The 56419-nt window shown below is 38.1% G+C and overlaps 3 protein-coding genes across 4 annotated transcripts in view; 1 reads left to right on the forward strand and 2 right to left on the reverse strand.

Moving 5' to 3' along the window:
- The window catches only part of LOC135482327 (uncharacterized), an 11078-nt gene extending 8353 nt beyond the window's left edge, over positions 1 to 2725 (reverse strand). Inside the window, exon 1 of the mRNA XM_064762256.1 lies at positions 2503 to 2725. The gene's annotated coding sequence lies outside the window, so the exon portion shown is untranslated. The remainder of the gene's footprint in view (positions 1 to 2502) is intronic.
- Positions 2726 to 8537: 5812 nt separating this feature from the next.
- LOC135467262 (85/88 kDa calcium-independent phospholipase A2-like) lies at positions 8538 to 32262 on the reverse strand. 2 transcript variants are annotated; one of them, XM_064745037.1, is made up of 17 exons: positions 32165 to 32262; positions 30300 to 30451; positions 29917 to 30021; positions 29049 to 29264; positions 28400 to 28577; positions 27408 to 27598; positions 24899 to 24995; positions 23946 to 24128; positions 22810 to 22925; positions 22325 to 22473; positions 20604 to 20686; positions 19740 to 19893; positions 19196 to 19346; positions 18745 to 18875; positions 17057 to 17211; positions 16534 to 16701; positions 8538 to 14154 (listed from the first exon to the last, which is right to left on the reverse strand). In XM_064745037.1, the coding sequence occupies exons 2-17, from the start codon at positions 30398 to 30400 to the stop codon at positions 13918 to 13920; spliced, it is 2415 nt and encodes an 804-aa protein (XP_064601107.1). In that variant the 5' UTR covers positions 30401 to 30451; positions 32165 to 32262; the 3' UTR covers positions 8538 to 13917. The 2 variants fall into 2 exon arrangements, with proteins under 2 accessions (XP_064601107.1, XP_064601100.1); XM_064745030.1 differs by lacking the exon at positions 32165 to 32262 and adding an exon at positions 31078 to 31153.
- A 1684-nt stretch (positions 32263 to 33946) lies between these two features.
- Positions 33947 to 37469, forward strand: LOC135473322 (transcription factor MafK-like). Its single transcript, XM_064753175.1, has 2 exons — positions 33947 to 34592; positions 36471 to 37469. The coding sequence occupies exons 1-2, from the start codon at positions 34581 to 34583 to the stop codon at positions 36903 to 36905; spliced, it is 447 nt and encodes a 148-aa protein (XP_064609245.1). The 5' UTR covers positions 33947 to 34580; the 3' UTR covers positions 36906 to 37469.
- Positions 37470 to 56419: the final 18950 nt, after the last annotated feature.

Raw genomic sequence — 56419 nt, forward strand, 5'->3', positions numbered from 1 at the left:
CAGGCTAAGCCGTTTGCGAACTCTCTCACTATCCTTCAGTTAACTTGTACTTAATGACGATTTCTGGTCGACTGTGTTGATTCATACAGACTTATGCACAGAAGAAATGCCCATGGTTTTATTTTTTACAGTACATGGTTTCTATAACTGCCCGATACAGGCCAACATTCTTGGGAAGTCACGAAAGGCTTGACATACATGAACAAAATGAACTACACACTTCGCATTTCATGCAGTTTTTATTACAAACAGGTCTAACTTTGAAAACGCGTTCAACTCTTTTGCCAACATATTGCATGTCGGTTTCTGAGATTTGTATCGTTAGAAACAAAGTATAAGGCAATGGACATCAAAACGATGAAAACGATGATTTTGTGGTCCAAGATCAAAGGTAGCCATATTACATGGCTAGGCTTCCATAAAGAATCTAAGAATTTCTAATGGGAAAAGTACGCAATCTGTTATTCCAGTATATACACAGAAAGTGGCTATGCTATAGGCTTAAAGGCTACAAGATGAACTTGGCAAACTGTATACAGATTGGAACAGTCGTACCCGGCGTTAAGGCAGAATTCTAAAAATGGCGGCCTGCCGCGAAACATCAGTGAGCCACTTATCCCGTGTAACTTAATAAAATCAGATCTGTGCGTGGTTAACTGACGTCCAAAAAGCGACTATTAGCTCGCACTGTATTCACTATATACCATATATATATTTGTTTTCATAGGTATTCTATATTTTTGGTATTTGGCACAACCCATAGGCCAAGTTGTAGGGTCGTGATCAATTCCGCACTTGGGCTCAGGCGTACATGTGTACAGCAAACACCTCTGAACACCACGCCTGTATGCATCATGTGTCATGCATGCAAAACTTAGACGTGCACGTGCTTATCATCTCATCTGCCATGTCGTGTCTCATACATACAAACACATGGAAATAAAAGTAGATATATGGCAATTACCGAACTCTATTTTCCGCTCCACAATTTTACATTTGCACGATCTACCAAAAAAAAAATAAATAAATAAATAAAATTAAAAAAAAAAAGGTCAGGGCCCAGTTTCATAAAGGTGTCGCGTACATGTATAATAATCGCACATACAGGACAACGACTCGGTGATAGTGACGTACAAAATATCGTACTACACATGTACGATAAGAAAAATGGGGTACGCCGCTTTGTGAAACTGGGCCCAGGTTCAATAAGTTCAGGATTAATTTACTGTGTAATTTTTGATAATCCTCCGAGGCTGACTTAGATAATTGGTTGGTTATAAATGAATTCAGTTTCCATCATCCTCATTTTTGGCTGTTGTTTAAATTTATTTCATTGGATTGAAGCTTTATACTCAAGAATATTTCACTTATTCATGACCGTCGGTGCTTTTTAGGTGGAGGAAATCGATGTGGTTTGGTTATACCCCCGATCTATGGCTGGTAACTGACGGACTTTTCAACGTTTTGATGACATACAGATTTCCCCGCGCTACCTCAAAATGAATGCCAAATCAGTGGTGGATAACACTGTTACATGTCAAAATATAAAACCATCACTTTCATATGGAAGAAATGAAAGTAATCAGTAATAAATATGCTATGTCATAAATATAACAATACAAAATGAAGAAGAACCTGATAACGTATAAACATATATTTACATTTATCTAAGTCTTCGCCGAGCAAATATCTTCCCCCCATACATGAAATAAGACTTGGGCCATACATTTGTACGACTTTTTGTTTTGATAATGTACACTACTCAACGATGTGCGACAGATAAAATCGTTATCACCCACCCGCAAAATAGTCTCTTTTTGTACATTTTTTGGTTTCCCAACATGAGACAACAAACCTGAAATTTGCTAAAATCAGGCAAAACCTTTTAACTTTATATCAATGATACTGCGCAAAAAAATATTCATGTATGAAATATGACTAACCATTCGATGAAGGAATCAGGTTAATTTGTTATAAATATGACACTCACGAGATCTAGGTAGATGAATGGAACAAGGTGCGACTTTTTTTTTAAATTTTAGGTGCGGGACAAAACGGACTAAAGTACTCATATATAATGGAAGTAAACTACATGAATAACCCGAGAAACAGAGGTCAGAGTGCACTGACACCACCAAATCAAGGTAGGTATCAGACTAAATACTATTGTTGCGATCAAATAAAGAAACCTGTTTTAAGGTTTCTTTATTTGATCGCAAGTGTATCAGAAGTGTAGTTCTATTTCACGAGGTTTAAAATCCCAACAGATCATATAACCCTCCATGATCTATACACTCGAGGGTAAAAAAATCTTCCAGGTCGTTTGTATCTCTGCATTTAGACCTATACATGAAGGCCTATAGACATTTGGGCCATATGCCAACTCGCCGAGGATTATAAGACAACCCATAGGATGAACATTGCCCTGAAACAGATGATTATGGGATATTTTAAATAGCAAGACAATTTGCTGGAACATCCAAGATGTATACATATCCTTACCTATCTCATACGTGGATTTCACCCTAACGTTGGTCCATGACATTTCATGCCTCACGTTTCCCCGGGTCTTTCCAAGGGAATTCCCCTTTCAGCCATCACATGTAATATCCATGTGATGTATATGTAGGCATGCTGATATTAACATTTTGATCAACGATAAAACTTCCTTCAGCATAATCACATATTTAAACAGCCAGCGTCAGGATCCTGTCTATCGGGTATATGGATTAACTTCATGTACGACATTTTTTTTACAGGGAAAGAAGTGTGTAAGGACTTAATAATGTAGTGTTATATCTGCCTGAGACGGCCACTTACTGCATGTTCTACAAAGCAAACAGGACTGGATGATCAATCTGCAGAGAGGATGTGAACTCAGTGACAGGGTATTAGTCACATGCCAGATCAACACTGTTGTGGCATATTTACAACGGGCTACAATGACTAATCTGCAGTGTGTGCTCATCCCCATTGCGGAAGTGTTTGAGATACCGTCAAAAACCAAACAAGCACCATAAAGGGCTTTCCTATATCTTAATATGATACAACAGTTCTGATGACAATTACACGGAAAAAGGAAAATAATAACTGATAACAGACATCGATGACAAAAAGGTCGACATGCTCGGACATAGTTAGGCTATTCAGTAATCACCATTTACCTGGTGATGAAGGAATCTTAGACGTAAGTCAAAATGTCAAAACACTTGAGAATTGTCATTTTTAAAATAACAATGTCAAAATATTGCTTCACAACGTAAATTCTGGGTAAGTTACTGTATAACAAATTTCAACTAAAATAACAGAAAGCAACATACCAAGTTTAATGATGGAAATTTTGGCTTAAGTCTAAGATCGCTTCATAACCCCAGGGTCAGGCCAAAAAAAGCTGGGTAACTCCCAATGATGATCAGCTCATCTTTATTGCCAAAACAACGAAGCATCAAAGCAAGATATCGCGAATACAGCGTTAGTTACAAGTTCAAACAAACAGTTGTTAGAAAAACAACCATACATGTATATGGTACCGAGCAGAGACAACTGAACAAACGTGTGCTGGTATCGGGCTGACTTGCAGATAACAGCTATCAGCCCACTCACATATAGATGTGCTGTCAGTCGGTCAACTGGTAGACAATAGACATCTGGCCACAGTCAAAATGAGCTGGCGCCCGGCCAACTGGTACAGAGTTGGACACAGGCAGTCATAATACGCTGGCGCCACACAGTCAGAATGTGCGAGCACCTGGCTGACTCCATGTCAACAGGCATCTCGCACACACAGTCAAACCGGCCGGCTGGTAGACACAGACAGTCAATATGTTCTGGCGCCATAGGGTCAAAATGTGCTGACGTCACAAGTCAAAATATCAGACAACATACATCTGGCCTAACCTTATCAAATGTACTGGTACCCGGTCGAATGATAGACAACACACGTCGTTCCACACAACCAAACATGCAGGTACCCGGCCGACTAGTAGACAACAAACATCTGGTCCCACACAGTCAAACGTGCTGGTACCCAGCAGATAAGTAGTAGATAAGTGGTCCCAAGTTCAACACACTGCAGGTAAGAACCTTTCTACTGCCTACACATTGTCTCGAGCACCAGTTACTGTGGAAGACAAGACAGACATGCTACTCGAGGACGAGACAAACCTGTTAGTAACACAGTACTGGAGGCCATGCCAGCCACACAAAGACGACTGGATAAAATTCGTGGTAAGCTAACACAAAAAGTCATGCATTATTGTTCTAGCGCATGGTCGACTTCAGCGAAGACAGACGCAGAACTTCAACCTTATTGATGTATATGACAGGAGCTTACAGTGCAGCAAGGACTTGCTATTCAGAAAAAGGCTTTTTATCTTAGAAACTTTGAGAAGGGACATTCTTGATCTTGAGGGAATTATAAAGTGTCCTACTGTACCAAATTTCATTATGGTTGCCATGCCTCTCGTCTGAGTTGAAATTTAAAGTTTTCTGTGTAAAAGAGAGAAGACAGCGATCGGAACCACTACTTCCTTCGAAGATGACGGATTATCCTTGGCAAAAAGTCGGGATAGATCTGTTCGAATAGAAAAGCAACACCTACCTTGTGATTGTGGATTAGTATTCGAGGTTCATTGAGATTGCTCATCTCAGAACCACCACGACAGCAAGAGTAACAGAGCATGCGAAATCCATTATATTGTTATATCCCATAACGGTCCAGAGTTTGCCTCACACGAGATAGGAAAGTCTGCCGACTCTTATGGACTTCCGCACATAATTAGTAGTCCACGTTACCCTGAAGGTAATGGAGAAGCGGAAAGAATAGTACAGACAATGAAAGGACGTCTTCGGAAAGCAGACGACCCTTACATCGTCATACTTAGTTACCGCACTACTCCGTTGCAGAATGGATAAACTCCTTCTAAGTTATTAATGGGACGGAAACGCAGAAACAAAGTACGAGTATTGCCGCCCACCCTCATAAACAATAACTTTGATCAGTTACATAAAATGAAATAGCTTCACGTACATTTTCCAGGACAGAATGTATGGATAAGAAAACCAGAACAAAGTGAAGCGACAGTGTTGCGCTCAGCAGGGAATCGCGATTACATAGTGAAGACTTCAAAGGGCATTAAACGACGCTAACGTTCACAACTTGTGCTTAGAGAGCCAACCTAAACAGTAAAGGCAAGTCACCCTGAGGAAATGTGTTACTCCACAGGCCTGACTACAATGGAATTTCAAGACAATGACAGAGAACAATCTGTGAACCATCGAACAGTAGCCCAACCAAGTAACTGCATAACGACATGCCAAGGTCGTCGAGTGAGAAAGCCTGTTCGCCTTGATTTGTGAACTGAAACAGTAAATGCATAACAAGTTTTTGTGAAATGGAAGACTGTTCTTTCAAAATTAAAAAAAGGTTACTTTCATGTTTAAGAATTGTTCTTTGCAGTTGAATTCGTCTTGAGAGTTGGTTATTGTACAGATTGATCTTCACAATATCACTTTGAAAAGGGGATGTAGTGTTTAGTACATATGTACATGTAATATGTTAGTGCACACACATGTATGACGGGTAACGCATTGTATGATGGGATCGTGAGGTGGCATGACAATAAATGGACATCTTACATCAATCAGCTCTTCTGTGTTATCTTTATGTGCTGTGTGAACGCATGGTAATGCGGCACAACAGGTGAAGAATCAGTTCTATAATATATCTTGTGTGCCATAAACAACAGGTGTACAATTAATTAAGCCTATTATAAATGTCCAAAACGTAAGACCTCACGGACATTATATAATCGCTATCAGACCAGTTTAGACTTCAGTACCATATCTGGAATATTTTTAAAACAGCAAATGAGTTAAAAGTTCGTTCCTTAAATGTAGGACATCCCTGACAATTGATGACACTCTGGTTTTTCAGCAAATTTTCTTCTCTTATATCCATTAAAAGGTGTGTGCGAAATATGAAATATATGCAGGCGTAGCAAATGACATTCATATAGGCCTCTACCAACCGCCAACCATAATGGATGTTTCGGATCAGCAATCGGGAGACTAATTTCCAAAACAACGTTCAATACAAACGAAAAACTGTAAGAGTACATCAAGGAAGTTAGGACGGATCTGTGTAAAGTGACGGGGTCCACAGTTTTCAGTGATGACGAAAGACACAAGGAATGTTTCCTTAGACAAATAAATTTATCACTGTCTAAAGTGCGTGGTAGTTCATAAGTTGTCGGTAATCAGAATATGTATATCAGTTGCCTTTTCATATACAAGTATATGTTCATATACCGCGTGGCGATCATATTCGACATGATAAATATACGGACCCTAAACCAGTATTAAGCAGAAAACGTAAAGGCTTACGTTTTAAACGTTTTAATAATTTTGTACTCAAGAAGATTATGGCTTATCCATCTAACCCAAAATATACGAATTAAAAACATGTTGTCTGTTTTGACTACATGGAACCAGACGTCTGTTGTCTACTAGTTTATTTCTTACACTGGTTCCCTTCCACAAGTAACTCCCACAAAGGCTTTATTTTTTCTGCTAAACTGGGGGCAAATTTTCAAACATGGTTGGCCATACCTAACAATCGACGGACTTCAGTCACAGTTGCTAGTCTAAGAAAGTTCTGAATCGCTGCCACTTTATTAGGGTCCACAGCGACACCTTCAGAGAAATTCTGTGACCTAGAAAAGCTATCTTTGGTTGTGAAAACATCTTCTAGTTTCGTAGTACTGTCTGAAGCCTGTCGTCACGTTCTTCACTGCCTTTTCCTGATATGAACACATCATCAATCACAAAAGACTCCAGGAATACCATCTAGGAGCTGGGACATGATCCTGTGAAATACTTCCGTGCCACTGGAAATGCCAAGCAGAGGCCTTGGAAACAATATCTCCCAAATGGAATTATGAATGTCGTCAGGGGCTGTGACGATTCATCAAGAGAAACTTGGTAAAATCCACTATCCCAGTCCAATTTGGAGAAAACAGTTGCTCCTGACAGCTGTGCCAGTAACTGATCTGTCGACGGAAAGCTTTCCTGAAGAACACTCTCGTTCAACTTGGTGATATCCACGCTTGGCTTTGGTACGACCACCATCGGTGCACATCAAGATGTTGGCTCCTTAATGGGTCTAATGACACCTAACTGTTCCATCTGCTGTAACTCCACCTTGACCTTTGCCATTAATGTTAATGCAAGGCGTCTCGGTGACCTTATGTCCCTTTCAGCTTTCCAAGCCCAAAAAATAACTTTGGGTAACGTCCCTGGAACTTGTCTGAAACGGGTATAGTTGCACAAATTCGTCTGGGTGGAGGTTGTGGAGGGCCATCTCCCTGATCTGATAGCAACATGTTGATAACGGACCAAGGGGAACAGCTTTTGCTCTACAGTAGTGATGTAGCTTGTACGCTTATCTCCCCTGAACGTGAAACTGTCCGGTCACAACGGCGAAGGGACAGTACTCTTGTTCAGAGTAATGTGTATGGTATTACTGACAGAATTATTGCCCTTGATGTTGTTGTGGTTTCGCCTATAATCGCAAACATTTTAGCGACTATTTGCTCACAAGTCCGTGTTTCCTTACCTTTCAGTCCAACTAATGGAATTCTGTATCACATCCAGCACTTGTGATACCATGTCGCGTTGCCATGTGTTCGCTTAGCACATAAAGATAACACAGAAGAGCTGACTGATGTAAGATGTCCGTGAACTCTCATGCCACCTCACGATCCCATCATACGATGCGTTACACGTCATACGTGTACGTGCATATTACATGTACATATGTACTAAACACTACGTGTTGGTTCCTAAAACCAGATCACAATAGTTAATGAGCTCCATAATCACGGAAATTTGGAGAAACGGTTTTAAATCCAGTGAGCCCCTTGGGAGATTCTTAAATCAACCTACCGGTACCGATACTTTGAAAATGTTCGTACATTTCATTCACTCCAAGAATGGTAGCTGAATTATTAAAGCATTGGAAGATGAAACATCTCTGCTTCTGAAGAATAGTTCCTGAAACCAGTACTGCGTGAATAGCGTTTTCTTGTCTATTTTAGGGCCTGCTAATAAAATGTCCTGAGAGTGTAGTATATTTTCTGATGAACTAGATATATTTAAATGCTCTCGGGCATAGGCATGGCAGTTATTCTGTAAGAGAAGGATGAACAAGCCATGACTTTTTTCGCCATTTCAAAACAACTGGTTTGCTTTAGGTTCAACGCCACCAAGGTGGGGATACGAGCGTTATTGACCACATATTCAATTCAAGAGGCCTAGAATAGGCTGGTGTACCTAATATTTAAGTTCCGGCCCACATTGTCGTGTGTTAGACAATGCAAAGACAAAACATTTTACACGGCCTGCGCCAGAGAACAAAACCATACATCATGGGAAGTTTTCAGGAGGATTGGCGTCTATACTACCTCCGATTTGTGATGTATTCAAATAGGTAAATAGGTAAATAAATAAAATAAATGATTTAACAGTAAATGTGTTTATTGGACAGGCTTGAGCATCACCTTAAATAAGCCTACTAATATACATTTTCAGAATCACAGAGTTCGATCACATATTCGGTACAATGATGATCCTCTCCTGCTGCTGGACTGAGGGATAGGGAGTGAGAACTCTCTAAATTGGCCAGGTAACTACAGCAGTCCACTAATCAACTGTTGTTGGGACATTTCACACACAAAGAAAAAGGCCTACATTTCAAATAATAAAACATACTGTTTTCAATAAAAGATACTTTGTATGTGCTTTGGGCCGCCCTTCAAACCATAGTTACCCAGCAAAACCCAGAATACTAATGTGTGATGAACATGAATAATTTGTAAAATTCTCCTATAACTTTGAAATGAAAATTCTGACTTTCAGTTGATAACCTTTTAACCAATATGTTGTCTGACAACACTGCACTAAGTAGACCTCAAATTCGGTTCTGCTTAGGATGAAACAAGAATAATTTAACATTTTGGCTGCTACACTGGACTTGTCCAATTTTGTTAATTCTCAGTCTTTACCGCTCCCTCTGTCAGCATACCTGTAGGAGAGGTGCATTCCTCAAGCTTTTCACTCATTACATACTAATTTAAAATCCTGAAAAGCCACCACATTGAGTATCGGTGAGATTATACATGTATATTTCGTAGGCCTAACTACTACAGAAGAAGGGTACATGTACAAGTGTACTTTGATCTGGTTCACAATTAAAAAATCAATTAACCTATAAAAACTTAAGTTATGACAATAAAGAGGCCATCACCATACAAGCACAAAAAGTACCAGTAAAGAAACAAAAAGGGAATAGAACAACCTTTTTCTGTTTAATTTCTAAATTCTATGATCTATAGAACTATGACCTATAAAGATTGTATTATTTCTACTTGAGAAAGATGTACAATAAAATAAGAAAGCATTCTACATGTAGGAAACTTCGGTATCGCATTAAAATAATCAAAATGACCATGGACATGACGGAGCTAAAGGTCCACCCTCTAACCTATTAAAGCTTTTGTACCTGGTAGAGATAAACATGCAAATATATTAACATTTTAACCTTACTTCCACAAGTAATTAAAACTAAGATAGTTCTAACAAATACCAGCAATGGTTTTGGAACACATGACAACATAAAAAATGAACAATTATAATGGACTGGACTGGATGTATAGAGAACACATATAACACAAAATGTATCAGGAAAAAAAAAACAACAAAACAAAACAAATTTTGTGCTTTTGAGAATTGAAATGAGAAATGCATATGGTAACTAGAACATTTTCTTACACGTCAGTATACAGACTGACCATCGCAGTTACTATGTACTGCATATATAGACTGTACACTACAAGCAAACAAAGGGTTGCACAGGCATGTCTGCATGCTTTTACATGAAGTTGACATGGCCTGTGAGTTTTTAGTAGTGTCATATTTGAAGGTAAGGAATACCAGTTTCAGAAAATACAGACAACTATTCAATGAACCATGCTGGAAAGCACAGAACAAAGGTTAACATGTACAGATACATGCTATCCAAGAACAGAGAAAAATTAAACAAATACACGACATTCTGGGCAGTACTTCAGTGGAAATAACACACACATTAATTAAAAGCTAGTAAAATAGAGTACATCAGCAAAGCTATTTCTTGTCCCACTTTTGGCCAATACACTACATCACACCTCTATATACATTCAAGTTTTCTTCATAAGAAAAAAAACCCTATTTCTGAGCCTATACTGAAAAATCAACATGGCTCTCAGTATGCTTCAAAGCTAGTTCATAACCTTACAGATGGAAGAACATTTTACTGACCAACACTGTAGTCAGCTCTTAAGATTTTTACTCACTTTCTTGTAGCATTAATAATGATAAAGAATATTGAACTTCATGGATATTTTACATTGAGTAATGTTGTTGTATTGAGACTCTAGCTTACTGGTACCATTGTTCAGAAGCTACTGTATTGTAAATCAGCTCCAAGCAGTTATCACTGAGCAATGTCTGTTTGCTGGAAACCAATCCAAATATTTCTCTTTTTCTCACCTTACAAAATAATATTTCTCCCTACAAAGTCTTGCAGGTATTTTGGAATGAGTCCAGAACTTGTGTACATATATAACATTACTCTTACATTAACACCATGGCATTAGATCTAGAGGCAGAGGTGTCACTCACCAGTACCCCACAGCAATCTTGCAAAACTATCAGCACCCATTCAGTGAAAATTGCATTTCTATTTTTTCTGGCAGAAGCTCATAAAATCTATTCACTGCTTTGCATACTATTTGGCATACAATCACTCATCTATTCTTTACCATGTTTAATTTCAGGATGCGTTTGGCTTGTTTTCTTCTCTACTGCTGATAACATAGATCTCACTTTGTAGCTGAAAAGAGGCATGAAAGAAAGTCTACATATTTAATATAATAGAAGTCTACATATTTGACACCACCACCTATCCACTTAGCTGAAAGCAGCAGGATTTCTCAGTGAGCACTGCTATTTTGTCAAAAATCACATTCGGGTCAAGACACAAAATGAGTGATGTAGCCTATAACATATGAAGAGACCAGCTATTCTACATCAAAACAGTTCATACAGATGTAACATGCATTTAGACTGGCCGTAGAACAACTGGGATCCCATCAAATGGGACAATTCAAAATATAATGATTTAACAAGCTGATCATTAGGCGATAATCAATCACTCAGTCCGTGGAAATAATGAGGTAGTGACAGAAGTAAAGAACAGAAATGGCCAACCGTAACGCTCACTGTAATGACGTTCAGCATGAGCTTTTCCTGGTTCATTAAACACTAAAGTGTTATCCTGGCTACAATTGGCCCCTGGCCCATGAGGTCGAAGAATTGATTCAATATTTGTTGTTTGGCTGCATCTTTAAGTCATGAAGTACCTGGCAAGTTGCTGAGCCTTACTTCAGGGACTCCGGTTTCCTCTATCCATACATGAAGTACCTGGCAAAGAGCTGAGCCTTACTTCGGGCACTCCGGTTTCCTCCATCCATACATGAAGTACTTGGCAAGGAGCTGAGCCTTACTTCAGGGACTCCGGTTTCCTCTATCCATACATGAAGTACCTGGAAAGGAGCTGAGCCTTACTTCAGGGACTCCGGTTTCCTCTATCCATACATGAAGTACCTGGCAAAGAGCTGAGCCTTACTTCAGGGACTCCGGTTTCTTCCATCCATACATGAAGTACCTGGCAAGGAGCTGAGCCTTACTTCAGGGACTCCGGTTTCCTCCATCCATAGATGAAGTACCTGGCAAAGAGCTGAGCCTTACTTCAGGGACTCCGGTTTCCTCCATCCATACATGAAGTACCTGGCAAGGAGCTGAGCCTTACTTCAGGGACTCCAGTTTCCTCTATCCATACATAAAGTACCTGGCAAGGAGCTGAGCCTTACTTCAGGGACTCTGGTTTCCTCCATCCATACAGGAAGTACCTGGCAAGGAGGTGAGCCTTACTTCAGGGACTCCGGTTTCCTCCATCCATAACTCTCATGACTATCATTAGCACAAAAATCAACTCCCATCAAACAAATACATTTCAACACTCAGCACAAATTTACATGAAGAAAAAAAAAAAAAAAGAGACAGCCAAAAGCATTGTACGCTTTCCATCATAAATGTTTTCTGTCATACATGTTTAGATATAGAGAATTTTTCCATGGTAACATGATAGGTCACTCTTATTAAACTCCTCATTAGACAATTCTTCACAATATCCAATTCTGCATCCATATTAGCTTCTCCTAACTATTAAGGCTACCAAATGTCTTCTTATGAACTTAAAAACTTTCGCATTACAACATTTCCAAAAAAAAAAAACTTTCCATTTTCTCCATATTTCCTTTTAAAACTACTTATAAAATTAATGAAAAGAGATTACACAAAGTCTAAGCACACACTGACATTCCCACTTAATACATGTATATTCCCCTTTTTGTTTTTCGGAAAATTCAATAGTGAAAGACAAAATTACATATTTTAGGCAGATTATTGAATGTTGAATTGCTCTGTTTAGAGCGACAAACTTATAAATTAATATTGGTAAGAACTGATCTTGTCAAAAATATTGTCCTGTGGCAATAATTGTAAATAAATGCGATTCACTATACGTTTAGTGAATAAGTCGGTGTAAAGGAAAAGACAACAATAATTCATAATATATCGGTATTGAAACTTTTCATGCAAGAAGTATGGATTGTGTTTACAATTATATTTATTTATTTGTTTATTTGATTGGCGTTTTACGCAAGAATATTGGTGAGAGGCTCTGGGGTCATTATGCCGCGCAAGCGTGAACCAACTGAGCCACGGAGGCCAACTGTATACAATTATAAGCAAATGCATCACAAGCGTGATATACAAAGCAATTCCACGTCTTGGAAAAATTTTGACAGCAGCTCTCATGTGAATGAATTATCACCAATGGGACAAAACTTCATGATACTCCAGCAAAAATCAAATGCTTTCTGCCCACATACTCAGAACAGGGAACACTCAACATGAGCTACAGGGTGGGATATTGAAAACTGAGCAATACAGCAGGCCTAAATTACAACATGGAACGACACATGACCGCCTACAAAGGCTTCACACATGAAAATCTACATGGTGTTGTAATTAACAAAAAAATATTAATTACTTTATTCTGTTCATTCATGTGAGAATATGACAAGTAACACACACAAAAAAAAGAACATTTACGCAAATATTATTTTTTAACTGTACCTAAAGTGAGTGAAATTCTTTGGTTATCTTTTCTTAATTAAACAATCTTATGGTTGTATCAACGAAAGCTCATTTTGTTTTGCAGTGGTCTGAATGGCACACTTAACAGACAGTGACCACTTTATAGAGTGGACAAGACTTCAACTTCATTAAATGCATCTTGATGACATCTTGATCAACTGGCCTTTGTTATATGAACATTACAAAAGTGTGTCTGCCAACAATGATGGTATGGAAAAAAAGTCCATTTAAAATGAGAAATCGAAACCATATGCCGTACAAAGACAGTAAAGTATGTGAAGGCTTTTGTTCCTTTCCACTTGCAAGGTAAAAAAAGTTCTACTCAAAAAACAACTGAGTTTCCTGATTTTTGTCCATCTGAGTTTGTCCAAAAAACACTGGAAAATAAGAAGACTCCCTGATGAGTTAATAAAGACTGGGATTGGAAGTTTAAGCCCCAATTGTCTGCTATTCTAAATACTGTCAGAAAAGACATGTATTCTGACAGATTCCCTGATGAACTGTATTGGACCCTCGAGTTGGGGGAAGGGGAGATAGCCTGGGTATGAGATAAAATATGTCTTATCCAAGTAGTGCACTTTCCCAAGGTAAGTTTACTTAAGACTTGTCATGAGGGTTGTTTCCCCTGAGAAGTGTGCCCAGTTCAGAAAACTTGTGTTTTTTAGTGGCTATGTAGCACTGTGTTTCCCACATCATGTTAAGTATAGTTTTGTCATCATGAGCATCCAACGGTACATCCTCAGATAGCTGGGGGCTAAACCGGAAGAATGGAACATTAATCATACTGCACCAGGCCCGGGCTCTGTCATTTGGGCGTCCCTCGGTCACAGTGGCCTGTAAAGGAATAAAATGACAAAGCTCATTCAAAAATTACGGTGATCAAACCAACTGCCTATGACAGCTTGTCTTATTTACAGGGTTATGAAGTATCAACACAAACATACCACCAAATACAGATTACCATATCAAAATTACACTCATATATATGTATACAGAATGCTATAAAAATACCCAGCAAATCCACTGAATGCACCTCAGCCAATACCTTGTGTTTACAAGCAATGAGGTAATGAAGGAATAGGCCAAATAACCTGGAAAAACAGGGCTGCTCTACAAAGCCAATGAGAATACATGATTACTGAAAAGTGCTTAAGGCTTCAAGAAATTTCAAATTTCCAAGCCTGTAATAAAATATAAGTTAAGTCACCGACCACCCCGTCAACAAACAAAATGACCACGGCCACCAAAAATGAATACTTTTTGGAACTTTTTGGAATGTCTGTTAAGTGTACATCTGGTATAAGTTTTGGTAAATCTGGTAGCCAGTGTTCAATGCCACAACACCCCTAGGCCAAATCTGGTAACAAGTGTTCAATGCAACAACACATCAAGGCCAAATCTGGTAACCAGTGTTCAATGCTACAACACCCCTAGGCCAAATCTGGTAACCAGTGTTCAATGCTACAACACCCCTAGGCCAAATCTGGTAACAGTGTTCAATGCTACAACACCCCTTGGCCAAATCTGGTCAAGAGGTCAAACTAACTGGTTCTTAATAAGTTGATAGTTGTAAAATTAACAGCTGTAAATTTGCTATTTGTGAATTCACCTTTGAATGATAAAGAAGAATTTTCCTCAAAGAGGGTTTATTACAGAATCACTGGGTTTGTACATTTTGTAACAGATCGTATATATCAGAGATATATTTCATTACAAAGGCAACATTTTTAAGCATTTACACCTTGCTGAACACTTTTCACATGACCATGAAATCATAATAAAATATGTCATGTTGATATGTTAATGTGATGACACTGGCGTTCACCTGTTCCTCTTGATATGTTAATGGGATGACACTGTGTTTACCTGTTCCTCTTGATATATTAATGTGATGACACTGGTGTTCACCTATTCTTCTTGATATGTTAATGTGATGACACTGGTGTTTACCTGTTCCTCTTGATATGTTAATGGGATGACACTGGTGTTTACCTGTTCCTCTTGATATGTTAATGGGATGACACTGGCTTTTACCTGTTCCTCTTGATATGTTAATGGACGACACTGGCATTTATGTGTTCCTCTTGGTATGTTAATGGGATGACACTGGCTTTTACCTGTTCCTCTTGATATGTTAATGGGATGACACTGGCTTTTACCTGTTCCTCTTGATATGTTAATGGATGACACTGGCATTTATGTGTTCCTCTTGGTATGTTAATGGGATGACACTGGCTTTTACCTGTTCCTCTTGATATGTTAATGTGAAGACACTGGCATTTACCTATTCCTCTTGATATGTTACTGTGATGACACTGGTGTTTACCTGTTCCTCTTAATATGTTAATGGGATGACACTGGTGTTCACCTGTTCCTCTTGATATGTTAATGGGATGACACTGGTGTTTACCTGTTCCTCTTGATACGTTAATGGGATGACACTGGTGTTTACTTGTTCCTCTTGATATGTTAATGTGACGACACTGATGTTTACCTGTTCCTCTTGATATGTTAATGTGAAGACACTGGCTTTTACCTGTTCCTCTTGATATGTTAATGGGAGGACACTGGCATTTATCTGCTCCTCTTGATATGTTAATGGGATGACACTGGTGTTTACCTGTTCCTCTTGATATGTTAATGGGATGACACTGGCGTTCACCTGTTCCTGGAGGATGTTTTAATGGGATGACACTGGTGTTTACTTGTTCCTCTTGATATGTTAATGGGATGACACTGGCATTTACCTGTTCCTCTTGATATGTTAATGGGATGACACTGGCATTTACCTGTTTCTTGTGATATGTTAATGGGATGACACTGGCGTTTACCTGTTCCTCGTGATATGTTAATGGGATGACACTGGCGTTTACCTGTTCCTCTTGATATGTTAATGGGATGACACTGGCATTTACCTGTTCCTGAAGGATATGTTAATGGGATGACACTGGCGTTTACCTGTTCCTCGTGATATGTTAATGGGATGACACTGGCTTTCACCTGTTCCTCTTGATATGTTAATGGGATGACACTGGCGTTTACCTGTTCCTCTTGATATGTTAATGGGATGACACTGGCATTTACCTGTTCCTGAAGGATATGTTAATGGGACGACAGTGGTGTTTACCTGTTCCTGGAGGATGTGTTAATGGGATGACACTGGTGTTTACCTGTTCCTGGAGGATATGTTAATGGGATGACACTGGTGTTTACCTGTTCCTGGAGGATATTAATGAGGGCTGACATTCCCTGGGCAGACTTCCAGGCATCAAACAGTCCTCCAGGCTTAAATATATCTATGGTTCTGACGGGCACAGTGGGAATACGGCCTGTCCCCAGGGACACAATCACACCCAGGGGAGTGATCTCTTCATGTCGGCCCTGAAGGCAAAGAAAGGTAACCCACTCTTAATCAATGTTCAGCTTTTTATGGATCGGGTCAAGTTTTAAGTCAGCACTGTTTATTTATTTGATTGGTGTTTTACGCCGTACTCAAGCATATTTCATTTATACGACGATGACGGTCAGCATTATGATGTTAGAAAACCCATGACCATCAGCACGTTGCTGGCAAATCTTCCCACTTACTGCCAGAGGGGAAGCCAGCATGAGTATCAAGGTACTTCAAGGTCCTCTCTTTAGCATACATCAATTCTGATCTGATTAATACTTACCAAAGATACATTTGAAACACGTTCTCCACCCATTCATAAATGCTGTACTATAAAATTAATACCTGAGTCTTTAAACCAATGTTGTACTCGTGGATCTCTGTCATGACATCTAATGTAGGGTTGTTGGAGACGAGTCCCCCATCCAGGAATGGTCCGGAAGCACGGAAATAGGTGGGTGCCGCTCCACTGCACCTAGCTGCCTGCCATACTAACTGTTCTACAATGATCAAAATGAGTAACATTCATCACAATACAGAAACAATACAACCATCAAAATACAGTAACACTCAGGTCCTCTCTGTCACATCAACTCCTCTACATCCATCAAAATACATTAACATTCAGATTGTCACTGTCACATCATCTCCTCCACAACGATCAAAATACAGTAACATTCAGATTGTCTCTGTCACAACTCCTCTACATCCATCAAAATACAGTAACATTCAGGTCCTCTCTGTCACATCAACTTCTCTAGATCCATCAAAATACAGTAACATTCAGGTCCTCTCTGTCACATCAACTCCTCTACATCCACCAAAATACAGTAACATTCAGATCCTCTCTGTCACATCCTCTATATCCATCAAAATACAGTAACATTCAGATCCTCTCTGTCACATCCTCTATATCCATCAAAATACAGTAACATTCAGATTCTCTCTGTCACATCCTCTACATCCATCAAAATACAGTAACATTCAGATCCTCTCTGTCACATCCTCTATATCCATCAAAATACAGTAACATTCAGATCCTCTCTGTCACATCCTCTACATCCATCAAAATACAGTAACATTCAGATCCTCTCTGTCACATCAACTCCTCTACATCCATCAAAATACACTAACATTCAGATCCTCTCTGTCACATCAACTCCTCTACATCCATCAAAATACACTAACATTCAGATCATCCATGCCACACTTACTGCTCTACAAGGAAATTATCACTTCTTTATAACAGTGTATTTATTTATTTTCTTGACTGAGTCCTCAAGAGTTTTCCACTTATACAACAACAGCCAGTTTCGCAGCTGGAGGAAACAGGAATTCTGTGAGTAAACTACTCTTTGCCACATGTTATGTACAGTTGTTTGTTAAATTGTTTGAGGGCAAGTCATCTCCAGCATAAACACAGGTGCCCTCAACCATGTATTGTCACCAACGTCCCGAAATCAGTGGAAGCAAAGGGAATACTGAACATTTTTTGTTCTACCATCACCTCTTGTCTCCTCGCAACTGAAAGACAAGCATCTTAAACGCTTGGCCAACAAAACCTGCTCTCCTACAATCCTGTAATCAAATTGCAGACTGATTTCTCCGTACTTACCAGCAGTCCTTTTATTACAAAACAACACAAGTAAATTTTATATGAAGGCTTCTGTGTTTGAGATTCGGTTTCAATTTACATATCCATGAATAATTTGAAAGGTGATAAAACAAAATAGGTGATAAAATAAAATAGCTATACTTTACTTTTAAAAGTCAACATTATGACCTCTTAATATATATCTGTAAGGATATGTGTTACTGCTTGTATCAGCTATAGATCTGGGTACACCACAACCTGTTAGAGTTCAATTTGATCTCCATGTGCTCTCCAGTACGCTGTCACACAAGCCAAACTATGCAGAGTCTACTTCACTTTCTCACTTAATCAAAAAACTGGAAGCTGGCTTTGATGTAACTTTAGTTTATAGTGCAATTTTGATTGGTCATGGTGCTACAACTACTATGACAGAACTTACCACTAGGTGGTGGGTGGACGCTTTGAAGGGGTCCCTCCGACGTAGGGCGATACACTATAGGTGGAACATAGTTTCGGAAATAATGCAGCTCTGGAGGAAAACGATCAGCTAGAGCTCCCGTCACTAGAATTCTGGGAAATAAAAAAACTGTTATAAGAGCAGGAATAATTTTGACACAGTTATATATCAGAAACAGTTCAGTCTTTTTTATACGATGCACTGACATTTAATGCCTTGCTAAACAATATGTTACATCTTTGCAAATAGTCAGGTTAATTTGTGGATGAAATCAGGCATTGCAATCTGTAGGTTTATGGTGAGCAAATATTAAGCGTATGAATAATACATATGGCTAAAATCTGAATTTGTAATCTGGTTTGTTAAGATGTTGAAATAAAACATACATACAGAAATTGTCTCCCTTTATAAAAATAGAAGGAAAATTACTCACTTGGGATATTTGATGTCAGACATTACCAGCGTCTCACTCAGTTCTTTTTTCAACAAATCCTCTAAAGGCTTGGATGGATATGGACGAGTCCCAACAAATACTTTATCCCTAAGACCAAAATACATCCCCAAAATTTGCTGTAGAGGTTTTCCTGTTAAAAATCAAATGAAAAATACATGTAGCCTAGTTTTTGACAGCACCAATATATTACAGCTCTAGTATTATTACCAACCAACAACTTCCCACTGTCCAAATGGCTGCACACACAACTTTACTGTAAAGGTTCAGCTTCATCATATTCATCAAAACAACATTGTAAACAGAAGTTTATAAAAGTTTCTTCCTTCACAGGTATAAGTACATATGCCGTTACACACATATAACACTTTCTCAAAAAAAAAAAAATCTGAAAAAACTCAATAATTAACCAGTGATTTTGAGTTTTATATGTATTAGCATTTTTATTTTAACTTATTTCAGTAATGGAATGGTTGTAAAAATAAAATTGCCTAAATTTAAATTTGTATTTTTCATGAATTTTTACCAATAGCGATGCCAATGGCGAGAATGCCCCCTGTACTGGTTCCTCCTATCCAATCAAAACATTCCTTTATTGGCACCGCAGCAGCTTTTTCAATGGCAATGAGCATTTGTATAAGTACAATTCCCCGGATGCCTCCCCCATCCAAACATAACACCTGAGAAGTATGAAATACAAGTTTTAAATGACTAACTGCTTTGTTTTCCTGCTCAATAACAGTATTAGTACCTGTACTGGAAAGTTGCTCACTGAATACACAGAAGTTGTGATCCATATATTTGTTATGTTATCCAAATAAGCATCTAAATGCCATTGAAAGAAGTCAAGAAAACACCTCTGTAGCATCTTCATGTAAAAGTTCCACTATAAAATGGCTCAATGATATTCAACATGAAAATACGTGTGCTATACTTGAATGGTCACCAAAGGCATCGACAGTACCTTATGTTGGTACGTTTGTTCTGCTTTAATGTCACTTTTGACAATGTTTGACTACATCTGAATGGCAACTCATTGTAGCATCATTTTGCAATGCTTCCTGGGAATGGCTGGCCAAGGCACCAACCATGACAGTATAATCACAGAGATAGTCTAGTTGATGTGAGAGAGCTAAGTACCAAGGTCTTCAAACTGATTCAGGACTGAACCATGGTCTCCAGCTTTTGAGGCACTGAGAAATCTTATATCAAAATGTCAATTTTATAACGTTTCCATTCTCAAAACGCCTAACAAAATGGGTGGGGCATTGTAACCATGATTACATCTAGGCCACCAGTTCTGGAAGTTAGCAGCTGACACATGTAAGGTGTCTTTATTTGGTGTTTTCCTTTATCACACCGAAAGACGAGCTAATCTGAATCCTCTTACCCTTTGCGGGTTGACGGCATTGTCTGTCTCAGGCACAGAATCCACCCCCCTGGAGAGAGCATCATCCAAAACGTCGTCCACAGCTGAAAAAAATAGAACGATATTTGAATCATGTACTTTACATATGGGTAGTGTGAAAGCTTTAATTATAAGATTGCTTGTTTTTAATGCCATTAGAGATGGTTATGATCATACGTATATAAAGGCCAGCAAGGCAAAAAATACTGCTAAGACACCTTTCACCTTAAGATTTTTAAAGGAGGGAACAGTTCAAGTTCATCTGGAATCCTCTACATGCATAGATGAAACAATTTCCGCTGTTAGAATGCAAAAATTATTAACAAAACCTCTGAAGTGACATAATATTGCTCCGTGTGGGTGTATATGAACAGAGTTTGGCCTTCATGATACTCAAACTGAAGAATGATCACTATTCCAATGAAACTGAAAATATCTGAGGTTCAGGACTAGTGTACAACAGTATTGATTTTAACCTTTTAAAAGTGACAACAGCAACAGCAATGGTGACACAGTAGGGAAACACAATACAGAAACAAATAGATTAATTTTATTTTAAAGTGAGTCAATTTCTTAACCAAGTGATGGTGGTTTCCTGGGAGGTAAACCCTGCAGTAAGAAAAGAATGAAACTCTCTCTGTGATACATGCAGTAATCTATATGTGTACTTAAGTGCATGTATCATGCACTAATTTACAAGCTATAGAAAAAGTCAGAATTTGACAACTACTAATTTTTCACAGGCTGATGCAACTGTGAATGATTGTGGATGACCATGAATGATTGTTGATAATGATGGATGTGGATGACCATGAATGATTGTGGATAATGATGGATGACTGTGGATGACCATGAATGATTGTGGATGACTGTGGATGACCATGAAAAGTATTTAGTATAAGGGTTATCACCTGAGCTTGAGGTGTTCGAAAGCCATTTCTGACTTAAGTCAAATTTTGAAACCTGTGTTTTGAAAACTACATAAGTTTTACACAGTAAAGTTGGAAAAAGCAGAAAAAAATCTACAAACTGTGCGATACAGAACTAGGTGTCCTTGCCTTTCGTGCACCCTAGAGAACAACTAGAGAGTTAGCTTACTCAGCCTTCCCTGTGCCCTAGATGACAGCTGAAGTGAGAGAGCCAGCTTACCTAGCCTTCCCTGCACCCTCTAGCTACATGTAGAGTGAGAGAATCAGCTTACCCAACCTTTCCTGTGCCCTAAAGTGAGAAAGTTAGCTTACCCAGCCTTTCCTGTGCCCTAAAGGTCAACTAGTCAGAGCCAGTTTACCCACCCTAGTGAAAGAGCCAGCTTACTCGGCCTTTCTTGTGTCCTAGAGGACAACTAGAGTGAGAAAGCGAGCTAACTAACCTTTCCTGTGCCCTAGAGTGAGAAAGCTAGCTTACCCAGCCTTTCCTGTGCCATAGAGGACAACTAGAGAGAGAGCCAGATTACCCAGCTTTTCTTGTGCCCTAGATTACAATTAGAACTAGAGAGCCAGCTTACTCAGCCTTTCCTGTGCCTTAGATGACAACCAGAGTGATAGACCGCTTACCCAGCCTTTCCTGCACCCCAGAGGACTAGAGTAAATGAGCCAGCTTACCCAGCCTTCCCTGTGCCCTAGAGGGCAACGAGAGTGAGAAAGCCAGCTTACCTAGACTTTCCTGTGCCCTAAAGGACAACTAGGGTGAGAGAACTATCTTACCCATCCTTTCCTGTGACAGAAGTTCCTCCATGGATTCGTCAGGCTTTCCATTGAAGCTTCCCTCTGACACACAGCCATTGAGGCAACCTTTAGTTTTTTTGCCACACCTCTCTGCTCCTGACCGGTGAAATATATACAACATCACATCCCTGTTGAAACAAAATAAAAACCACAATTACAGAATTTATGGTTAAACCACGGAAAAGCCATTATACTGTAAGTTTAGTACAAGCATTAAATCATGAACCATTGACGAAAACCATGTTTAATACTTGTATTTATAATGTTCTGGTTTCACAGTTTTCTACCATGGGTGGATTGCCATGCATCCATTCTATTGCAAGGAAATACAATTTAATCAACAGCTCCAAAACCCTTCAGAATTAGAACCTGATTATAACAGGGAAGAAAGTAACATTGTATTATGCCACCTGTCATGCCTGTACACCATCTGAACACCCTGAGTGGTCTGATCTTTCACTTACCTATTTTTTAACTTGCTTGTTGCAACTAAATGACGAGCTGTCTGGTTATTGTCATTTTTTGCATCAACATTAGCACCAAACACAATGAGACTCTTGATCAAATCAATGTTGTCTTTCTGAAAAACACAAGATATTTCTCATGCCACCTGTGAGAAAACACAAGTATGCCACCAGACAATGAAGTTCTTTGAACTAAAACAAGGTAAGCTGCTGAATCATTACCTTGATGAACTCTTCTGAAAATGAAGGCAAGAAGAAGCCATTTACGCAGATTAACATTATGTATGAGTCAAACTGGATGTACGATCGTGCTCATAACTCCAAAAAGATACAATCACCTTATAACTCCTTTAAGCAAGCGGCTTAATTTTTTTCACAATCAATTTTAAACTCAATAGGGCCACATAAAATTGCCTCCCTTGAGGTTAAAGTGGCATAGGCTGGTTAGATTCCTATTTTCAAGACGCATATTAATTTTGTGAAGTGATTTGAAAGAAAGAAAGCTGAATATTTTTAAACCATTTGGATGAAATTTAAAAATCCTCCAATGAAATACACGTACATGTATGCTAAAGCGTATCTCAGACAGCTTGCGCAAACTCGATAAATCATATTCTACCTAAGCTGAAAAGATGCATTTTATCTCTCGCCAAGTTTTGAGACTCACAGAGGCTGATATGTTTTTCTACACTCTGCTGCCTAGAAAACAGAAGCAACCATCATGACAAACCCTACATAATGTATACTTCAATAAGCTCGGTCCCACCTCTCTTAGTTTCGCGCCTGATACTTCATAGCTGCTAGTGTATAGCAAGGGAGGTAATTCAGAGGAGGCCTACTGCGGGGCTTATGCTGTAAGTCTTAATAATGACTGTAGCTGCGACCTCATCGAGCATGCGGGCCAAGTGTATATGGAAGCCAGAAGCACCTTAACTCTTCTACATTGTTTAACCAATAAACATGTAACTGTAACAGGCATACAGAGTTTTTCTTTTCTCACATCTAATAAACAACATATACATATCTTTACTTTTCCAAAAAACTGAGAGATAATGTAATTTTTTGTTTTCAGCACTAATATCTGTCCTAAAAATCAGAAGAATTACAGTGCATGTAAGTTATTATCTGTGACCCACCTTAACAGCTAGATGAAGGGGTGTGTTACCTCCCTTGCCTGCTGCATTCACACATGTCCCATGACATAGCAAGCCAGTGACACAGTCCAATCGTCCTCTCTCCAGCATAATGTTAAGGGGTGAGTCCCCTGCTTCACTGACAGCATTCAGATCACACCCCTTCTCCACACATAGCTCCACAGCCTTCAGCAAACAAACCATCATGTGTTATTAGGGATGTAATATGCTGTTAAAAAGAGCATCATGATTAAAAGAGGAGACCGCAAAGTGTCAATATTGCCACAAAACCTAACATAGCCTTAAGAACTCCTACTTAAGCTCTATCCATAGGAGGCACATTTTTGTGTGCAAAAATTACCTGCATGATTGTGTGAAAATTGTAAATTTTAATGACATTTGTCATGTTTTCTTCCTGTCAGACATACTGCATTTATGGCTACAAAATCTGTTTGTGAGTTCTAAATGTCACAACAACAATCAGCATGGGGGCTGCTTAACTATTATCTTAACTTAACTATTAATGTACATCAAGCCTTACAGTATCTGTCACAAAATCTGATGAAGAAAACATGCTTTGGGTTAGTAAAACCACATCCAGAATGGTAGGAGAAGAGAATTTAATTTGAAGATACCTATATAAACATTAATTTAACCACAGAATATGTATCTTAGCTATCAGATAATCCCCCCACTATCACACCCTGCTACATTTTTTCTGCATAAAAATTATAGGCTGACCAGATTTATCCATTACTTTATTCCCCAAATTTGACATTATTTGAAACCAATGACACAAGTGGCTTTGTCTGCTCGTTGGATGGAATTAATAAATAAAAACATTGTTTGCACAAGCAAGTTGCCCCTTACAATCCAGCTCCAGCAGTGGGTAATATTTGACAGCATGGTATAAACATTCCACTGATAAATAAACAATGCATAACAGGCTTTCATACTTCTTTTGACTTTGCCCAATGTACAGGTGTTCCATTATACTTGCTATCCCTGGAGTTAATTTGGTCTGGGTGATGAGTTAAGATCTTCCGAGCTGATCTATAAAGGGGATAAACAAAGCAGGAAGTGAGTACTGTCATGGACAGTAAGCATTAAAGGAAGAGCACACTGTGTTATTTAAAACTGTGAATAACTGACATGATCATTCTTGATCTTCATATTGATTTCTCTAAATTACAATGTGCTACATAGGTAGAAACTCAGTTTTATACTTTACATTAACCAACATAAAATACTGAGTTTAGTACTTATCCACAGACAAAAAGCTGTTAGAGAAAAGCAGGTGCTTGTTTTAGCTTCAATGCTATAGCCATTTTCACCACTGTACATGTACATTTGGCTGACCATACTCAGTCTTATGAAACATTCCTGTGCCTTTGTAATGGTGTTATGAAAGGTAGATAGGATCAACAGAAAGATACCAGCATGTCTCCAGCCAAAGGACATAAATTATGTACAGATTTGACACATTCCATAAAGACAAGATAAGTACATGTAATTGGTATTGATGAACTGCAGGGATTAAGAGCTAACAGAAGCAAATGGATATGTATTCATACACAAAGTACAAGAAGAAATAGATTGGGACAGACAAAGCCTTTACATTACTTAAGGCAGATAATAAACAAGATTCTCATTTGGGTCCTTTTTGAAAGGTAAAAGAGATAAAAACCTTGGCAATATGCAATTCACTGCATCTTGAATATGTAAAATCTTAAGACTTATTCCTTAATAAATGTACAGCCTGTCTCAATGATATCCTAAGTACTTGCATATCTTGAAATATTATCAAGCTATATCTGGTCAAATTCCAGAAGTGTCGACAGACAACATCCCCTTTAGATTTTTGCTTTGGTACTAGATTACTATTTGATAGCACAGCAGAAGGTAATTTATAGTCTTCTGTACATAACACTGGAAAATCTGGACATTTATTGTTCCTAATTTGGATACACATTGCAGGACACTTTAGACTTTGAAATATTATCAAGCTATATCTGGTCAAATTCCAGAAGTGTCGACAGACAACTTCCCCTTTAGATTTTTACTTTGGTACTAGATTACTATTTGATAGCACAGCAGAAGGTAATTTATAGTCTTCTGTATCTAACACTGGAAAATCTGGACATTTATTGTTCCTAATTTGGATACACATTGCAGGACACTTTAGACTTTAAAGTGATATGACTCAATTTCAGTAGCTTTTACTCAGGTGGAAGAGACAAAAAGTAAACTAATTCTATAACCTCATGGGAAGCACTTCTGTGCAAACACAGTAGCATTAATAATAAAAACTTTGTTACCAGGCAGATGGACAAACAGACAATGCCAAGTGTAATAGATCTCGTAATAAGGAGTAAAACAAAAAAAAAGCGTGATGGCAAGAAGGGTACCTAATATGATTGAATTATATGTATAAAGAAGAAGACATGAGTAAAAAAAGTGCATATATCAGTTTTCCTAAATTTAACAACAATTTGTTGTGAGGCATTTGATAAACTGCCTGTCCTTGGGCTTCAGACAAACCAGTGAGAGCTGGATCCGATCAAGTGAAGTTAATGGTCAAAAGCTACTGATCTAAACTAAGATTCTGCCCTTTGACACTTAAAAAACTGACAAATAACTAAACAAAGTATTCATAACACTAAAAATTACTCAATATTTTCAGCCTAGATCCTATTCTTCAATTTACTTCATAAACCAGTGAACCCAAATACTCCAAATGTTGATCACATACTATGATCATTATACTTAACCTTAAAAAACATATAATTAAATTTTAAACCAAAAGCAACTGAACAGCGGTTCTGTAGACTATAAGGAGATACGGTCAGGCTGAACAATGAACGATTGGCACTGAATGAATGAATGACTGCTTAAGCTTTTACGTTGTACTGAACGATTTTTCAGTCATATGATGATTAGGAGTCATTAGGTACATGTATGTGTGCATATCGCCTGTCTTCTTGTGACACAGCAAATCCATGATGCCAAAGTGCTGGCGCCACTGAAATATCATGCCAAAAACACCACACATGACACTCCACCCATTCAAATTATACTGACACCAAGCCAACCAGTTCGGCTTCCTTGCTCTAACCTCTTAATGCTGAGTGCCAAGTGAGGCAGTAAAAAGTACCATTTTATAGTATTTGGTATGACCCAACCCAGGTTTGATCATGGGTCTCCCAACTTCGAGACGAGATTGGCAGTGAAAGCAAACTTAAGCATTTCTCAGGTGACACATTTTGCATGATTCTGATTGATTCATCCACCTTACAGGGCTATTTAGGAATTTTTGTGAATTTTTATGGCATCAAAAGTATCATTTTAATGCTTAACATGCTTCAGAAAGTTTTAAATATCAAACTTCAGGTGATATACATGCTGACGAGATTCACTTTAAGTGCACGAATATCAAAAAACCCATAAAATGCTAACTAAACTTACTCAATGTCACCAACTTTGAAGGCCATATGGATTGGTTTGGTGTCACACCCTGTGGCATTTACATCCGCTCCATTGGACAGTAACTTGTCAGTGCTGTCAGGTTTGCTCTCAGAACAAGCCAAGTGGAGAGCACTCTGGCCTGAAGCATTCAGCCAATTGATCACTCCATTATGATCTGCCTTCGCCATCAACTGCAACACAGACAAACAATACACAGGTTTCTTTAAATAATACAACCTTTGAGGATCGAGTCAAAACATATAATGGACATGTTCACAAGGGTAAGAAATAAAAAATGTGACAGATCAGAGATGTTATAAACTGTACACGGTATCTAACATTTCATCCTTGACTTCAGTATCATGTTTTCTCTGTTTCTGAGAGTTCAATGGATCTCAGAAAGGTGTATTAAGGTTTGTTTATAAGGCAGGATAATATCCAACCAGAAAAGATTGTCTGCACCACCCAGACCTTAATACAGCTTTTTAACTTTGGCACCCTTTTCTGGTTCCATAACTTCGGCTGAAATAAAACAATTGTTGACATTTATCAAACAATAGGCTGAGTATGCCACTTTGCTTTGCTGTTCACAAAAGCAATATTTAGTCAGCTACTCATGTGTTTTTTTTCCCTATTTTGTTTCATTAATTTCACAGGAGTTATCAATTGTTTTGCATCAAAGTAACAAAGAAAAGAGTCAAAAAGATACATCAGAGATTGATAGAATGTATGGACGCCCCATATTTTCCCATAGGCCAGAAAAGGTGAACACTCCACCCAGCTTCTAAGTAAACAGAAGGCATATTAAACAAACCAAAAATTTAAAGTTCATATACCTGGGTCCAACCATGCAAGTAGAACATTTAAAACATTTTATTCTTCATTTGTGTGTAATATTCATGAAGTCTGGCAAATGCAGGAAATACAGGGCACCAGTTTGATGCATAAAGCATGGTAAATGTACCCTTGTGGACAATCTCGAACAGACTAACCTCAATGGCATCAGGGCAGTATATGACAGCTTTGTGATAAGCTGTGTCACCGTCAGCCTTGACCATGTCCAGCTTTGCACCCTGTTTCAGCATCTCCTCCACACAGGCCTGGTGACCAGCTGTTATAGCCACCATCAGAGGGGTCAGCGCGGTGTCAGTTGTGGCTGTGTTAAGGCATCTATAAACAACACACAGCGTGAGGGTCAGGTGACAAGTGGGATAACAAACACACTGCAGATCTTAGCACAAATTCACACAACTTCCAATATGAAAATATCATCCTCACATATAATTCATTACGATACGACTTGCTCTCTATCTAATCAAGAAACTAGTGCATCTATGTCAAGTAGTATGCATCGCCCTTACGACAAGTTCCCTTGTTTATTTTACTGGGCTTTAATAAATGTGTGCTTGAAACACTTTTACCCGTTTAAAAACCACTTGCTTCACAAGGTGTAGGGACCTACAACCCCCAGGCGTAAAGGCGTAGCTCAACCAGCTGGAGTTGGATTCAAATAAATGATCTTGTAAGTAACAAGGTGATTGGATGGTAGCAAGAGCAAGGCTTTAGAGCAATTAGCCTATGCCGGTGTCTTGTGAAGATTTTAATTTTGGTTACTGCTATGTTTACTTGTCTGTCTCACACCTGGATATAGGTTTGTGTTTTAAGGCATCCACAAGACCAACATGGGCTGCCACATGGGCTACAGTCCAGGTGGGGTTCTGCCGGACTGTGTCACATATAAGTTGTAACATCTGTTCCTGGTACACCTTTAACGTGCTTTTGTACAGAGGGACAAGTATAGAAGCCAACTTTTTGAAGGTGGAACTGGCCTCTCCTTCATTGGTCAATCTGAATAAACTGAAAAAAAAACGAAACAAAACAAAAATACCCTGATTAACATCAGCCATGGATTGGTCATGGTCACTATGGTCTACCTTCAACAAAGAAATCTACACACCAAAGATAAAAGGAAATAACCGTTCTGTCCCAGCAGCAGTAAGTAATACCTGTAAAAGGATATGCCTTATACCACTTATCAGTTATAGCAAGATAGCCACAGCCAGGCAGAAATGGAAACACAGGCTTCATCTGTATGTTATGAATTTCAACATTAAACCCTTAGCCATTTTGTATTTATTACTTCCTGGGAATATTGTTCCAGGGGCACAATTTCACAATTTTGAAATTGTTCCCTTTTGACTTGACAAAAGTCATTAGATACACGGTATGGTGTGATATCCAAATGTGGAGATATACATACATGTACATACATACATGTCAGATTTCATTGTTGTTATTGGAGGACACAGCTCAAACAATTAGCATCTGTAGAATTTTAACAAGAAATTTACATTACAAGGAGCCACAGGACATTGTATGAAACTAGTGGATCACCTCTGTGTGCTTATACTGTGCTATACCCTATACCCTAGGAATTATTAAAGGAGAGTTTGGTAAACAGCCCCCTTTCATCTTATTTATATCTTTGCTCCAATTTTTAACCACCTACCTGAAACTGTTTCCAGGGTGGGCTGCAGAGTGGTACAACACTGCCTCAAAGCAGCCGGTTTGCTTGTAGAGTGTCATGGCATCATTTCTCTCCACTACTTTCTCCCTTTACAAAAACAAAAAAGTTATTCCTTTGTGATACAGCTGTTTACTAGTGAAAGACCACAAAGTGAAGGATTTCACTGCACCGAAGCAAGTTTTATGACTTTATGTTCAACTTCATTTATCAGGTTTGACTGGCATGTACTCAATGAAAATAATACAAGACCAATTAAGTCCATGTTCAAGTATTCATACTATACATCAATGAACAAACTATATAAAAGGCTAAGAAAGATTGAAATTAGCTGTTTAAATATTTAAATACAAGTAATCTCAACTCACTTCTTTTGTTTCTCAGGTTCACATACTTGAACCTTATAAGGGTTTATATTAGCTCCTGCTGCATTGATCAGCCCACCCACAACCTTGAAGAAGGAGCTCATCTTTTGGCCACAAAGTCAAGGTCAGCTGCACATGTTGTCTGCTCCTTGTAACTACATGTGTGAAGAACAGGTGCTAATGTTAATGTCAAAAACACAGCCACTATATCATTTTTGATTTTTACATATACAGTACATCTGTACAATGTTAACTACTTTGTCCTTTACACTGCACTCAAGGATATTTCACTTATGGTTGCAGCCAATCATATTTGTTATGGAGAACATGCATGAAATGTGGATCCACATCTTTCCTGGTGGCTGACAAAATGCCACTCAACTGTAGTGTTGTAAATGACCTAAAATTTGCTCTGATCTCAGGTAAATATATTCAGAAGGCAGGAAGCTAATTTACATGGTAAAAAGTAACATTTTACGACATTTATTTGTCTCCAGAAAAGACTTTTTCTGAGCAAAAGTTTAGGTCATATAACTTAACTATTTTTATTAAAGCTCTATAGCATTTTGTATGTACCCTAATTCCTCAACCTTTCTGTATGTGAAAGATCAACCTTCAGTGTAATTTATACATATTTTTCATTTGGTTTTGGAGACAAAGCTATGTTGGTGTGATAAACCAACAAAAGTATAATTTCATCAGTTCAGACCAAATAGTGCCTTCAGAATATGCTTGAATAAACATCTTGCAAACCTGCGAAAAGGTTGAAATATTACCATACCTTTAAAGCAGAAAATATCTTAGCACCAGTGCTTTTCTATCTTCATCAGAATCTGGGAAAGCATATTTGTGACTTGTGAGCAAATCATACACAGGATGAAAGTCAGAGACAAGAAAGAAAGACAAAGAGGACAGAAAACAAAAACTGATGTCATACGATGCAATGCATGCACATTTAAAAACTGTACCCCATGATCAAGAATAAAAAGTACATCATAGCCAAGAACAAGAACAAAGTAATCCTCTCACAGACCTGCAAAAGCCATTGTATGCAGGCTGGAATAGTCTAGAACTAATGCGTTATCTACAGGTAGACTAATGTGACATATGAGTTATCAAAACCAGATTTGGTGATAGGTGATAGCTTAGCTAACAGAACTTGGGAGTTTGGCACCACCAGTTAAAATCTTTGCACAACTTCAGCTACAACATCAGTCAACACAACCTTTCTAATCTAGGAGGCTGGATCAGTTGGCAAGTGGACAGTCTCCAACTCATTTCATACCGTATGCTTAGTGTACTTCTCACTTAGATGGGAGAATGCTAAAATTGTATAACTTCCCCTCTCAGCTAGTAACTATAGGCCTACAGTTTGATGGGCTTGTGGTATATTGTTAGTTTCCTCAACACAAGACACAATTTCCACTTCCATCTGGGTATCTAGATAAGTTAGATTCTCACAAAGAGTTAATTTTCTCAAAAAAATTCGCAAATATCTAATACTAGCTACAGGCGTACATGGCCTATATAGTTTGATGTACTTTTAGGTCTCAGTTTATTTTTACTTCTGCTGTCGACCGCTGTACGAGACGAAATCACGTTATATATCTCGTAGCGTGTATTTCTTGTAGTGGAGTTCCTTACTAACATCATAACTCAACCTTGATGGGAACATGGTTAGGGAAGTAAGGCACAAGCAATGATCGAGCAATATGTGTGTCCACAAATTTAATAAAGAACAACGCCTTTCAACAGTTGAACACGGAAGACGTTTTGCGTCAGTGACCGTGGTCATAGGCTCGAATGTCATGCTCATGCTTTATCGAGAGACATCAATAAATTTAATGAACGCAACTATAGACTTTTACGTGCAAAATGTCGTTATCACAGAAGGCTGCAGTGGAACTGGTGCAAAGGACGTTCGGGCTAAAGTTCGCAGATAGCACCTGCTGGTTCTCAAATATCACAGTTTACCATGCCAACATGGTCCCGGGGTAGGTACTAAAACTTTAACCTGTGGAGCACTAGTCGGACTTCCATAAACAAAAAAAAAATATATATATATATATATATAATCATAAGGGCTTAAATACAAAATTAGAAAAGCTGTTTTTTGTATTGATTTTGTCGAAAGATGTAGTCTTTTGGGGGGGAGGAGGTTGTTTTTTTTCACTCTCCACTTATTGCAAACAGATATCATTAATCATGACAATGCGGGAGGGGGCAGGGGGGCAAAATGCACACATATGCATGCAGTTCCTATTGATTAAATATGTAGGCCTATTCCTGATTGAAAAGGGGTAGTCTGCGGAGTTGTTTTGAATGTAGGTTTGTAAATCAAAAACTGAATTAACGATGAATTAATGGGCTGTAGAATTCTTGTAAACTGAACTTCGCCTACCGGTACTCTAAAATATGGCGGACCCATGCACCAAATTTCATCCAAATTTCTGGCCACAGCTTTTTTGGTAAAGTTCCAAACTGACAGACAGAAGAGTCAGGAAATGATCAACATCGACAGAAAATTAAACGACATTCTTTACAGAGGTATAAATATATAGCTGCCATTATTGACCTTGACACTTTTCAGCGGATTGGGGAAAGTACTGTTAGTGTCAATAGTGACAAATGATTTTAAAATTTCCACCATTAAAATGCAATTGATTGGTCTTAGCCGCCAGCTAATTAACCGTGCAGGAGGAGATGAGTTTTATCAGCGTGGAATTATAAACCATTGCTTTTAAATCATAATATATAGTGTATATTACAAATGCACATATAATGATGCACATGAGGTAATACCATATTTATGTGATGTATATTGTTAGGTAATCTACCAGTATTTAAGTTTTATGTTAATCTGATCCATTTGGCTTGGAAAATCAAATTAAATACATGAACTAGTTTACCCTGGTCCCCCGGTTGGGGGGGGGGGGTGGATTAAAACAAGTCTGCCTGACACATGTAGTGCTAATGTTCACAGAAATGATATACCGGTACCATGTATTTGCCATGTCATATATTTGTGATCCAAGTAGTATGTCGTCTAACGTTACAGTTCAACTATAATAAATCACTACACGTAAAGGTACGGGCCCTATAGATTTAATATGTTATTATTATCTCCGATTATACTCCATCAAATTCCACATCCTTATTATATGCTGTATCATGTGACCTAACGACTGAATCAACATGCAGTACATGTATACTTGTTTATCGACCATCGCATGTAGAAGGATTGACATGTGCAGACACATTCCTTCAAGATATGTCTACACAGATGTCTGTAGGCTAGCTTGTATGCCAATGTAGGTTTAATTTCTAGAGTATCATATGCCTGAAGGCACGTTTTTCATTAATTACATGCACATGTATCTTCTTACAGGACAATTCAGAAATCACAAGCAACAATTCCAAATATACGCGTACAAAGGTATAATTTAATACTAGTGAAATGGAATAAAACATAGCCCCACAGAGCTGGAATAAATCATGTTTGTTTCGTTAGTTTCCATTATGTTCGTATCCTCCTTTGATCCACATTTTTATAGTTCCCGGTTGATTTGACCTTGTCCTCAGTGGGTGTGGAATGTTGTTACGAAGCCGTCACGCGCTGACCTATTTATAAACATAAACAAGCAGCTTATTTTGCGTCGTAGGTATTTCATGAGATTTCCTGCTAATCGAGACAAGACGTTGGCAACTGACGTAATTTCTGGAGAACGACGCTTTGTCAGTTGATCTATTTTTAGAATTTTATCACCTGTCATCCCATACAGGTGGACAACGAGCTGAGTCATCAAATTTGGTGTCAATGGGTACAAATGCTGAGTCATCAACTTTTGAGTTCCGCGCCATCTGGCTTTTAGTGAGTGCGTAAAAACGCACAGTATGCTTGTAAACAACAACGCAGTTGCTCTGATCAGGATCCAACACAATGGTCAATCAGAGTTCCTGGTAAATTGTGGACGTCGTTACCAGCTGAAGTTATTGTGACTTATTCAAAGCACTGCTGATCCTTGTTAGAGGGACTAGCTGATTTTTCTGACGACCACATAGATACGGGCTTTGTTTTCATCCCGGATCCCTGTCACAGTGGTTGGTTAAGTGGTCGACATTTCGCAGAACCAACCAGCGTGCTGACCGATTTCTGACTTACATCACACTTATTGCTGTCTGTCGGACGCTGGCGTCGCATAGAGGTGTTCCACCACAAAGACGTACCAGGACTGTATGATGAACTGTTAGAGTGTTTAATGCTCAGTCAGCTTGTATGTCAAGATGAGTAAAAAGGTGAGTAAATTTTGTAACACAGGAGTAGAGCGATATCACCAAACGTAATTCTAGCGCTGTAACAAAGAAGCTTCTCAACAGGATATAGAGACAATGGTTGTACTGCTGTGAATTGCCATTACTGTATTAATTGTATGAATTAAATTACACTGGACAGTTAGAAGCTTGTGTTTCTGAATACATTGATTAAGACAGATTATACATGTACCTATTAGATTATAACTATTACTAAAACTTTAACTATAGATTTTTTTTTTTACTCTGGCAATGTTTTAATTGGAAAATTTTGTAACTTATTTATACTTTAATTTACATTTTACTGAATGCTACAAACTTTGATGTAACTGCCGTTTAAGTCATTTATATATGGCTGTAATACATTTTTAATGAATCAGTTTTATGTAATTGAGTGCATTTATGAGAACAGTGTAAGTTTCAGTGCCATAAATGAATTGATAGTTTTCAGTAGTTATCTTTAGTTAGTTATAACTGAGTGTGTTGTGAAAGGTTTGATTATTGATGAAGTCTGCATCATCCTGACTTATCAGTGGATATAAATACTGAAGCTCTCAAGCTTGCTTAAGGTATTGCAATATTTGAGTCATTTGGCATTTTTCCAACAAAATCTAGGAGTTAATGAAATATGTTTTCAGTATAATTCCACATATTTATCAGGACAGGTTTTTTATGCCTGATTGAAAGATTTCCCTTGTTTTTATGATTTTTTTTTATCAATACAAGTTAGTTATGTGAGAACTATTATGTAGCACAGACTGAAGCTGTGAATTCACAAGACCAAAGCACATGAAGACAAGTCACATGTTGAGGATGAATCAGCCAAATTGATAGCCTCCTGCTCTGTTGTAGATTTAGAGTGCAGGGAAATAGTCTTCTTACAGCCTGTACAGGGACCAGGAAACATCAGCAGGTTTTTGCTGAGTCACTCTGTCTTAGCTCTACACTGCTCAGAAATACATGCAATTTCAGAATTACGATTGTGTTGAATTCTTTGTTCCAAGGTTTTTTTTACTGTTTCAGGGAAGTTTCCAACAAAATTCTTTTGTATGAAAAATATATGTAGATTTTTTCTTTTTGGGGATTTTTTTTGTGGATATGTATAGTTTTTGGTCTCCCATTTTTGTCTAATTTTTTTCTAATGCTTTAAGGCAACATCAATTACATTTAATGTTTTTCGCACAAGCCAACACTAAAAAGCTGAAAAGGGAATAAAAATAAATCTGAAAATCCATCTTTTTGCTTTGTCGTACCTTGAGGTTTTTATGAATTTCCTATTTTTCATGTCTTTCTGCTCCTTTAAATATGTCTTCAAGAGGAATAATTGCTCCGATACTCTGCATTTTCAACAAATTCAAAAATGTTCAAGTTTTTTTTTATTTTTATATCCCCCTATGACATTTAAAAAAGATTTATTCTGCCTGCAGAACAACAAGTTAATTGGTAATTGAATTTAATTCAGGTACACATACATGCGACTATGCAAGGTATTTTTTAGAAGTACAGCAGCTATTATGAAATTGTTTGCTGTCAGAAGCATTCAAAATAATGAAACTAAATGCACATTTTATGGCTGTCCGCAAATGGTTGTGTGTGTTATGATCTGTCATTTGAGAATGCAGATTATATAATGACAATTCAGATCTGTAGATTTGAGAACGACATTGAACTTAATTTTGGACAATATGGACCTTTTAATATTGAACTTGTAAAACCACAGAAGTGAGACAAGTAAATTTTAATTTTATTTGTTAACTTATGTATTTATTTATTTATTTTTATTCATCTGTATCTTTTTATTTTTGATGTTCAGTTGTACTATTTCCAGGATTCCATATTTATTTCTCAATTTTTATGTTTCAGATATTTTTATCCTATGCCAAATCAGAGAGTGCACGTGCACTTGCTCGCCTGTCAGATGATGAACTGGTTGCTCTTTCTGTGAAAGACTTGAACAAAATGTTAAAGGGCATGTCACGTGATGAGGTTGCTAAACTCAAACAAAGGAGACGCACTCTCAAAAACAGAGGCTATGCTGCAAACTGTCGCGAGAAACGAATTTCTCAGAAAGAAGAGTTAGAAATTGAGAAGGAAAAGTTACGTGCTGAGGTGGACAGACTTCAAAGAGAAAATGATGTTGTCAAAATGGAACTAAGTGCTTTAAGAAACAAGTTTTCTGCTCTTCAGAAATTTGCAGATTCCAATAAAATTCCTGTTATTCAAGTGCCAACGGTTATTAAGCGAGAGTCCAGAGAGGAAATGTGCCGAGCTCAGGCAGAGTCAACGCGATATGTGTAGGCCAGGTTCGTCCAGCTTTGTCAGTGACAGGATAAAGGATGGCTGGATTGAATATTCCATGAACTTGAAGACAGTATGATGTGTGAACGTGAACTCTATGCTGGACATGGGAAACGAGTGAATCTTGTATGAATATGAGTGGGTAATAAGGTGATTCCTGCAATGTACATTGTTCAAATCAAATAAATTAAATGCATAGTTATGACTGATACATTAGAGACCTGTGTAAGTACATGTATCTATCCAGCTTCACAGATTAAGGATATTTAATAGCTATGGGTATATATAGCTTTTTGTACATAAGAGAAAAAAAATTTTTTTACAAAGATTCCCAATCATTTAAAACATAATTTCTTTCTCATTCAATTTGGACATTCAGTTTATTTCTGTTAATAGGTTTATTAAACTTAAGTCATTCACTTTTGTTGAAGTTCTTCAGTATAATGCTGTTAGATATGTTCTATGAAAATTGAATATACCAGGAAAAGTGGGAAGCAATTATGCTGATGTAAGTAGGTCCTTACACTGATAAAATGTGAAATAAATACAAGGTCCGAACGTACAGTTGCGTTGCACTCTTGACTGGATCTTTCTTCATATTGTGAATTAAATTTATTACTCATTACTGATCATTTCTGTTTTATGCTTCCTGCAATGGACTGATAATTTTGCATGAAAGCGAATGGCTTTGTGCATGAATTCGATGTAAAACCCAGTCAAGACCACAGATCTTTCCTGAGCATCCATACCATAATTACATTGTGTACTTAATATTTTCAATATTTTCATATATTAAGGCAACATATATTTCCTTTGGTACATGTCATACATCAGATTTAGTTGCATATATCAGATGCATGTTGTTGGGACAATATAAGCACAGACGTCATTATTGTTTACAAACATGATATCACAGTGTTTGCTACCAAGTAGGATGTGTAGAAATAGCCATTTCCTTTTTGTTGATACATGTGCCATGTTTTCTCTGACACGCATGTGCACTGAATATGTTGAATTAAGTTTGCGTAATTGTAACAAAATTAATAGGCAGTCTAATTTTGCATGGCATGCAGGTTATTTAGCTGTCCACCTCTGTTTCTGACTGCTTTTCCCCCTTTTATCCACCTGCTATTCCTCAATGTAACCATATCTCCTCTGTGAAGGCAGGAGACCTGGGATCAAACCTGTGTTCATACCAATTGCACTTGCTGATGCCTCGCTTGGTGTCAGCGGTAAGGTTAGAGCAAGTAAACATGACTGGTTGGCCTGGTGTCAGTATAATTTGACTGGGTGGGGTGTCGCGCCACAAGATGTACGCAAGCGTAATAATGACTCCTGGTCATATGACTGAAAAACTGTGTACGACATTAAACCCCAAGCATACATATATACCTCTCCTTTGATCTGCCTCCTTTCTATCCACCTGTCAATAGATCCAACTGTCTCAGTGTCCACATGCCTGTCCCTAAAAATCCGACAAGCATGTGCAATGATCTATATACACACCACTTGTGAACAAACCTCTGATCCCCTCGCTTGTGTCCACTCATCACTATGTAGTTATACACAGTTGTCTCCACCCATAGGTAGATCTGCCTGTCTACACACCTTGCCCACCCATCACTAGATTCACCCATCCACACACCCCTCTCACCACCCATAAATAGATCGTCTATCTACACACCCATCACCCCACCCATCAGTAGATCCACCCATCCACACATCCATCTTTCCACCCCTAAATCTGCCAGTCTACACACCCTGTCCACCCATCAATAGATCCACCTATCTACACATCCATGTGATGGAGGCTCAAGTGGTTAATGCTGTAGTGCAGCGTAATGACCTAGGACCCTCTGGCCAATGAGTTTGCTGTGAGTTCAAGTCCAGCTCATGATAGCTTCTTCTGCGGTCGTACGTGGGAAGGTCTGGCAGCAACCTGCGGATGGTTGTATGTTTACCCCGGTCTCTGCCCTGTATCCTCCCACCATAACTCCGGTCACTGTTGTATAAGTAAAATATTCTTGAGTATGGCATGAAACACCAATCAGATAAATAATAAATAAATAAATACCCATCTGTTCACCAGTGATTAGATCACCATCTATATATCTAACTGTCCACACTTAAATAGATTCACCTATCTACACAGCCAACGATAGATTTACTAGCTATCTACACGCCCATCTGTCCACCCATCAATATATCAACTAGATATCTACACTCCCTTTTGTCCACCCGTAAACAGATCCACTAGCTCTCTGCACGTTCATCTGTCCACACATCAGGAAATCTACCTAGCTACACACCCATCTGTCCACACATCAGTAAATCTACCTATGTACACACCCATCTGTCCACCCATCAATAGATCCAGTAGATATCTGCGCTCCCTTGTATCCACCCATAAATAGATCCGCTAGCTATCAGTGTACACATCAGTAGATCCACTAGTTATCTACACAAGCATCTGTCCATCCATAAGTGATCCACTAGCTATCTACACACCCAACTGTCCACCCATCAATAAATCCACTAGCTATCTACACACTCATCTGTCCACCCACCAATAAATCCACCTATCTACACACCCATCTGTCCACCCATTAATATATCCACTAGCTATCTGTCCACACATAAATAGATCCACTAGTTATCCGCACACTCAACTGTCCACCCATCAATAAATCTACCTATCGACACAACCATCTGTCCATCAACTAATAGATCCACCTATCTACACACCCATCTACCCATCCATCAAAAGATCAACTTACCGACACCTGTCTCCACCCGTAAATACATCTATCTACCTTCACACCCATCTCTTCGCCCATCAATAGATCCACTTTCAACTCACCCGTCATTTTCAGAGCCCGGTTACTGTCTATTAAAATGTTGACCGCCGTTGTATAAGTGAAATATTCTTGAGTACAGCGTCAGACACCAAATAATTACTGATCCCTGTGAGCAACCTTAAATAGATCCTCATATCTACCCATCTTGTATGAATTATGGAGTGTAATGTTCATGTCATTTGATACGCATTCTTTGAGAAAGAGGATTTCAACAGGTTTATAACGCACAATTAGAGTATGGGAAAGAACATTTTTAACCAGCTAGTCTACGGTATACATATACTGCTGTAGATGCTTGTCAATTTTGAGAATGGTTAACTTGTGATGTAAAGCCTTTATACACTGTGCAAACTATTGAGATGTTAGATTCCATGAACGTCTCCGATCAGAAATACTGAAACTTCAAAAACGTGCGTATTTTCCCCACAAACGATACCGTGTACAAAGGCAAGAATTCAGTGTTACTGACAGCGGTTGATCCAAGACTTGAAAGAGTATAGATGTAAGCTGACAAAAAGTCATCAGTGTGCTTGTACTTGCAAAGATATTAGTATTAGACTTCACTGATTGGCGGTTATACCGTACTGATCTAAGAATATTTTATTCATTTGATGACAGTCAGTCTTATGGGTTGTGGAAATCAAAGTGCCCTGAAGTCACTGACGAACTTTTGACTCAGAGCTGTTGAACCACGGAACGATTGGTTGGAAGGAAGGACACAAAGAAAACAACCTTTCCAGTTGGATCACATTTTGGGTTAAAACTCAAATTAAAATCGACGTCTATACATTTAACCAAGCAAAGGAAATTCGATTGGTTCGATCTACAACAATTTCTACATTTGCCGAATGTGGAGATAGCTGTAGTAACAATGAATGAATTTGATTTTGGCTTAACTCCGCATCGGCAATGTTTCAGCCATATTATGGCAACTAGCCACGATGGATGTTTCATGAAGATTCCAGTACGGGTTGGTAAATTCCCAACTTGTAGCACATTTCATCTGAAGATGTGCAAACAGAATTCAATAGAGGCTCTTGACACTTAATACTTTTGAATTGTGAAACAATATAGTGTGTAATAAGGAAAATATGTGACTAGAATGAACATTGCTATTGGGCATTTTCGTTCACAGTAAGGTTTTCACATGTTAACATTGTTGATATAGGCCAGTATATACCTTCCTCCTTCCCTTATTAAAATATACACCACCAAAGTATACGCTCACGAACTTGTACAGTGTATTGTTGGGATAGTGTTGTTTACGGTCTAGCATTCTAGACTTCCTCTCTGTATAACTACGTAGCCAAGGGCAGTATGTTCGAATTCAGCTTTAGCTGGTATCTATGGAAGTATATGTCTGACTCAGGTAACTAGTGAAGTTCTGCGGTTTCCTGCAGCCATGTAAGAGAGGTATTGCTGTGTTCAGTGCCTTCCAAGTCCGTGCAAAGATTGTGTATAATGTGTGATATATCGCCGAATATCTTAATGGACACGTAGGACGACACTCCATGAAACCAGGATGTTTGAACGGCAAATTATACGAGCGAGTTTTTGTGTATGAAATGAATAACTGCTTCGCTGTAGGCTATGAGTATATCGGTTTACGTATATTGGCATTCATTTTTCTCTTGTTGAATATAAACGACAGAAGGGATCATACTTGACGAACAAGAGAATTTGTTCAAAGAATATGCTTGCGATATTATGCATTCATGCGGTTGTTTTTATATTCGCCCAAAACTGCACGGATTTATGCTTTGTAACATCCGGTTATTTTTCAATATATGACGTTCATCTCTCTGTACAATTAAACAGTATCAGTTTACAGAGCTGTGTGTAATGGTATAGGACAAGAAAGTCTTATAAATAAATGAAATAATAATATACGCGGCAGCTTTCAAAATCTAGAATAGGTGACCCGCATGAATAAACTGCGCCGTCATCTGTTCATTCGTACGTACACTTTAATGTTTTCCTTACAGTAGCAGGCATGCTATAGGAGAGCAGAGGTGCTTATAGAAAGTGTATAGCTCTGGGATGTCATCGGGTATTCCCCTTGGAATGTGTATTCATTTCAAATGACACAACTGTTCATTGGGGTATAAAGAGAGGGCCAGTTTACAGCGCAAGTGCCGATCGCCTAGGTTCGCTTTGGGTCACTGCTACCACTAGACAAGCTTGGCCTTTCAGCCTGAGCGACACATATTGGCTAGTTTAGCCTTAGTGGTACTATTTAATCAGCATTAATAAAATTGTTTCAGGTGATTGGTAAAAATATGCTGTGCATACCTTAGAATGCGTGTATATAAAATATTATTAGAATGTAACAAACTCTGAGACTTTGAGAGTTTCTGTTTTCTCAGCAAAGTGACCCCAGTGACCTCGGCGTTGTTCAAGTGTTCAAAAATATATGTGCACACACCAAATGACCCGTAGTCGTCATTGGAACGAAGAATTGTTAAGTACAACGTTAAAACCCCAAGCCCTGAACGAAGAGCCTGTATAATTAAGAATCCGACATAAGCGTTAAAAACCACGGAGGAGTCAGTGGCGGAGTTGTTAACGCGCTTGCTTTTCTATCGCTCGGACACGCGAGGCAGGTCTCGGTTTAAACCCAGCCTTGGACAGGGAATTTGCATATAGATTGTCCCGCTTTCACTGTTCTTGACAGAGACTTAAATTTCAGACAGTAAGCATTCAATAACTCTCGTGTGATCGTTCTCACTTTTCTTTCACCAAAACGTGTTCCTATCTATAGCACTGTATTTAGGCCTGTATGTCACATGTTGGAAAGTTCGTCAGTGACTATACGCTGGCCTGTTAGTGCCATTCGAAATTTTTAATATTTTTTAATGATTTACCGTGGTTCAAGGTTTATCTAATGAAAGTTTATTATTAGGAACAAAAAAATTAAAGTTTATGGGAAAACAGAATTAACGCAAACACAAATATATTTTGGACGAAATTGATAAATTCCGCTATAAACTTTGAATAACAGTGGAAAAACGATTTCTCCGCGGTGAAGACCCACTTGACATTAAGCCTCAATCTGAAATATTAGAGTCAGGAAGCGTATCCTCGTCTGATCAAAGATGTCGAATATCTCAGATCGAGACTGAGCGACGCGTGGGTTTCCACTGCGGGAAAAATATTTCCACCGAGGAGAAAAGGTTTACCGCAGATAAGACGTTTGTACCGCGGAAAAAGCGTCCACCCCAGAGAACAGTTTTTCACCGAGGAGAACAGATTTCCACCGTGGAGAAAACGTTTCCAGCGCGGAGAAAATGTTAACATCGCGTAAAAAACGTTTTCACCGCGAAGAAAACGTTTCCACCTCGGAGAAAAGGTGTACACGGCGGATAAAACGTTTCCACGGTTCCTACGTTAATTTCCTTTTGCATATACTTCAAATTCTTTGCTCATAATGATAAGTTTCACTAGAAAGTCCTCTGAATCATGGTATATCAGTAGAAAATGTCAAAATTTCGAATGGCATGCACAAACGGGAAATTGAAATTGAGATTATATTGAAGTGAAAAAGTCTTGAGATTAAAGTTTAACAACGATCAAATAAATAAATGAGTAGGGTTATATATACGGTAAGTGACAAAAAAAAATTTGCCTAGAAAAGTAAATTTTTAGAGAGATATAAATGTCATAAAATATTACTTTTGGTGCTGAATCCCACCTTCCAGAAAAGGCTCAAAACATCTTTCTACAGAATCTGCAGAATGCATACAATCTGGTAAAATGTGCGATTTAATCATGGGCGAAATTTAGATCATCTATAAATAGTGTAGTTTAAGCCATTACTGCAACCCGGATATTCATGATAGTTCCTGGAAAAGGCTTTACCGAGACGTGAAGCCTGAAGTTTGTTGATCTAGACCGGTGTACTCGCACCTGAGTATATACGGATCATATATACGTATATAATACTAAAAAAATCCCAACAAAATCTGTGTCTCTATAAAGTATATATATAACTGCGAGGTAACTACAAACGTTGCCTATATAGAATTTCATCTTCGTCGTCGTCAAATATCATAACCCTTGCCGGGTTAATTAAGTAAGTCAGTAAGTTAGGAGGTGCATGTATACGGTCCATTATATACAAATGCACACACCTACTCACTGCACAACACCTTATACAGTTGTCATTCGTTATGTATAGTACATTGATAAGGTCATTCAGTGGATTATTGAATAGTATGGTTGAACTGACAGTCCTATATATATATATATATATATATATATATATATATATATATATATATATATATATATATATATATATATATAATATGCAGGTTTGGGTGTGTACTTTTGATCGACTTGGTGATATACAACATTATTATTTAGTTTGCCAAAGTCCACGAAGTTCATGTCGTGCAACCTTTCATACGTGCCTTTTACACAGTGCCAAGAGGCGACCTCTCTATACACATCTCAATATTGATTCCTTCAGGTTTTTCTCAAGGTTGTTTCTTTAGTCCAGAGACTACAAGCTGACCGTTTGACGACACAGACTTAATTGTGTACAAGAACGATTTAATGTGCTGTAATTTTGAGGCCTTTTCTTAAAACTTGTGCACATATATGCTGGTGGTAAAATACTACACCCAGACATATAATCTGTTAAATTTAACAGAAAGTCTGTTGTCTGTGTGATGCTAAAATGTATTCTGCTATTACAACAGATTATTCTTAATGTTAAAAGTACACTAATTATGTATTATTGCATGATACACGTATCATTGTGGATGTATAAATTCGTACATAGTCGTTTCTATAGAGTATAAACTTACACACACCGTCTACCCTACATGTACATGCAGATTTTGTGGATCAGCTGCTGTATGCCGCAATGTAAGTGTGCTCTCAGAAGCGCTATTCCACTCGTCTTATGAGTACGTACTTATATGGAACGCATATACAATGTGCTCTCAGGTCTTGGTGCTTATGGATGCATGGAGAATTGAGTATGATTAAATCTCGCGTAGATGTACTTAGAACTTATATTGTTTACAATGTGATACGGGATTACATCATGTAAATACAATTGGCGGACGGATCCACGAGTATCCGGCCCACGGGTAGCCATCCAGTATACGGATTTATAGGGTGTATTTTGTAGCTTGTCTGAACATGTATCGTATTTCAGTCATGCAGCCTATATCGATTGATGAATGCATTGTTAAAGCATTCAGTAATTCGAGTTGTCATTTCCTTCATGTCTCATGTGGTCCCCGCTTGTGCAATTGAGATCATATGACGTTTACCATTGTCTGATTTCTGTAGATATTTTAAGAACACTACATACATGTAGTCATGTTACAGAGGTCTTCAGTATATGCGAAAGGTCTTTAAAATGACATCATATCTGGCAAAACCGCAGAAGCCTTGTAATCTAACAGAGAAACGATTAAAATAAATCTGATATCGTATATCAACACGAATACGGGACGCTTATTGCACAATATATATATATATACGCCTACATTACGCTATATAGTCGCGCGAAAGGAAATATTTTTCGTTTAGAAATGTCGAAACCTTCATTGAACCTAGGAATGACGCATATCCTGTGGCCAGCACAGAAGTGCTTTGTCATTGCTATAAAGAACAAGTAATGCATCTAATTCCACTAATCTGCTATGGCGATTTTCTGTAAATTAATAGCGCATATACAAATGTACAAATTCAACGGATCACCAGCATTGCATTTATTTTTTTATTTGATTGGTGTTTTACGCCGTACTCAAGAATGTTTCACTTATACGACGATGACCAGCATTATAGTGGAAGGAAATCGGGCAGAGCTTGTGGGAAACCCATGATCATCCGCAGGTTGCTGAACACTTTCCCACGCACAGCCGGAGAGGAAGCCAGCATGAGCTGGACTTGAACTCACAGCGACTTCACTGATGGTAGGCTCCTGGGTCGTTGAGCCTCGCTGGCTTGCTAAACCCCCTCGGTCACGGAGGCCCCCATACGAGCACTGTATCAACTGGGCATTTTAATTGGAAACATTATTGACGCCGATTTATTAATGTTGAGATGAAGATTCTAGATAATGGTAATATAATTAACGCCTTCGTCATGTTTTATCATTTATCATCTGGTTTTTTCATTTTCTACATTGTAAATAATACAGTTCTGTCGAAACCATATAATTATGCATCACCGTGATATGTATTCTGACTATCTAGCAAGCTGGAATATGCCTGCTCATATATGACTGTCAATGTTAGTCGCGTATAGTCTTGTGACCTGATCAACCTTTGAATCCTTTGTTTTGCTTAAGTGAAGCAGGCCCCACTGTCGTCTAGGCTATCGCAGTGGATACTCCAGTATATACTGTGTTCTTCCAAAGCACACCTTTTCATTTATCATTAACCTTTTGGCCAAAACTTGTGGAATATGTAAAAATTAAGAAGTAGTTGTGACAGGTTTGACACAGCGTGAATTCAACGTCTTAATTGGCAGACATAATTTTATATTGAAGATGTAAAACTAGCTTTATAGTAGATAAACTGGGTATAGATATTGGCAGTCTATATATAGCAAGTACGGAAAGGCTCGACACATTTACCTCTATATGCATCCACTAGTTAACTAAAAAACAATTGGAGTTGTAGCTATAGGGCTCGAAGCCACACATAGATTTTGAAAATTACACATGCTGGTAGCGACTGGCAACCTGGTTACCATGGTACCACTGGAATGGACACATGCTGTATGTGTCCATGTGTATGTCAGAGTATAAGAAAAACCAAGAAAACCTTTTCAGCTTTCTACATCATTGTACTCCAGCTTTCGAACTTTCGTTTTCATCAGGGATATTATAGGTAGTAGCAGTGTAAAATCATGATACAGTACGGTCACTGTTTACTTGACAATGTTTGACTCGAATTTTACGTGTAATCCTGGCAATATAGAATATACAGACAGTTCTTTTGCCCGATAAACAGGCTTAATTACAGGCATGAATAAGGGACAGTCATTTCCATTTTATGTGCCTGGAGACTTATGTTTTTCAATAAATAACATTTCTTATTTTCACCTGGTATCTTATAAAATGAGAGACAGCAAATCATGGTGAGGAATAAATTGCACATCGTCTCATATGAAAATGACTTTTGTTATTAATTTGTTGCTTCTGAACAGAAAATCTGTAGTTTTGGCAGTGTATTTTACCACAGTCTGACTGAGTATATATATATATATAGCCATCTGAAGATACGAAAGTGTCCACGACGTGATCGGACAGGTCACTTCGGACTGTTAGTCCGTAGGTGTGCGTATGCAAGTAGGCCTACCGAATTCTAACAAATTAGTTCAGGCTGTTCATGGTTACTCAGCAGAAATTTTGCTGACGCCATGAAAGGTTACCATTACAACAGTACATGAGTACTTAATCCGTGTGATTTTTACATATTGGAGTACAAAGTTGCATGTTAAGCTATGACAGATTTTACCGATATACATGTGCTGAGAATCTAAAAACAATCAGTGCTGGCAGCCAGACATATTTTTTTGCTGTTTATAGGCCTATGGCTGTAAAAACCGACAGCTTTTGAGATTCAGAGTATATATAGCATAAGATGTAATATATAGCCCAGTGACAGTTGTGCTTGAAATAATATTCTCATAGATTTATGACAAGGCTTTAATTTAATGCTTTATGCCGCCAATATATATATATATATATATATATATATATATATATATATATATATATATATATATATATATATATATATATATATATATATATATGCATTTTAATCGCAATGAACAATAATCATGGTACATGTACCTATAAAGGCTGGTATACATCTAACAATTTTTCATAACGCATGTCTATATATGCTTCCAGAGATCACGTTCGCTCTAAATCAATGAAATGCCATAACTTATACATGTGCCCAATCTCAAAATTAGAAAAGTAATATTCTTATTTCATATAGTCATGTCCATGAAAGAAAATTTTCTTCGGTAAACAACTTCATTCTCGGTCATATATTTCTATAGTTGCCAAAGAGTCCAAAGAGGACTATCTGGCCAAACGTTCCTGAAATAAAGCGTTATATCAGTGGTCTCTTAACAGCAATTGTATTTTGTTTATGTTCCAGTTTTATTTGCATTATATCTATGTCATCTGAAGTGTGTATATAAAATATATTTTCATCTCAGCAGCCGTGTTGTAGTGAAGTCTAAATTTAATGAATTCTGAAATCATGTTAGTAACTTCCCTTTTCTTTTGCACGCAGGGTGCATCACCTAACTCCAGGGGAATCGAATCATTTACATTGAATATTAAATTTAACAAGACAATTCTTAATGACATAGGATGTAGGAAGTAATTTCTTTCTGAAGAAATCGTGTAAACTTCGTTATGTGAATAGACTCACATAGTAGTATGCCATGTGTAGGCTACGTAGGCTCTTGAAGAGAGGATTAGTCTGTTTTAGTTCCGCATGGCAATAACCACTTCTAAAAAGAGGTTGTTTAATATAAATGTGAGCTTGTTCTGAATGTATATAAGTTTTACAAAGTAATCTTAAGGTTCCCAGAAATATTTCCCAAAACGCAATTTTTTTAATAAACGAGCCTGCTTAAAAATGGTAGATTTTCAATAATATACACGTATTCCAAAATTTCTACACATTTTCTGAATTTTCAGTAAACAAGTTTTTCCACAAATTGCGAAATGTGTACAGAAGGCATGATATAGGTTTACCAAATCTTTCCCAAGGCATGTACATAGTGTCCGCCTGCATGCATGGCGACCACAAAAACGCAACTCCGCTGCAGCAGTGTGAGAAGGTGCCTATATAGCCAGAGTAACAGCTAGTTACAATAAAAACGTAACTCGGCGTAGCATGATATTTTGTACAATACAAATATGAGTCTTATTGCAATGTTTAAACATGAAGTGTTGTGTACTATTTGTACTGGATTTGACCCGCCAGTTATTACACGCAATTGTCTTTCCGACATCATTGAAACCGACTTCTTCTGTCAGGTAACTACATCTTCTGTTACAAATATGTAAAGATTTTAAAATATTGTGATGCTGTTTTTATTAGAGAAACAAGTCCTTGGAAATTAGACTGTGGATTTTGTTTCACTGGTTGACTACCTGAACTGTGATTTGAATACTTCGCTTATAGTTGAAGGCAACGTATAAAACTTCAAGGAAACAATTAATGGGGGCAAGTTATCCTCACGGCTAATAACCGACTTCACCTATTATATATATGGAGGCACTCTCTAGTAATATATAAGCTAATAACGCATGTCTTGTACAGATTTACAATTAACAGGTTTTGATAATGTTAATGTAAAAGGCAAAGAAAACACTACCATGAAGTATATGTCATATAAAAAGACCATTAAATATACTGTCCAGGAAAATAAGGTTATCTTGCTGTCGACTGATCCGCATATACCAGACCGTATTAACATATTCTGCTAAGTCAGCCGTTTATATGCGGCACCATGCCCCATACAAAACTAGTCAGACATTACACTATAGACTTTTCTGCATGATTTATATGTACCCAAGGTACATTTTACAACTTAGTCATGACTCCGCAGAATTTTAACGCAGTTCACGGGAAATGGGTCAGCAATTAACAGGCTACCTACGCTTTGCTTCGCAAAATCTTTTGAGGTGTTATATTTTATACGTACAGGTACAATTTATTTCTCTAATTAAGATGTTTATTCATGTAGCAGATTGGGGTGATGTCATTTAGAAGTGGTCGAAGTATAATGGTGTATCATCATTATTCAGGACTATCGGTGGGCCCTACCTTTCTCGGTACGGCACAGATTGTTGTGCTGAAAACTGGCTGAGACTATTTCATATTGACATGGACATGTTTTTTTTCTTTTCAAAATAAAATAATAACTTCATATGAATCCTACGTATTACAAAAGTAACTTTACCACCACTAACCTGACCGTGGAATTTACAGTAATTAAAATTTTTTGAGATTTGTCAGTCAGGTTTATAACTAGCGATACATTTACCTCCTTATCACGTGTATATATAGCCTTTTTAATGTTTCCTTATGGGATAGCTCCAGAATTACAAATTGCAATTCCCAAAGTGGCTTTTTGTTATTATAATTATTACAAATTGCGTTATTATTAAATTGGGTCGTTACACTGTTCCTCTTCCGAAAGCACAGTTATGGAAAACCAAATGCGTTAGAAAAGCTTGTGCTAAAACTTCCTGTCCATCACACAGCTAGGCCAGAAGGGTGATTTTGTTTATTTATTTGATTGGTGTTCTACTTCGTACTGAAGAATATTTCATTTATACGAGGCTCAGTACTGTCAGACTTTCCCACGTACGACTGGAGAGGGAGCCAGAAAGGCTAGGAGGAACAAGTCTCTGATACTAGTGTGATCAAAGTTGCATTTGGGGGAACTAGAGGTTTTGTGTATGTACAATAGCCGGAGTAAAATAGTTCATATTAAAGACGGGTAACAGAAACAGCCACACCACGCTAACATATCACAATGACAACAGAACTTATTCGATTTTTGCTTAACGCCATCCAACATGTTGATGAAGTGTTATAACCTATTGTCCTGTCATCAGTTCTATTCATGTGTGCAGGGCGACAATGACCTTATTCACTGAAGGTGTATGATCGCATCATAGAACTAGATGAATCTCTGAAACACAGAATTACACTAGGAAGCGGAAGATGTAGATGACGTTGGAATGAAGCGAGAAATCAGGCAACTGAGCTCGGATTCTTTCAACTAACGCGACCTGGAGGCGCCAGCCACACTACTGGTTACAGAATGGATTCAGGCTCAACATTGAAAAATGCTGTTGGAACTTGTCCAGAAGCAACAGTGGAATTAGAAGGGAAGGAGGTGCGTTGCCTATTGTAGACTGGCGCGCAGGTTTCGGCATCGCTGAATTGTGGCACGGAAATGCGACTTAGTTGATGTCAATGAACTTCTCAGAATGACCGCTGCAAATGGAGAGGAACTTCCATTCATAGGGTATGTTGAGCTGGACCAGGTAGAGTTTGAACACACTTTTCCAAGAATGGGATTTCTTGTCGTTAAGGACCCTGTTGATGAAGTAATTCAAGCAAGGAAACCCAGAAGTGACATTCCTGGTGTTTTAGGATGAAACGTTCTTCGAGATATAAGTAGAAACATACCATCGGATATTTCAGGACCGAAGTGGAAACCTACCCTGTCCCTGTATGAAGAGACTGGAGTAGTCAAGACGAACAGTTCGTGTGGCAGGAAACCAGCCAATATTTGTACAAGCATGGTCAGTGAAAGTCATCGAAAGATCGACACATTCGAGACTGGTAGCACCGTTCACAGCTGTTGTTGAAGAGATAGGCGTACAAGTACCAGCTCTACCTAAAGGGCTGAAGTTAGGAAGGGAGGACGTTTCAAGTTGCGAACTTCATGGACAGAGACATGTTCTTAAGACCTCGTACACCTATTGAAATACACCAACTAATTATGTATTATTGCATGATACACGTATCATTGTGGATGTATAAATTCGTACATAGTCGTTTCTATAGAGTATAAACTTACACACACCGTCTACCCTACATGTACATGCAGATTTTGTGGATCAGCTGCTGTATGCCGCAATGTAAGTGTGCTCTCAGAAGCGCTATTCCACTCGTCTTATGAGTACGTACTTATATGGAACGCATATACAATGTGCTCTCAGGTCTTGGTGCTTATGGATGCATGGAGAATTGAGTATGATTAAATCTCGCGTAGATGTAATTAGAACTTATATTGTTTACAATGTGATACGGGATTACATCATGTAAATACAATTGGCGGACGGATCCACGAGTATCCGGCCCGCGGGTAGCCATCCAGTATACGGATTTATAGGGTGTATTTTGTAGCTTGTCTGAACATGTATCGTATTTCAGTCATGTAGCCTATATCGATTGATGAATGCATTGTTAAAGCATTCAGTAATTCGAGTTGTCATTTCCTTCATGTCTCATGTGGTCCCCGCTTGTGCAATTGAGATCGTATGACGTTTACCATTGTCTGATTTCTGTAGATATTTTAAGAACACTACATACATGTAGTCATGTTACAGAGGTCTTCAGTATATGCGAAAGGTCTTTAAAATGACATCATATCTGGCAAAACCGCAGAAGCCTTGTAATCTAACAGAGAAACGATTAAAATAAATCTGATATCGTATATCAACACGGATACGGGACGCTTATTGCACAATATATATATATACGCCTACATTACGCTATATAGTCGCGCGAAAGGAAATATTTTTCGTTTAGAAAAGTCGAAACCTTCATTGAACCTAGGAATGACGCATATCCTGTGGCCAACAGAGAAGTGCTTTGTCATTGCTATAAAGAACAAGTAATGCATCTAATTCCACTAATCTGCTATGGCGATTTTCTGTAAATTTTGTTCACTGCATTATCTGATGGGTCTTAGTAAAAACGTCTATATCTGCAAATATATTCTGAACACGTATTTGGTAAAAGACAGAATTCAATACATGTGTAATTAATAGCGCATATACAGCCTAAATGTACAAATTCAACGGATCACAAGCATTGCATTTATTTATTTATTTGATTGGTGTTTTACGCCCTATTCAAGAATGTTTCACTTATATGATGATGACCAGCATTATAGTGGGAGGAAATCGGGCGGAGCCTGTAGGAAACCCATGATCATCCACAAATTGCTGAACACTTTCCCACGCACAGCCGGAGAGGAAGCCAGCATGAGCTGGACTTGAACTCACGGCGACTTCATTGATGGTAGGCTCCTGGGTCGTTAAGCCGCGCTGGCTTGCTAGCCCCCCTCGGTCACGGAGGCCCCCATACGAGCACTGTATCAACAGGGCATTTTAATTGGAAACATTAATGACGCCGATTTATTAATGTTGAGATGAAGATTCTAGATAGTTTTACTTAGGCGAAGCAGGCCCCACTGTCGTCTAGGCTATCGCAGTGGATATTCCAATATATACTGTGTTCTTCCAAAGCACACCTTTTCATTTATCATTTACCTTTTGGCCAAAACTTGTGGAATATGTAAAAATTAAGAAGTAGTGACAGGTTTGACACTTAGCGTGAATTCAACGTCTTAATTGGCAGACATAATTTTATATTGAAGATGTAAAACTAGCTTTATAGTAGATAAACTGGGTATAGATATTGGCAGTCTATATATATAGCAAGTGCGGAAAGGCTCGACACATTTACCTCTATATGCATCCACTAGTTAACTAAAAAACAATTGGAGTTGTAGCTATAGGGCTCGAAGCCACACATAGATTTTGAAAATTACACATGCTGGTAGCGACTGGTAACCTGGTTACCATGGTACCAATGGAATGGACACATGCTGTATGTGTCCATGTGTATGTCGGAGTATAAGAAAAACTATATGCATCCACTAGTTAACTAAAAAACAATTGGAGTTGTAGCTATAGGGCTCGAAGCCACACATAGATTTTGAAAATTACACATGCTGGTAGCGACTGGTAACCTGGTTACCATGGTACCAATGGAATGGACACATGCTGTATGTGTCCATGTGTATGTCGGAGTATAAGAAAAACCAAGAAAACCTTTTCAGCTTTCTACATCATTGTACTCCAGCTTTCGAACTTTCGTTTCCATCAGGGATATTATAGGTGGTAGCAGTGTAAAATCATGATACAGTACGGTCACTGTTTACTTGACAATGTTTGACTCGAATTTTACGTGTAATCCTGGCAATATAGAATATACAGACAGTTCTTTTGCCCGATAAACAGGCTTAATTACAGTCATTTCCATTTTATGTGCCTGGAGACTTATGTTTTTCAATGAATAAGATTTCTTATTTTCACCTGGTATCTTATAAAATGAGAGACAGCAAATCATGGGGAGGAATAAATTGCACATCGTTTCATATGAAAATGACTTTTGTTATTAATTTGTTGCTTCTGAACAGAAAATATGTAGTTTTGGCAGTGTATTTTACCACAGTCTGACTGAGTATATATATATATATATATATATATATAGCCATCTGAAGATACGAAGGTGTCCACGACGTGATCGGACAGGTCACTTCGGACTGTTAGTCCGTAGGTGTGCGTATGCAAGTAGGCCTACCGAATTCTAACAAACTAGTTCAGGCTGTTCATGCTTACTCAGCAGGAATTTTGCTGACGCCATGAAAGGTTACCATTACAACAGTACATGAGTACTTAATCCGTGTGATTTTACATAGTGGAGTACAAAGTTGCATGTTAAGCTATGACAGATTTTACCGATATACATGTGCTGAGAATCTAACAACAATCGGTGCTGGCAGCCAGACATATTTTTTTGCTGTTTATAGGCCTATGGCTGTAAAAACCGACAGCTTTTGAGATTCAGAGTATATATAGCATAAGATGTAATATATAGCCCAAGACGACCTATATGCAGCATATATGTAGAAAACATAAACCGTTAACTGTAGCAGATATTAGTGACAGTTGTGCTTGAAATAATATTCTCATAGATTTATGACAAGGCTTTAATTTAATGCTTAATGCCGCCAATATATATATATATATATATATATGCATTTTAATCGCAATGAACAATAATCATGGTACATGTACCTATAAAGGCTGGTATACATCTAACAATTTTTCATAACGCATGTCTATATATGCTTCCAGAGATCACGTTCGCTCTAAATCAATGATCGGGACCGGTAGATCCAGGATCAATCCTTGATCGAGTCACACCTAAGACTTTAAAAGAGGAAGTTGTAACTTCCTCGCTTGGCGTTCAGCATGAAGGGGATAGTGCAATGACTGGTTGACCCGTATCAGTATAATGGCTCGGGCGGGGCGGCTTACTTGCCTTCGGTAAGTCGTCTCAGTGAAGCAGCACTAAATAAAAGAGCAGGGGAATCGAATCATTTACATTGAATATTAAATTTAACAAGACAATTCTTAATGACATAGGATGTAGGAAGTAATTTCTTTCTGAAGAAATCGTGGAAACTTCGTTATGTGAATAGACTCACATAGTAGTATGCCGTGTATAGGCTACGTAGGCTCTTGAAAAGAGGATTAGTCTGTTTTAGTTCCGCATGGCAATAACCACTTCTAAAAAGAGGTTGTTTAACATAAATGTGAGCTTGTTCTGAATGTATATAAGTTTTGCAAAGTAATCTTAAGGTTCCCAGAAATATTCCCCAAAACGCAAATTTTTTAATAAACAAGTGTGCTTAAAAATGGTAGATTTTCAATAATATACACGTATTCCAAAATCCGATGTGGCAAAGTTTCCGAATAATATATTCCTTACAGATTTCTACACATTTTCTGAATTCTCAGTAAACAAGTTTTTCCACAAATTGCGAAATGTGTACAGAAGGCATGATATAGGTTTACCAAATCTTTCCCAAGGCATGTACATAGTGTCCGCCTGCATGCATGGCGACCACAAAAACGCAACTCCGCTGCAGCAGTGTGAGAAGGTGCCTATATAGCCAGAGTAACAGCTAGTTACAATAAAAACGTAACTCGGCGTAGCATGATATTTTGTACAATACAAATATGGGTCTTATTGCAATGTTTAAACATGAAGTGTTGTGTACTATTTGTACTGGATTTGACCCGCCAGTTTTTACACGCAATTGTCTTTCCGACATCATTGAAACCGACTTCTTCTGTCAGGTAACTACATCTTCTGTTACAAATATGTAAAGATTTTAAAATATTGTGATGCTGTTTTTATTAGAGAAACAAGTCCTTGGAAATTAGACTGTGGATTTTGTTTCACTGGTTGACTACCTGAACTGTGATTTGAATACTTCGCTTATAGTTGAAGGCAACGTATAAAACTTCAAGGAAACAATTAATGGGGGCAAGTTATCCTCACGGCTAATAACCAACTTCACCTATTATATATATGGAGGCACTCTCTAGTAATATATAAGCTAATAACGCATGTCTTGTACAGATTTACAATTAACAGGTTTTGATAATGTTAATGTAAAAGGCAAAGAAAACACTACCATGAAGTATATGTCATATAAAAAGACCATTAAATATACTGTCCAGGAAAATAAGGTTATCTTGCTGTCGACTGATCCGCATATACCAGACCGTATTAACATATTCTGCTAAGTCAGCCGTTTATATGCGGCACCATGCCCCATACAAAACTAGTCAGACATTACACTATAGACTTTTCTGCATGATTTATATGTACCCAAGGTACATTTTACAACTTAGTCATGACTCCGCAGAATTTTAACGCAGTTCACGGGAAATGGGTCAGCAATTAACAGGCTACCTACGCTTTGCTTCGCAAAATCTTTTGAGGTGTTATACTTTATATGTACAGGTACAATTTATTTCTCTAATTAAGATGTGTATTCATGTAGCAGATTGGGGTGATGTCATTTAGAAGTGGTCGAAGTATAATGGTGTATCATCATTATTCAGGACTATCGGTGGGCCCTACCTTTCTCGGTACAACACAGATTGTTGTGCTGAAAACTGGCTGAGACTATTTCATATTGACATGGACATGTTTTTTTTCTTTTCAAAATAAAATAATAACTTCATATGAATCCTACGTATTACAA

The sequence above is a fragment of the Liolophura sinensis genome, chromosome 1 (assembly GCF_032854445.1).
Source record: "Liolophura sinensis isolate JHLJ2023 chromosome 1, CUHK_Ljap_v2, whole genome shotgun sequence".
NCBI lineage: Eukaryota > Metazoa > Mollusca > Polyplacophora > Chitonida > Chitonidae > Liolophura > Liolophura sinensis.

Bases quoted from the DNA above. Each gene is read 5' to 3' on its own strand.
- LOC135467262 (XM_064745037.1), bottom strand. From the start codon at position 30,400: ATGAGCTCCTTCTTCAAGGTTGTGGGTGGGCTGATCAATGCAGCAGGA. The intron at 18,876-19,195 runs GTGAGTAATTTT...TTTATTTCCCAG, and splicing joins TCTGACATCAAATATCCCAA to AATTCTAGTGACGGGAGCTC. The intron at 14,155-16,533 runs GTAAACACCAGT...ATTCCTTTACAG, and splicing joins TTAATATCCTCCAGGAACAG to GCCACTGTGACCGAGGGACG.